The 72089-nt window shown below is 43.8% G+C and overlaps 1 protein-coding gene across 1 annotated transcript; it reads right to left on the minus strand.

Annotated features, from left to right (window-relative positions):
- Window positions 1–47133: 47133 nt before the first annotated feature.
- LOC147728536 (uncharacterized) lies at window positions 47134–56632 on the minus strand. The gene is made up of 3 exons (XM_086963302.1): window positions 56245–56632; window positions 55023–55238; window positions 47134–47391 (listed from the first exon to the last, which is right to left on the minus strand). The coding sequence occupies exons 1-3, from the start codon at window positions 56386–56388 to the stop codon at window positions 47134–47136; spliced, it is 618 nt and encodes a 205-aa protein (XP_086819428.1). The 5' UTR covers window positions 56389–56632.
- Window positions 56633–72089: the final 15457 nt, after the last annotated feature.

The raw sequence follows: 72089 nt of genomic DNA on the forward strand, positions 1-72089 counted from the left end.
ATCCAATGGGATCGATAGATGTGAGAGAGTGTCACCTTTCCACCAATCAGGGAGAGGCTAAAGGTGAGCGAGCTGCTGGGCTGGTGGATGCATGAAGCTGGTAGGCGAGGTGCAGTAAACAGGGCTTGCTGGGAGAGATGTCCTGACATGCCCTTTGGTGTCATAACAGATGACATGTCCATGGCAGATGAGATATCCCGGATGTGCCTTGGCGGTAGATATATATTTCTAAAATCAATTAATCAATCAGGGGTTGTAAAGCGCAACCAACCACCCGCAAGGGTCTTAAGGCGCTGAGAGGGGGGGGGGGAGATTTGTTCCAGTACTCGGCCAATGGTTGAGCTCACCAGAAGATTGGATATATGAATATCTGGGGGGAGGGGGATCATGGCATTTCTGGGGCAGCTGATAAGCCAATGATAGTCGCGGGCTGAGATACGCTGAGTCTGAGTTTGGGAAGCATAGGCCTAGACTAATGTCCTCATCTTATCTTGATTTGTATGGCGGGGAGGTGGGGGAGGTTTGAAATGTCCTAGGGTTGGGTGAGATGTCCTGATGTTAACGGAAGAGCGAGATGACTTGTTGTCTCCAGTACAGGGCAAAAGGTGATTGACATGTCCACGAGATGGGCTGCGCCTGGCATGTCCCCGCGGCAAATGAGTTATGCCCCAGGGAGAAATGATATCGACAGATCGGTAGGTGGTGGGATCTTTTTAACATTTCTCCCGGGTGTAAAATGTAAACATGTTTATCTGACTCTGTGGTTGGGCTGTAGCGGCCGATTTGCGCCTGGGACCGGAATGTCCTTGGTAAAGTCAACTGTGTGTTTGGTATGGTGTTAAGGGGAGGGGAGTTGATATGTCCCTCTGGGAGTCTTTGAATTTCGTTTGCATGTCTTAGGAGCATTAAGAATAGTTGCCCTACCCCGGGTGTTTAATGTAGTTGGCAAGTTCCCCGGGACTGAACTATAGTTACAGTGCGTCCGAGAGTGTTGAAGTAGTCACCGTACCACCCCGGAATGACCTGTACATGACATTTCGGCAGGAACGGGCGACTTGAGCTGAAATGTATTAGACATGTCTCGGGCCGGAGTGCAAAAGGCAGATTTTATTGGCATGTCCCCCCGGAAGTATTGGTGCAGTTGACATGCACTCGGGAAGATGTTGGGGTAGTTGACATATCCCGCTGGGGTAATTCTAGCTGACAAGTCACCAGGGTGGGGTGAAATGCACTTCGCATGCACCCCGGGAGGGTGAAATGCAACTAACAGCACCGGACTCACCTGCAGGAAGGAGCCGGGAATAGAGTTGCTGCCGCTGGAGTAGGACTCGGTGTGCCCGGGGGAGCCGCTGCTTCTGCGGGAGGAGCTGTCCAGGTTCCCGGGGTAGTCCGGGTACATGGTCCGCTGGGGTGGAAGCCTTCCTGGCCCGGGTCTCCTCATTCGCAACACCCGGTCAAAATTTCCAGTCTGACGCCTAAGAGCCTGCCGCGGAGAGACAGTGCACTCTATTCAGCAGGAGACTGCCCAGGTGAGAGGCAGGAACACGGGTCCAGGCCAAGCCTCAGAGCGAGGGAGACGAGTGGACAGGCCGAAGGGAGGCAGTGCTCTCTATTAAAGAGACTGCCTGGGTGAGAGGCAGGAACATGGGTCCAGGCGCAGCCACAGAGTGAGGAACAGAGGAGAGGACAGGCCGAGGAGAGAGCGCCCTCTATTCGACCGTTGAGAGACAAGCACATGGGCAGTCTCAGTCTCGGAATGAGCGTTTCCAGGAAACCAAAACCGATCACATTTGCAAACAAGCATGCTGCCTTCCGTGAAGCCTGCCAGGAAGAGAGCAGTCATCAGCGCGCGGCGGAGACGCTGGCGCCGTGTGCGCGCGCGCGACTGAATCCGCGAGTGGCCAGCTCTTGTCACTCCTCTCCCATTGAAAATGCTGGGCGCGTGCCCAGCTCTTGTCTCCTTTGCCGGCTGAAACGATTACAATAGATCTCTGCCGAGAACGCGCTTCGTGCGTCTCTAGGCCGAGACCTAATAAATGAACAGCCCCATTGACATTAGGCACTGCAAATCTTTTATGACTGCTGAGGCGCTTGCATTTCTCTGTATATGTAGAGATATCGGTTAGCTGAATGGAGGGGACTGATATGTTCTGAGTAAATCACCTGAAAGGCGATACAGTGGAGGCTGTGATTTTTTGACAAATGTTGCACTGTCTAGCGTAGTCCTTAGCCTGTTCATATAAACTAGGCCACCCGTTTTGTCATTAAACTTGTGCTGTGCGTGTTTTGTACAGCATATGTTCAGGTGTGTGAATCCAAATTTCTATAGTCTAAGACTATTCTATTAGAACTATCTGACTCAGAGATGGGAAAAAGAGGCGTGTTCATTGGTGAAAGACAAGGCACAAAGATGCCTTGATACTGCAGCTGATCTAATACCATGTTTTGATGCTGGCTTTAACAGATATTTTGTTTGTAGTTGTGGTTCACTACGTAGGGTAATAACATGTGGACTAGAGTCCCACTCCGCTTGGTTTCTATATGAAGCTTGAGCTTTCCTTTGGCCTATTCACTTGCATAAATTTCCCTGACGTCCTCAGGTACTATAGGAAAGAAGGCTATCCTTATATTCTTAAGACCTCCTACCCCTGGGGTGCTTTCCTAACTGAAGGTTCTCCCTTTATGTTGCTTAGGATGGTTAAGGAGACTGTTGAGAAGTTCCACATTAACTTCATAACTAAGTCCAGAGCTGGTGCAGCTCTGTGCTCGTTTAGTGCTTGTCTAAGTACATCAGGGAGAACTTTAAAAAAAGGCATACCATGTGTACTGGTATAAATGCATGCAAAGATGCTTTTGCAAGTGGTACAGTCCTCTATGGGAGCCACTATCCCAAGAGGGAGACACATAGTTGGTATATTCTGTGTACTGTATGTATACACTCTTTCTAACTGATTGGTCTTAAAGAGCAATCCAAAAAGCCATTCCATCACGCTTTGTGGGCGCTTTCCACATGATAATGTTAATAGTCTGCAGACTTATAGTTTGTATTTGTGTGGGAGTGGCAGACCCCTGCTGCAATAGCTGCTTTGGAGCTCAAAGTCTGCTGTACAAACTATATGAGTCTCTGGAATAACGCACTGTTCTATGCTCATGACGGAATGGTTCCGTCATGAGCATATGTGCCAGTGTGCTCATGACGGAACCAATCCGCCATGAGCACACATTAAAAAAAAACCCTCTGCTGTAAACAGCAGAGGGATTTCCCATTTAGTTTTTTCCTTTGGAGCACACGGGCTGTTTTCATTGTAATGACGATCACGCGCATGGTGTGCTGTCGTCATTACAATGAAAACTAAACTGAAACTTAGTTTCAGTTTTACAGTTTCAATGCTTGTGGGGCTATCTTAGCCCCCGAGCACCGAAAAACATGGGAGAGGTATTGTTGGAAAGGGGAGAATCCCCCTTTTCAAAGGTACCCTTCCCTAGTGGATCCCTGTTTGGGGATTGACCCAGGAGGGCGATCCCCAAGCAGGCATCCATCCACTAGCCACCAGGGAGGGGGAGCGGCCCCTAAGCAAGGCCCTTTTCTAACCCCTATACAATTATGCCCCTCCCCCGGGGGGCAGAAAGCACCCTAGGCACCAGAGATTTTCTTTTTATATTTACGTTGGGGTGGGGGCTGCCCAGAATGGGCATCCAATGCCCCCACCAAAATGGTACAGTGTTTCTGCCCCCCCCCCCTGGAAGGCAGATGGGGCAATAGCCCCTTATCTGCCCCCCCCACTAGGCACCAGGGATTCTATTTTTCAAAGTTTGTAGTGGGGGCTGCCCAGATTGGGCATGCCAATGAGCCCCCCCCCCCCCAAAAAAAAATACCACAATCTTTCTGCCCCCTGGGAGGCAGATAGGGGCAAAAGCCCCTTATCTGCCGCCTGGGGGGCAGAAAGACCAATAGGCATCAGGGAATATTTTTTTTTTCATTCAGGAGGGTGGGCTGCCCCCCACAACACCCCAAAAATACCACAGTCTTTCTGCCCCCCCCCCCAGGAGACAGATTGGGGCAGTAGCCTCTAATCAGCCCACTAGGCACAGCCTTGCTTTTAGCAATGTGCCTACCTGTGGATTTTGGTCCCCAGCGCAGTCGGCGCACAAAGAAACCTAGAAAACCTGTACATTTTTTAAAACTAGGCACCAAGGGGAATCCAGGATTGGATGACTTGTGTACCTCTCACCAAGTTCAGTTGCCGGGTATCCCTTGCAAACCTCAAATTTAGTTTAAAAAAAACAAAATTTAGGGTATGTGGCCAGAAGCATGGCCGAGTAAGACATGCTTTCGCCGAGCTCCAGCTGAAAGCCTAATCCGCCATTGATTCCGGTGACCTGCAGACCCGGAGAACACTGAAATCACCTATTCGGAGACCTGGATGACCTCTGGAGTTGGTGGCCATGGAACTGAATCCCCAAGATGAGCAGCGCTGGCTAAATTTTGGCCCGATCAGCTGCTGAGAGCGAGACCCAAAAGGGCGCCGTGGAGAAAGCGAGTAGGCAGGGAATAGACCCGAGAGACCGGGACCACGCCAAAGAGGCTACATGGGACAGGAGCCGGCGAGGTGAGCTGCCCTCTCGTCTCCACCTGGGTCTATCTGAGCGGTACGAGGTCCCTGAGGGCTGTCTCTGTGGTCGCGAGGTACCGCTGATGAGTGGGTCGAGGTGCAGCTGAGAACCAGTGCCGTGTGCAGGAGAAGACGGACTCCCGGAACCGCTGGAGTCCTGCAGAGCTGGTGTTCGGTGCGACTCCGGAGGGGACTGGCTGAATACAGAGGTTCCTGTTTTGGCAGATCAGCAGATTGGCGAGGCCATACAGGGCGATTGTGCTGAGGAGTCAGGAGGCCGGGAGTACGGGGCCAACTAGAGGAGCGATCTCCGAGGGAGCGCTGATCCCCGAGGAACATTAAGCGGCGAGTACTGGTGGGGAGCGGAGGCTGGTGAGCAGGTGTTTGGGGCGGTATGGTGAGGCCCGGAGGTGTGCTGGTTTGGCGGGCCTCCCCCGCTCCCTGACTACTCTTTTTCACCCCCTTGGAAGCAACGAGGTGAGATGGCCGAGGAGGACCAGTGGCCCCCGACCTGTGTAAGTGGGCAACTTGGCGGCGAATGCCCCGGAGGAGTAGGCAATTCTTACCTGTGATGGGAGTCAGAGGAGGCCGCAATTTACCTGTAGGTGGTACGTGAGCCCTCGAGGAGGCGAACAGGGCTGGAGGAGGTGCCAACTGGACACGGGACTTGGGAGACCCACACAGGCCATCGCTTGCCACACACTGCCTTGGAGACGCTGACCGCCTGTATACAGACCTACACCATGGGGCACCTTTGGGGGTGCTGCACACGGAGTGGGGGTGCTCTGCGATAGGAGTGGGGTATTCACCATAAGGTGGGTTAACCGGATCAAGCTGCGCACCTTCTCTGAGACAATATTATCAGTTCGAGAAACCCCTGCATACCTCGGCCCAGCATCATCCATTGTGGGCCGAGACAGAAAACTGAAGCCACCATGGCAGGACAAGATGGACCAGTACACGAAGGTCATCACCCCCCCCACCCCGAGGAATGCTCAGCCCCCTCCTCAGACATGGACACCCTCCTCCAGGCGATTCAAGCATCCAGGACGGTGCTAGAGGGGAAGATTGGCACAGTGGGCACAGAGGTATCGCTCCTACGGCAGGACCTCAGGAATTTGGCGGACAGGGTCACGGAGATGGAGACTCGGCTGGGCGAAGTGGAAGACTCACTACAAGGCCTGCGATAAGGAATGACGGAACTGCAATCCTCCCACAAGGACCTACTATGGCGGGTGGACGATGCGGAAAATAGAGCAAGCCGCAACAACATCCGCTTTGTGGGCTTTAGAGAGGGAATTGAGGGGACGAACATGCCTGAGTTCCTGCATTCATGGCTCCTACCCACCTTCCCAACAGACAAATTCTCTACCTGTTTTGTCATAGAGAGGGCCCACAGGGCGTTGATGGCCCGACCCCCTGCAGGAGCGCAGCCGCGGCCCGTGATAGCAGGTTTTCTGAACTTTCTGGACAGAGATATGATACTTAGGGAAGACAGAAAACTTGGGGAGATCCGGCATGAGAACACACGCATAATGATTTTCCCAGACTACAGTAGGGAAGTACAGAAGCAGAGACGTACTTTTGACTCCGAAAAACCAAATTGCAAGAACATAAAATTCAATATATGTTACTCTTCCCCGCAAAACTGAAAGTGTTATTCTTGGGCAAATCCCACTTCTTCCAGACACCTGAGGAGGCTTGGCACTGTTTGGAGGAACGTCCCACACTGGGAAGAACGGAAGCGCCGACAAGCAGTGATGAGTCCTCCGAGGGGGACGTCAGACGGCCCGCGGGCTCACAAAGATCACTAAGACCCTGACAGCCTCTCAGGGGTCGCCTCTGGAAGCAACTCCATACGCCTCAAAGGACACTGGCAGATTCAGAAGATGTAGTGGATGTTCCTTGGACTCTCGACTCTCGGCAGGCTCCACGCACGCTCCGTCCCCATGGTCATCCCCATCCAGATTCGAAAATGAAAACAGAGACTCTTTCTCTAGAGAAGAGGAGGCTGTGGTCCCCTCTATGCACCCCCTGGCAGCTAAAATACTGGTGATGGAACAGGACACATCAACGGATTCCCACTCGTGAACAAGGGCTTGTGAGGTTGGCTGTGGACTGGATTGACATTTCGGAGCATGCAAGCTGGATACGCAACCCTTTTCGTTTTTATTCCTTTAGTTTTCTTCCTTTCTTTGCTCTGTCTGCCGAAACCCGCGGAGAACTGGAGGATGCCTGCGGGGCCATAGGCGATAGCCCTGGAGTGGCTTCAGACAGTGTATTTTGCGGAAAATGTAGGCTCGGTGCAATCGGGCATTATAGTGTGGGAAGCTTAAAGACAGTGCTCCGTGATAGGGCCCAAAATCGAATAACGTGGGAGAAGCGGAAAGTACAAGAGGAGCTTAATACTCTGGAAACCCACATTTTGGAGCTAGAACAATGATATGTTCACAGGTCCTCCGACGCCTGACTCACACACAACAGTGTTATAGGGCCCTAGTAACGGAAGAGGCTAAACCGCAGGCGCAAGCGATCCTACATAGATTATAAGATGTTGGGGATAAATCTGGTAAACTCTTAGCCTGGATCAGCCGTGAGGAAATGGACGCACGATGAATAGAAAGCATAGTGGACCAAAAGGGACAGCCGCAGAAGGGAGACACAGATAGTTCAGATATTTGCCTCCTATTTTAAGGATATCTATGAGGCCAGGGATCTGGGTGACCCGGAGGAGATTCTGGCATATCTATCCACTATTCAAACCCTGAGCTTAGCGGATGAGGACATATCTGTGACTGAAACTAAAGAGGCAATAACTAGACTACGCCTTGGGAAGTCCCCAGGCCCGAATGGACTCCCAGCCGAATTCTTTAAAAAAGAGGCAGACCTCCTGGCGGTGCACTTGTTAGCGCGTTTAGGGACGCGGCCCAAGAGGGTACCCTCCCGCTTATCTTAGGATGGCCACGATCATTCCCATCCACAAACCCAGAAAGCCCCCCGAGGATTGTGCATTCTATCGCCCAATATCCCTCCTCAATGTGGAGGTTAAGCTACTGGGGAAGATATTGGCCCTCCGTTTGCGCCAAGTAATCTCAGGTCTGGTGCATCTAGATCAGACAGGTTTCTTACCAAACAGGGCGACCAGACAGAATCTACGGCGGACCCATAATTGGCTTATGGCGGTACTGGGACCTGAGGACCCACATATGTTCCTCTCCCTAGACGCCGAAAAAGCGTTTGATGCTGTACATTGGTCCTTTTTAGAGGTGGCTTTGGTTGAGTTTGGCATCAGCCCCAAATTCAGAAAATGGGTGGGACTCCTATATTAACCCAAGAGCCCGGGTAAAAGTAAACTGGATATTATCTGAGGACTTTCCCACTAGACGGGGCACCGGACAGGTATGCCCTCTGTCCCCACTACTATTTGCCCTCACCATTGAAATAGTGGCATGTGAGGTCAGACAGACAAAAGCGATACAGGGGTTCCAAATTTCACAGACTGACTCAGAGAAAGAAAAGATCTCGCTCTCTGCAGATGATATCCTGTTATACATTGCTCAACCGGCTACTAGGGTCCCGCACTGTTCAGGCTTCTGGGCAGGTATGGCTCCTTCTCGGGCTATGCGATAAACTGGCATAAATCGATCCTGTATAGCCCACGAACTGAGGAGACGTGGCCCCCTCTCCCTGGGGCTCTCCAGGTAACGCAGACAGGATTCACGTATTTGGGGAGCTACCTAACCACGGATAGAAATCTTTCCTACCAAAGAAACATTCAGCAAGTCATAAACTTTGCAGCTGATGCTCTACGATGGAAAGCCCTCCCCCTCACGATACTTGGCCGTGCTGCAATGTTTAAAATTATTACATTGCCTCGCTTCTTGTATGCCCTCCAAAATGAATATTTCCCTCTTCCTAGACAGACGTTTAAGGTGATAGATGCAGAAGTGAGCTCCCTGTTGTGGTTGGGGAAGCAACCAAGGATAGCCCTGAGTACGTTGCACAGAAACCAGTGTAATGGAGGGATTTCCCTGCCGGACATCGAGGCATACTACTGGGCAGAGCATTTGGCGCCGGTAACTGAACGGCTCCATGCTCCAGTTGATCACCTCACCTACAGGTTAGAAAGGGATACCATGGCACGGCGCTCTTGTTTATTTTATTTATATGGAGGCTCAGGTAGGAGACGACTACTTCCGGCCACACAAATAACCGTAAAAGTATGGGATAGGGCGACAAAGATATTGGGATGTACATGTAAGCCGACAAAACAAACACTGATATGGAGCTGTACCTGGTTGAGGGAGCTTCGCAAACTCAGGGGCTTTGGAGGTTGGGATGACATTGGAATTTCTACGTTGGGAGATGTGGTGGTGAATGGGGATCTTAAACCCTTTAGGACTCCGGCAACAGAGTATGGGTTGCACCACACCTACATTTTTAAATACGCACAATTGCGCCATGCATGGAGAGCCAAGAGTTCGCTCTCCTCTCCCCTGGCAGAATATGCTCCACTGGAGGGTCACCTACTGCAAGAACAGATATCCAACAAGATAGTCTCTTTAACGTATAGGACCCTGAACAATAACATGCCAGACAAACTGGGGAAACTGAGAGAAACTTGCGTGCAGAACTTGCTCACGATGGACACAGTAGATTGGGAGGCTTCCCTGATGCACCATAGGGAAGTGGCGATTAAATCCCTACTCAGACTCATCCAATACAAGATACTACACAGGGTATATTTTGATAGGGTTCGACTGTACCGCATGGGACGGGCCAGTGATTCAAATTGTCTGCGTTGTAGACACCCGCAAAGGGACTTCTATCATATTATCTGGGACGGCCTCACCATCCTCACTTATTGGATACAAGTACTGGGAGAGATGAGTAAGGTGCTAGAGGCCACACTTCCTCTGGATCCCAAATTCATACTACTGGGGATAACCAATGATATAGACTTGAACCGCCCACACCTGATTTTTCACTGTTGGCCTTAGTGGTGGCAAAGAGAGATGTGGCACGTGCACGGGGGCGTCAACTCCCCCTCAATTAGGAGAATGGATGAGGAGAATGGATATGTATATGGCGGCAGAAAGGGTCACATACAAAGCGAGAGGTACCCCCGGGAATTCCGTAGAATATGGGTCCTCTTGAATTTTGCTGTGCGCGGTGATGGTGTGTGGTTGGACATGTGTCTCAGACCCTGGGGGAGTTTCAGTGGGGGTGAAAGAAGACTACCAAAAGCATCACCTATGACAGAGCTGGATTTCGTTTGGGTGCTTGACATGGAGATGATAATGTGGGTTGTGGGCGAGGGGATATTCAGGCGTGTGGATGACTACTTGTGACATGCCAGTTGTTTTTGTATTGGTAAAAAATGCAAATTAAAATATATATATTTTTAAAACACATTTTCCTCAAAATGGAAAGTTCAGGGATCTGCGTGGATCCACAAAATTCCACCCTACCGCACATTCCCCAAAGTCTTCAGATAAAAATAGTACCTCACTTATGTGGGTAGGCCTAGTGCCCGCAACACAAAATGGCCCAAAACACAACGTGGTCACACCACATTTTCACAGTGAAAACTGACCTGACTTAAAAGCATTTTAAAAAAATAACATTAGCATTCCCATGGCACCCACATACCGCAGTGGCACAAACAGTAGCAGCATGTATGCAGCAATACCTTCTATTTTAACTTTTCAAATTTTGTTTAAAACATTTGTTGCATAGGTGGTAATGACTCGGTTACTTACTGGTAATGTTCATTACTCTGAGTCATAGTCTTTTTCGTCACAGTCACCAAGGTGCACCCCGTGTTCCGAACACAGCATTTACCCATAAATTAAAAAGGTCCTCACCCAATATGGCCGCCTGACAGGAAGTACCTGTACCTGGCCTATAAGGGTGGGACCAAAACAGGAAACATCCTGAAATACAAAAGCAGAAACTAAAAAAAGATGTTCGTCCCCCCCACCACCAAGGGCGGGAGGGAGGGAACATGACTGTGACGAGGAAGACAATGACTCAGAGTAATGAACATTACTGGTAAGTAACCAAGTCATTACCATCCTCGTCCATCTTCCTCCTCACATTCACCAAGAAGCATATACCCAAGCGCAGGACGAACAAAGAAACAGACATCCAGGATGCCAAGGAAAAAACAATGCAGACAAGCATAACCAGTGAACAGCCACAAAAACGGCGGAGCCAAAATCCCCAGAAGATACATTCCCACCCACAAAGAAACTGGAGAAGAAGGCACATGGGGAGGCCCAAGACACCGAAGCACAAAGTACCAACAATGAGGCCCCAAGAAAGAAGCCCAGGAGGAAGACACACACTGAGTGGAACGAACCTGAACGACCGGGGGATGAGGGAACCCCGGAAACAGGACGGCCAATTTCGCCCAACATAGGGCTCGAACCTACGACCATGAGAATAAGAGTCACATGCCGATGCTGAGATTAAGAGGCACATGCTCTACCGACAGAGCTAGCCAGGCAGAGAAGCAGACCGAACCCAATAAGAACAGAGGCCTTTGCAGGACGATGGCCCCGCCGAGCAACCCCAAGGGAGACAAGAATATATCCACCAGGCGAAGGGAGGTCGTATGACAAGGCAGATCACCAGAGCCCAAGGCAAACCAGGGAACGGAGCAGTATCCCATTCCCGAAGAGGAGCAGCCAAGGACATTTAGAAGCTAGAAGGACCGGACAGGACGAAGGCCCAGGTAGGCAGGTCCAAACGGAATGGACCAGAATGCAAAGCACGAAGGACCAAAGGAAAATCCCCAGGGCAGAACAGGTGAAGCAACGACAGGCTGTCACAGGAAAAAACTGCACAGAAGGCAAGAAGCCAAGGACACAAGGGAGATGAGAGAGTACCCCCGGATAGCCAAAATGGCGGACCACCGGCAGCAGAGAGCAGAGTAGCACAAAACGCACCGAAGGAACACACACACAGAACCCTCTCACAGGCAACAGGGAGAAACCCAGCAAAGAAAAAAACTGCCAGCGACGGCCGCATACCCCAAGGGTACAGTTTGTAAAGCAGGGACCTGCGTCGCTTAACTCCAGAATAAACATGCCACGTCACAGTAAATTGCATTTAAGACATGCATTGCCCATGCCCCACCTAGCATGATGCAAGGGCAAAGAAATCCTATTGCAAAGCTGGCCCTAGGACTCGAACGTTGTACCACAGTTCCAGAATAGCTGTTCTGGCCGCTAGGAATTAGGTCCAGAACCTTGAAGCAGTGGCAGGAACTGAACCCAATTGCAGTGGGAGCCAGAGCTACCAGAGACACAAGACGCACCAAAGGGCTACAGCTTCATGATAGTAAGAGCCTCAACCATTGACCGTGAACAACAACCAGGGAAACACCAGAAAAAGAACACATGCTCTGTGGAGGAAGGACTGTGACCATGAACACAAGGCCACAACATCATTGCCATCAACTTCCAAACCCCCAACGCCAACTGGCTGAGCGTCAGACGAAACAGGAGAGGAAAGCGGAGTGGAGGAGGGGACAGTGAAAACCACCACAGAGGAGCAACCACCAGGAAGGAGGAGGGGACACCAAGGACGGCGAGGCACCAAGTACCAACACCTGATGCAAGGAAAAAGGGTTGAAACCACGGCAGAAGAGATAACTGAGGGGATGTAAGAGAACCAACGAGGGACACCTGAATCACCCTGCCAGGACCCTGAAGAGAAACCGAAGAAGGCGAAGGGGAGCTAGCCGAACCGCACGTCACCCAACCGCGCCGATCAAAAAGAGGAGAGCAACACCCCCCATAAGGCGTCAAAAGAAGACCGGGCAGGATTGAACCCCACACGTTGACAGGAGAAGGCCAAAGTACACAGGAGCAGCAAATACACCAGCCAGCACCACCCAAGATGAGGACACTCAACGAATTGCAAGGAACCAAGAACCCTGAGCCAAAAGACTGAAGTACATGAGGCGAGAGTAGACGGCCAGGCCAAGCCACGTCAACGCCACAACCACCAGAAACAACCAGCCCACAGCAATGGCAGAAACCATACCAGTGCCCTGCGAGAGCCGATGCCACCAGAGGCACAAGACCTACCAAAGAGCAAAAACCCCTTGGAGAACCAAGCACCCCAAGAGTATGTAAAAGACCCCCCCAGGGGAGCCATGGCTGAAGGAAGCACCCGAGGGACAGAGGGCAACCCAAAAGGTGAGGATACAAAAAGGAGGAGCTGACCCAGGGCAAGAACCGCAACACCACTGAAAGATAGGATGCACAGGAAGCCCACAGCACCAGGAATAACCTTGCGGGGACTCATCCAGGAACAAACCAGGCCCGACCATGCAGACCTCCGCGAACAGATGAGAGCAGGTGTGTACAGGAACGTATGGCAGAAGGCACCGAAGGGCCAAAGAGCCAGAAGGGTCCCAGAGGAAACAAGAGGCAGGAGCCGCTGCAACACAGCAACTTATTTGGAAACATATAGAAGACCACAGCCAAGAGACCCAAGAAAGGGCAGAGACTCCTGACGGCCCGAAACCCTGAAATATAAAGTGCAGCAACCCAGACCCAACACCAGCCCGGGAACCAACTACCACCAGGCGAAGGACCCAGGAGCCGGAGAAGGAGAGAGAACCAATCCCGCTGCCCACGGTGAGAGAGGCAGGATGTGACAGAGGCAACGGGAAGGGAGCACCAGGAGACAGAAGCCGGGAGACGGCATAGAAGGGGCGCCACAGCCACAACCCCACCCCTGAAAGGCCTGGGTGGAACCCCGCACAAGACGGGGGATGACCAAAGGCACGCCCGCATGAACCTGTGACACCAGATGTATAACATGTGCATATGAAAAGTGCACGTATCACCCAAGGGTCTCAAGGCGCAGAATAACAGAAGTGAATTGCAACCCTACACAAAGAAACTCATAACATAGACCTCAGATGGATGAAAGGCTGAATGGACCCGCCGGGAGTAGAACCTGTGACCATGAGGGCAAACACAGGACCCAACAGTGGATCATAAGTCCACTGTGCCACCAGATCGGCCCCATACAGAGAGAGAGGCAATCCAAAACGGCGGACCTAAAACACAGGACCAAAGGAACCAAAGGGGAAGAGACAGAGACCATAAGCACAAGGCCACAGCGACACAACGAGGCGAAGCCAGTCGAGAAACGTGCGACAATGCACAAAGAGAACAGAAGAAGCAGCGGACACCCAGAGCCAGTGGAACCTGCCTGAGAGAAGTAACCCCTGTGTTAGAGAAAGGAACCGCATGAGACATCACATGAAAAACAGCGCACAAGGAGTGCAAGACACCACGTCCGGGGAACGTGCGCAGCACAAAGCAACAAGCGGATACCAATACCACATTAAACCCAGAATAATGGAGACACCAGGATCGGAACACACAGCCTGTGGAGACAGAGACTAGATATGGAAAAGTATCAACATAGGATACAAAGTCACAGGGAGTTAAAGTGACTTGTCCAAATCACACTGGCCGGTGCGAACCCAAGCCCCGCGAGAAACCACCACCACAACGTGAAAACTTGCAGGTGAGCTGACAACGGCTAGTCACGCAATTAAACGTACAAACACTGAGCCAGAACCCCAGTGAGACAGGGCAGGCAGTGAAAGAGAAGGGCATGTGGGAGCAGGCCCGGACTGGCCATAGCAGGCACTGGGCAATCCCCCAGTGCGCCGCACGGGTGGGGGACGTTTTTGTTATAGGGCCGTTTTTGCAGCATCTCTGTAAAATCGGCCCTGTAACAAAATCGTCCGAAAACCGGCCCCGGGAAAGAGCTGGGCGGCACCCCCAACCCCCCCCCCCAGTGGGGAGGGGGGCCGGCCGAGCACTTTGCCGGGGCCTGTTGTGGTTCCCAGTCCAGCCCTGTGTGGGAGGGCAAGCCAGCCCACAACAAAACCAAGTTTGTAGCACCGCAAGCAGCACAGCCGCCTGTGGGGAACACAAAAGAATGCTGAGGAAACTGAAAGCAGAGGCAGTATCCGAAGGACTGTTGGAAACTCATCCCACCGCGGAGCAATTAGAGCGCATGACGTTCGATGCGCAGCCGAAAAAGGAACCGGGATATACAATTCCCGACCGGCAGTTCCAACATCAAAGGTGACAAAGCGCGCTGCGCAAGTACTGCAAAAGAAGTACCGTGCACACCATCCAGCCTCCAAGAGGCAGTAAAAGAACGCACATGATTGCTCAGGCGTAGGAGCGCAAAAAACACCGCTTGGGAGGGAGGGGTGGGGGAGAGTGAGCAGACCACGAAACCAATAGAGTGTGAAAAAGGCCGCTTTATTGAAACAGGTGCACATTTACACAACAAATAACCTCGGCCAATGCCTAACAATCTAAACCTTTACCAATTGATTGTATTGTTTTTCAACCCCCAAAATACCCGCCCCCTCCCCTCACCCCTCATCAAAACCCGCCCCCACCCGCACATACCCCATCACATATTAAAACCATACAACAGCCCCGTTAAAACATTATAACTTCAACCGGCCCGAAAGCATATCTCAAAACCCCAATTACAGCCCAAGCCAGTCCATATCCCCCAGCCTATGCCTCCAAACCAGAATTCAACCTGTACAACTTCCCCTGACTAAATCCCAATTCAAAAATATAAACTCCGATCATGCCCAAAACTGTCAAACCAAAATAATCCGCACCGCACCTGTTCCAAGCGACAGACAATAACAATGTAAAGAAACCCAGGTCCACCTGTTACAACCAGCTAAGCCAAAAATTAAATAAATAAATAATTTGGCCAAAAATGGAAATAAGAAAAAACCCAAAAATCCTTCAAAGGGAGGGAGGGAGGGCAAAAACTGACTGAAAATACACCCGGCCACCAGGTCACCTAAGCCTAAAATGGTGGCCGGGGAAGGGAGCCCAATCCATTTATAATTGGGCTCCGAAGCAAACCAAAAACAAGCCCAAAAGAAGCCCAACCCGAAAGACTGCTCCAAGATGGAGCCACCCTCCCCTCCCAAACCGCCCGGGGAAGGGGACCTCCCAGGGGTCGGCTGCCCTCCCCCAAGCCCCCTTGGGAGGGAGGGGTGGGGGAGATTGAGCAGACCACGAAACAAATAGAGTGTGAAAAAGGCCGCTTTATTGAAACAGGTGCACATTTACACAACAAATAACCTTGGCCAATGCCTAACAATCTAAACCTTTACCAATTGATTGTATTGTTTTTCAATCCCCAAAACACCCGCCCCCGCCCCTCACCCCTCATCAAAACCCGCCCCCACCCGTACATACCCCATCACATATTAAAACCATACAACAGCCCCATTAAAACATTATAACTTTAACCGGCCCCGCAAGCATATCTCAAAACCCCAATTACAGCCCAAGCCAGTCCATATCCCCCAGCCTATGCCTCCAAACCAGAATTCAACCTGTACAACTTCCCCTAACCAAATCCCAATTCAAAAATATAAACTCCGATCATGCCCAAAACTGTCAAACCAAAATAATAGGCCACCCAGAAAGCAGTGGGGGAAGGAACACAGAACCCCACCTTTCTGCCCCCCGACAAAGAAACTAGGCACAGGGGGGGGGGGGGGGGGGGGGGGGTTGTGATCAAAGCATAAAGCACACCATACGAAAACGCTACTCACCTAAGAAACTTTGAATTGTCAAACAGCGTGACAGCACCTCTCGCAGCTCCAAAAGATATAAATCCATCCCCATTCTAGACAAATGGACCCCATCATTCTTAAAAAATTCCACAGTAACATAACGAATGTCACTATGAACAATACGACCAAAACCCAAATCTCTACAGAACCTAGAGACTTCCAGATTAACCTTCCTACGAGACTTGTCAATAGCCTTAGGTTTAACCGCATTCCTCCAAAGCCTCCTAGGAATCAGTTCTGTCCAAAGGACGTGACACCCAGACCAATGCTGATGCAACAAAGAAAGGTCCTTTTTCATGGCTCGAAGAAGCACAACACCTTTAACCAAACCCAAATCATTTTCCCCAAGATGTATAACCAGAACATCCGGACAAACCCCACCTACCAACCAAGAATTAAGGGCTGGAATCAAATCTTTCCACAACATACCCCCCTACCCTTCCAAACAACATTAAATAAACGGTCATTGAAGCCAAGCATAGTGCCAAAATAACTCAAACGAGCTTGAAGTTGAGCTCTCTTTATGAAGGAGTGCCCCACGATCCAAATAGTCAAGAATTCAGAGCGAGGACCAGCCACGGAACCTGAAAGAAAAAGAAGTATCAGAGAGGCAAAACAGAAAAGACGCAAGCGCTTCCCCAACCTCCCGTCTGATGTAGCGCTGAAAGCAGTTTGAAGTCAAGCGCCCCAGACCCATAATGTCCTCCCTCGACCAACCCCTGTTAAAAGCCTCTGTTGCAGCTCCGATTCTAAAAGAATGTGTGCCATATAATGACTCATCAAGGCCAAGATGACGCAGCGCTTTACGCAACACCATGCGCAATTGGTAATTCGTAACCACCGAACCATCCAGGTGTTGAAAAAACAGGATGCTCAACAATCCCACCAGAAAACTCCCACCAGCATCGCGCCCATCGTAAAGGGCAAGTCTCCGGGGAGGAAACCGCTTCCAACCAAATTCCTTTGCCTTTATTCCTCTGATCCGTATTTGAATGAGAAAGCCAAATATGAACTCCTCTAACTGAAAAATTAACATCCCCCCACAACACCCCTTTATCAAATTTGTTGCCCAACAGCTCAGACACTCTAAACGCTCCAAAAAACATCCAAACCATCAGAGTGGCAAAAAGACAAGCTTCTGCCCTATCTTTGCAAACCACAGGCAACACTGCCACAATACTTAACAATTTCTGCCATGACAAAGGGGACCTAACCGCCTGAACACCTCCCCGCTCACGGGACCACCCTTCCAACATTCTCCTACCTAACTCCCCAGCAGACGGCGAGTAGCCCCAGAACAACTTACCCATAAAAGAAACGCCCGCTAACTTCCCAACAATAGTAACTCTAGATAAACCTTTATCCATTAACCACAAAATAAACTGAACAACTGCCTCTGCCTCTGCCAATGAATCTCTCTCTTACTAGCTCCAGAAGACAAAAACTCCTCCCATGCTAACTCATAGGCAATTCTAGTAGAAGGAGCCAAAGAACCTACCACCAGCTGAACAACCCTGTGTTGCCTACCGTCCACAGATGCTCCGGCATGGGAGTCGGCGTCTCGTCTGCCTCCAAAGCGAGCCCATGGAATCTCTCCCACTGTGAACGAGACAAAGCGTCCGCAATGTCATTGTCCTCACCAGGAACGTGCAGGGCCCTAAAGCAAATGTCAAACTTGAGGCAACCTAACACAAAGACTCTGAGCAGTTTCAGGATTTGCATGTCCCTAGCAGATTGTCTGTTAATCACTTGAACCACAGCCATATTATCAATTCTGAAAAGAACCTTCTTGTGAGCCAAATCCTGGCCCCACAGAGTAACTGCCACAACAACTGGGAACAATTCCAAAAATGCAATGCTCCTGCCTCCGTTCTTCCAACTCTCTGACCACTGTTGCGCACACCATTTTCCTTGCCAGTACAAGCCAAAACCATCGCTCCCAGCCGCATCAGAAAAAATCTGAACATCCCACAACCAGTCAACCTCCCTGCATAGAGGCACACCATTGAAAGAATGCAAAAAGGTGACCCACATACGCAAATCCTCTTTGATCCCCGCTGACAATCGAACTCGGTGATGCGGCAAGTAATGGCCAGACAGAGACCTGCCCAGGCGCCTACAGAAGGTTCTGCCCGCCCTGACCACCCTACATGCAAAATTAAGGTGACCCAGCAAAACTTGAACCTCCCTCACCAGAACTTTCTCTTTAGACAACATCACTTCCACCGATTCCAACATTTTCTGTTTCTTGTCCAGTGGTAAACGCGCCTGCATAGACTGTGAATCAATTTCTATTCCCAAAAAGGACATGGTCGCGCAAGGACCCATGGTCTTCTCAGGAGCCAGTGGCACACCCAAATGATCCATAAGTTTTTGAAACGTAAACAGAGCATTCTGGCAGTCCGAAGAATCTGCAGCACCCACAAAAAAGAAATCATCCAAGTAATGTGTGACCAACGTATGTCCACATTGTTGTGTGAAAAACCATTGTAAAAACGTACTGAAAGTTTCAAACAATGCACATGACATAGAGCAGCCCATTGGCAATGCTTTGTCCACGTACCACTTCCCAAGGAAATGGATACCCAGAAGACTCCAATCCTCAGGATGGACTGGAAGCAGTCTAAATGCGGATTTAATATCGCATTTTGCCATTAGAGCAGAAGGGCCCGCTGCCACTACCAATGCCATAGCCACATCAACAGAAGAATAGGACACTGAAGCAGCTTCATCATCAATGAAATCATTGACCGAACCACCCTCTGGCCAAGACAAATGTTGGATGAGCCTGAAATGCCCCGGTTCTTTTTTGGGGACCACACCAATAGGTGAAATTATTACATTCTCCAAAGGCCAATCATCAAAAGGACCTGCCATTCTGCCCTCACACACTTCTTTATTTAACTTCTCTTGGACCACAGCCTTATGTTCGCTTGCTGATTTTAGATTCTTAGACCAACGCCTCAGACGAGGACCCTCATAACCCAGATGAAAACCTTCTTGAAAACCTGCTAATAAAAACTTCCGCAACTCAGCAGATCCATAACCCTGCAACGCGTCAGCCAAATGTAGGACATTAACCGGTGTATGAGCCCTTGGGCCCAACCCCTGATGAAGATTTCCCTCCCCTGGGAGCTGGAGGAGGCTGTGGTGTAACGTGAGGTCCCGAACCCTGCTGTGTCCACTGTTGCCCACCTGCAGGCCTAGGCCCCCAACATCTCGACAAGGGGTGATTTTTCCTTCCACATTGGGAACATTCATGTCGGAACTTACAAAACTCTCTATTGCATGCTCCTTTATTGAAATCCCAGCAGGTCCCAGAACTGGACTGCGCTGATGGAATGGCCCCCACCCCTCCCCGGGTGGGTCGCGCCTGAAAGGGGCGATAAACCAAAGGAAAACCACTAGCAGTAAAAATTGTCTTACCACTAGCAGAGGAACCCATAGTGTTTTGCCAGAGATCCGTGTCCAGTTCCCCCCATTTTGCCTCCAGGTCCCAAGCCATGCGCGCCCTAAACTCCTCATTGTATTGCGCCCATGCAAAATCAGTCCTTGTGATTTGCGCTTTCCTAATCACATCCATATACTTGAACAGTGACACGCAGCGCTCAGGGAACTTCTCACAATAGACGCTGGCATAGATCAAAAAGGCCGCCGTCCAGTTTTCAATATTCAGAGGAACCTTGGGGCGCTTAGCTAGTTCGTATTTCTCCTCTTTAGAACCTTCCTTGGCACGGACCTCCCTATGTAATAACTTTAAAAGCTCAACATACTCACCATTCCATATCCTCTCTTTAGTACTCAGCATTAAATGAGCCCCCAAAGGCTTAGTAACGCCCATATAGGGCAACTTTTTGATTTTTAACTCCTTACTATGTAAGACATTTTTTGACGTGTCCAACCCAACTGTGGAAGTGCCACTGTCCACCTTGGCACCCACTCCGTTATCATCTTCTGCAGTACCTACACTTTGATCCTTCATAATGCGACCCTTATATAACTTACCATCCGTCCCTCCAGAAACCAAATCCTCCCCAATCCCAACAGACACCATTTTAGGTTGAACCTGAGGACCCACATTCTCATCTGGACACAACAAAGGAGGCTGACTGGACTCCGCTCTCCATGCCACATGTGAACCATCATCCGCCCTCCGAGGAGCCCTCACCGAGGGGCCGAGCACTCGTGGTCTGGACAACACCGCTTGAGTCTGCCCCACCGGTGCCTGTAACGAACTACGAGAGACATGAAAATGCCCCCCCCCCCAGACACCATGTCCCACACTTCACCCTCCTCTGGGCTATCCTCATCATAGTCAAGAATTAGCGACTCATCTAACTGGGGAGGAGCAGGCAACACCACCTTCTTTTGAACTTTTTCAAGTGTATGCGAAAGTTCACAGGCCTTACCAACCCTTAACTGTGACCGTGGTGGGGAGGCCGACTGAACCCGCCGGTACCCTCCTCCACTGTTACCACTCACAAAAGCTTTCTCCACTGGCAAAATCAAGTTGTGAGATTGAAGAACCTGAGGAACAAGAGAAGTCGCGCCGGACCTGCTCCTATGAACTGCGCTGTAATCCCTCGATGAGGCCAGCAAGGTCGCGCTTGACCTACTTACACTGCCTGTGTTGACTTCCCTCGCTGGGGCCATCGAGGTCGCACTAAACCTGCTTTTGCTGGCCACAACGGGATCCCTCGATGGTACGGGACGTGCCGTGCCAGGCTCCACCCTCTCTTCACCTTGGCGCAACTGGGCTGCATGCCGCCCTACCAAGTCCGCTGCTCCAGACCGCTCCCTAACCTGAAAAGAAAAAGGCCGGACTGATGTGCCGGGTCCCTTACTACCTAAATCACCAGAAGCTAAAAATACTTCACCTGCCGCCCTACCAACACTCTGACCCCTCTCCTGAAAAACAACTGAACCAACAAGGTCTTTCCTTTTAAGAACATCCCTCAACTGAGGGGGAGAGGGGGAAGGGCCACACACCTCCTCATCACTACTACAATCCAACAGAGCTTGAATAAACGCAGACGCCGGACCCTGTACCTGTGAACCCTGACCCACAGTCCCCTCCAAAGCACCTGAAACCCTACCCCTCCCTCCCACTTGCAGACCAGGAAAATTCACCGCACCAGACATTGTAACCATACCCCCATGACCCCCACTCTTCTGTAAGTTACCGGCGCCCCTCAGCCCTTCCTCCCAAGATGGAAAAATATCCAGACCCCCCCAGGACCGAACCCTAACCCCCGAGAAAGGCTCACTCAACTGTCCCCTTCCATGAGAAGACCCCTCCACACCCTTGACCACTGCCCTGGAAAAAGAAGGAACATGTGAAAATACCAAAGCCTCCTCCCCAAGACCTGAATGCAACAAAGAAGAACCCTCATGGCCCCCCATCTGAGCCCACTCACCCTCCCCCACAGAACCACCGCACACAGAAACCACCTCACCCCTAGCTGAAACCGGAGGAGAAAACAATAAGGGGCTAAAAGAACCCAAGGCTGCACCAGTTTCCCCAATCCCTTCAGACAAAACAGCAATCTCTTGACCTGCCGGGGAAGCAACTCTATGTGTGGGAATAGGAGTAGGTAATATCTCACCCCGAACCTCCACCGGCGCTGGAAAAACAGCCTGCGTATGTCCACCCTGATAAGAAAACCCTTCTGACACAGTATTAGCCTGTCCGCCTAGCGCCGGCATAAAAACCATTGACTCGCGCTCCAAAAAGGCCTCCGCCCCTCCCCCGCCAGTGACGTCACCAACCGTCACCGCGGAGGCCGAGGCAGAGCGCCGAGTGCAACCACGCTGCCTGGAGGCCCGACGACCTCGCAGTAGTGGAGCCGAAGCGGCTCTATCACGTAAGGCTGCCACCAGTAATTCAACTGGCGCAGCCTGCAGCTCCTCAACCCTCACGGGCCCGCCCACAGCAAACCCTTGCGGACACACCGGCACCTGAAGCCCCAACCCACTCCCCCGCCGAGCCCGCCCACCCTGGGCCACTCTCCTGGTTCTAGAGCGGCCCCTTTCACTTACCGCCTCCTGACGCCGACGTTTTGGCGATGCACACGCTGCCACGACCGCCGCCACCCTCGCTGACGCCAAACGTTGAGGGCGCTGAGGCCCAACCTGCTCCCGGTCACCTATGACCAAATCCAAATAGCCCGCTTCACTAAGCAAGCGAATCGCCTCGAGTACGCGATAATCTTCACCAGCCATGACGCTCAAAGAAAACAAGTGACACCACACAACTGACAAAAACTGACTGAAAATACACCCGGCCACCAGGTCACCTAAGCCTAAAATGGTGGCCGGGGAAGGGAGCCCAATCCATTTATAATTGGGCTCCGAAGCAAACCAAAAACAAGCCCAAAAGAAGCCCAACCCGAAAGACTGCTCCAAGATGGAGCCACCCTCCCCTCCCAAACCGCCCGGGGGGGGGGACCTCCCAGGGGTCGGCTGCCCTCCCCCAAGCCCCCCATGTAGGTGGAAAACGCCTCCAACCCAGCACCGTCGCACCCCACACGCACCGCGCGGGAGCTGCGGTGCAAACGCATACAATATGCCAGGCAAAGTGGGCAGGCAGCCAAACCCCCATCGCTCAGGGCGGGAGCGACGCCAAACAAAAACCGCCGCCTCCAATGAAACATACAGTTTAAACAGAAATAGGAGTGGAGCGGCGGCCGAAAGCAAACGGGGACGCTAGAGCAAACCCCAGAAAACAAAAAAACATATACATCACTGAGACCGAAAAAATTATTACCGTCCTCGTTCAGATGATGGGTGTTCTGCAGGAACACAGAAAAAAACAGGATGTTTCCTGTGTTGGTCCCACCCTAATAGGCCAGGTGACAGGTACTTCCTGTCAGGCGGCCAAATTGGGAGAGGACCTTTTTAATTTATAGATAAATGCTGTATCTGGAACACGGGGTGCTCCAAGGTGACTGTGGAAGACGGACGAGGATGGTAATCTCCAATAGCACCCAAAGTCCCTATTCAAATACAGCGCTTAGTAAGGACACTTTCAGTACCGTAGGTTTAAAGCCTCCCTATCAAATTTTCAATATACCAACTTGTTTCCAAATTGTAGCATGTGTCCCTCCAGGTACACATGATGAAATACATGCTTAGGCAGGCAGGCTTGTATAAGCAGACTGTGGTAAATAAAAAGCACACTGGAACGCAGGTAATCTTGAGTTCTTTAATCAAGGTAGAGAGTAAGTGAGAGTGGACTCTCCCAAGCTGGTCCAGACACAAACTGACTTGTAAGAGAACCCTCAACTTGAACTAATACATGGAACACAAACTGAGGTACATTCTCAAAACACTAGACTGCTAAAGATGTACTAAGCATCTTGCTCCATCCCAAAGGAAAAGAAAAAACTAAAAAAGTTCAACAAATAAAATCCTTGAGATAAGCAGGTGGTCTACGACTCCTCACAGACCTTGTATCAAATGAATCCTCAGATCCATGTACAGAACCTTAAAGGAACTTCACCCACAGGCACCTACAGGCACCAGGGAGTCGCCCCACCAATGGTGGCACCAGAAATACTCGGACTAGTGGTAGCCGCCTCACCTACTTGAGCTAGGACATAGCCACTACTTGAGGAACTCTCACATCCCATCCTCGCCGCCAAAATGTGGTAAATAAAGAGCACACTGGAACGCAGGCAATCTTGAGTTCTTTAATCAAGGTAGAGACTAAGGGCTCCATTAGGATGACGGGCGGACTTTGCCCGCCCGTCATCCCATCGTAAATCCGGACCGCCCGCCTAAAGGGCGGGGTCCCGACATTGGCATTAGGATGCGCCCGCCACAGTGGCGGGCGCATTCCTCAAATTAACATTGTGGGGGCGGTGCTCACTGCACCGCCCACCACAATGTTAAAAACAAATGCACGCATTTGCATAATCGAAGCGGCAGGCACCGCGCGGTGCCTGCCGCTGCGATTATGCAAATGCAGGGGGGTACCACAGGTACCCCCCGTGTGCCACCCCCTTTTGGCCATCACTTTGGGGGCCCACAGGGGCCCCCCAGAGTGAACACCGCATGCCTTTCCGTGGCGGTGTGGCCACCGCTACCCTGGCGGAGGAAATCCGCCCGACATCCTAATGGAGCCCTAAGTGAGAGCGGACTCTCCCAAGCTGGTCCAGACACAAAATGACTTGGAAGAGAACCCTCAACTTGAACAGACATGGAACACAAAATGAGGTACATTCTCAAAACACTGGACTGCTAAAGGTGTACTACACAGACTTTCCAACTCATTTGACATTACTGATCACATCACTGATGACATCATTCATGTGATAATACGATGAACCTCTTCAGACTCTAATATAACCTTAGATACACTCATTGTAAACAGACACTCACAGACTGTCACTCATCCATGGAGTTACTCACACACCTAGTCAGTCATGCAAAGAATCAATCACACCTCCATTTCCTCAACTATACAGTTATACACACCTTACTTATTCAAACATATACTAACACATATTTATTCTCTTATACAATCCCTGACACAAGTTCACAATGATCCATACAGCCACTCACACATTCACTGGCTCTTATGCACAGTTATTTATAAATGTCAACTCTCACATGTACTGTGTTTTACATATGTACTTACTTTGACATGTAGCACTGAGATATCTATTCACTCACCAATACACTCATGCACACAGTCAACCGCCCATACAGCTGTTTCCACATGCACTTTTGAACCCATACATCTAGTGAATCAACTGCTCACACATCTATGCACAGAGTCATACACCTCCCAGCCACCCACACACACACTCAGTCTCCCATACAAATACTTGGGCAACCAATCAATAAAACATATAGTTACTCATATAGCCACTGATCAACACATGCAGCAGTTTACAGAACAACAGACATAATGATGCACAAATTAAGACAGTTTAGTCACTAACCCATGCACTCAGTGAGACACATTTAATCACTCACTCATACAGTCAGTCATGCACCTACTAAATCCTTCATCCAGACACTTATACATCCACTCATTCTTCAATATGTAAGACATATTTAAACTTTACAGAAACATACAGTCACTGGATGTTGTCATCAGTGATGTCATTTGAGATGTCATCAGTGATGTCATCAGTGATGTCACTGACCATGTCATGAATGATGTAATATGTGGCATGATCAGCAGTGGATTGCGGGTGCACGATATATAGTTAGTGCAACTAACTATATATGCGAATTTCAATGGTTTTGTGTGAGTAAAATAAGGTTTTGTAAATGCTAATTCCTAACTATATATGGTCTATAACCTATGGTTTTTTCAGTGAATTTTCAAGGTTTTGTAAATGCTAATTTCTAACTATATATGGTCTATAACCTATGGTTTTTTCAGTGAATTTCAATGGTTTTTTAATAGCAAATATCAAAAGCTGTAAAATGTATTCTTCTTTTAAAGGAAAAATATATTTTATATGTATTTAATATCATTTTTTTATGTATATAAATTTTTTGAGGGAACGAATTTATCAACTATCATGCTGAAGAAGAGTTTGGGGAAAAAAAACAAAGAGGAGGACTAAGAAGAAAGAGCAATCAGTTCAAAAATACAATTGCTTTAAAGCATGAAGTGCTTTTCCACACATTTACATTTAAATAACCCACATTAGAACATACAAAATATCTACAGAGGAGACGGTGTACATTGAATTTTAGACTCTTCATTGGTACCTACATGTTGGTACTTACATCACCCACACAACACAACAGCTCTATTCAGAGCTACCCTACCTTAAAGCACTCTAAAATATTATTTTACTATTTCCCTTGGTTTTCCCCTTGTTACGCTTTCCGGAACGCTACCGGGTAGCGCTTCCACCGCGAAAAATCGAAAAAAAAATTATTTTCTTTTTTTGCCCCGCGGGGCCCTTTAATAGCCCCCACATCAATCCCAGGGGGTCAGGAGGGGTCTACCTTGCCCCCTTTCATTCATTTCCCCCTTCGTTTATTTCCACCTCTTGTCTCTCGATCCTACAGAGAGACAAGATGGCGGCCGCTCCGGACTGTTTAGAATGTTGACAGTCACCGGAGAGCCAATCCGCTTCTCCTCGCGAAGTTCCGTTACGCGTCTGGTACGCGAACCGGGACGCTAACCGGGAATCTGTCACAGATATATATATTTTTTTTAACGTTAATTTCTCAAAATCCACTGGAGCACATATCTTGAGACCTAGCAAAGGCACATCGGGCAAACAGTCTCTACAATTTTGCCAAGTTTCATAGAAATCCATTCAGCCGTTCGAGCTAAAAGTGAGTCCAACCGCCCTATGGAAAACTCAATGTTAAAAACATGTTTTGGGACCCCCCTTTTTTCTCGGCCCCCGCTTGACGAAACCCCCCCCACAAACTTTCAGGGGACGCTCAGAAACAAAATGTGCCATTTTCCTAAAAATTTCAGCCAATTCCGTCCATCAACGCCAAAGTTATTCAACATAGAATTTTCAGAAATCTCTTTTCAAAAAAATCCTAACTATATATACCAACTGGCGATATTCATTTGGTGTTCATTTGGCCCAGCAGTGTTCAATCCTAGCCAAGTGAAATTAGTTCTAATTCATTATTTTCTTGGCTCAGTAGCAGTTAGTGCTGCAAATCCATACTAATGGCAGAAGGCACTTTCCAGAAATACAGATTGCATTTATGCTTGGCGTCTAGATTGTATGACCATTTATACTTGGTGCAGAGATTGCTTATACCCAGTCCATTGATGTGTGTTCTTAGTCCATCTACAGGTTGACTGACATTTGCTCACAGTCCTCAGAAATTTTCTCCAGCCCAGAGAATCCATTTATATACGTTCCTTGCTCGGTGACATTTCTCTCAACCCAGTGATGCGTATGCCCAGCCCAGTGACATTTATTAATCAGAGTCCGGAAATGCTTATTATTGAGAGTGGACTCTCCCAAGCTGGTCCAGACACAAACTGACTTGGAAGAGAACCCTCAACTTGAACAAATACATGGAACACAAACTGAGGTACATTCTCAAAACACTAGACTGCTAAAGATGTACTAAGCATCTTGCTCCATCCCAAAGGAAAAGAAAAAACTAAAAAAGTTCAACAAATAAAATCCTTGAGATAAGCAGGTGGTCTACGACTCCTCACAGACCTTGTATCAAATGAATCCTCAGATCCATGTACAGAACCTTAAAGGAACTTCACCCACAGGCACCTACAGGCACCAGGGAGTCGCCCCACCAATGGTGGCACCAGAAAAACTCGGACTAGTGGTAGCCTTCTCACCTACTTGAGCTAGGACATAGCCACTACTTGAGGAACTCTCACATCCCATCCTCGCCGCCAAAATGTGGTAAATAAAGAGCACACTGGAACGCAGGCAATCTTGAGTTCTTTAATCAAGGTAGAGACTAAGGGCTCCATTAGGATGACGGGCGGACTTTGCCCGCCCGTCATCCCATCGTAAATCCGGACCGCCCGCCTAAAGGGCGGGGTCCCGACATTGGCAGTAGGATGCGCCCGCCACAGTGGCGGGCGCATTCCTCAAATTAACATTGTGGCGGGCGGTGCTCACTGCACCGCCCGCCACAATGTTAAAAACAAATGCATGCATTTGCATAATCGAAGTGGCAGGCACCACGCGGTGCCTGCCGCTGCGATTATGCAAATGCAGGGGGGTACCACAGGTACCCCCCGTGTGCCACCCCCTTTTGGCCATCACTTTGGGGGCCCACAGGGGCCCCCCAGAGTGAACACCGCATGCCTTTCCGTGGCGGCGTGGCCACCGCTACCCTGGCGGAGGAAATCCGCCCGACATCCTAATGGAGCCCTAAGTGAGAGCGGACTCTCCCAAGCTGGTCCAGACACAAAATGACTTGGAAGAGAACCCTCAACTTGAACAGACATGGAACACAAAATGAGGTACATTCTCAAAACACTGGACTGCTAAAGATGTACTAAACAGACTTTCCAACTCATTTGACATTACTGATCACATCACTGATGACATCATTCATGTGATAATATGATGAACCTCTTCAGACTCTAATATAACCTTAGATACACTCAGTGTAAACAGACACTCACAGACTGTCACTCATCCATGGAGTTACTCACACACCTAGTCAGTCATGCAAAGAATCAATCACACCTCCATTTCCTCAACTATACAGTTATACACACCTTACTTATTCAAACATATACTAACACATATTTACTCTCTTATACAATCCCTGACACAAGTTCACAATGATCCATACAGCCACTCACACATTCACTGGCTCTTATGCACAGTTATTTATAAATGTCAACTCTCACATGTACTGTGTTTTACATATGTACTTACTTTGACATGTAGCACTGAGATATCCATTCACTCACCAATACACTCATGCACACAGTCAACCGCCCATACAGCTGTTTCCACATGCACTTTTGAACCCATACATCTAGTGAATCAACTGCTCACACATTTATGCACAGAGTCATACACCTCCCAGCCACCCACACACACACTCAGTCTCCCATACAAATACTTGGGCAACCAATCAATAACCCATATAGTTACTCATATAGCCACTGATCAACACATGCAGCAGTTTACAGAACAACAGACATAATGATGCACAAATTAAGACAGTTTAGTCACTAACCCATGCACTCAGTGAGACACATTTAATCACTCACTCATACAGTCAGTCATGCACCTACTAAATCCTTCATCCAGACACTTATACATCCACTCATTCTTCAATATGTAAGACATATTTTAACTTTACAGAAACATACAGTCACTGGATGTTGTCATCAGTGATGTCATCAGTGATGTCATTTGAGATGTCATCAGTGATGTCATCAGTGATGTCACTGACCATGTCATGAATGATGTAATATGTGACATGATCAGCAGTGGATTGCGGGTGCACGATATATAGTTAGTGCAACTAACTATATATGCGAATTTCAATGGTTTTGTGTGAGTAAAATAAGGTTTTGTAAATGCTAATTCCTAACTATATATGGTCTATAACCTATGGTTTTTTCAGTGAATTTTCAAGGTTTTGTAAATGCTAATTCCTAACTATATATGGTCTATAACCTATGGTTTTTTCAGTGAATTTCAATGGTTTTTTAACAGCAAATATCAAAAGCTGTAAAATGTATTCTTCTTTTAAAGGAAAAATATATTTTATATGTATTTAATATCATTTTTTTATGTATATAAATTTTTTGAGGGAACAAATTTATCAACTATCATGCTGAAGAAGAGTGTGGGGAAAAAAACCAAAGAGGAGGACTAAGAAGAAAGAGCAATCAGTTCAAAAATACAATTGCTTTAAAGCATGAAGTGCTTTTCCACACATTTACATTTAAATAACCCATATTAGAACATACAAAATATCTACAGAGGAGACGGTGTACATTGAATTTTAGACTCTTCATTGGTACCTACATGTTGGTACTTACATCACCCACACAACACAACAGCTCTATTCAGAGCTACCCTACCTTAAAGCACTCTAAAATATTATTTTACTATTTCCCTTGGTTTTCCCCTTGTTACGCTTTCCGGAACGCTACCGGGTAGCGCTTCCACCGCGAAAAATCGAAAAAAAAAATATTTTCTTTTTTTGCCCCGCGGGGCCCTTTAATAGCCCCCACATCAATCCCAGGGGGTCAGGAGGGGTCTACCTTGCCCCCTTTCATTCATTTCCCCCTTCGTTTATTTCCACCTTTTGTCTCTCGATCCTACAGAGAGACAAGATGGCGGCCGCTCCGGACTGTTTAGAATGTTGACAGTCACCGGAGAGCCAATCCGCTTCTCCTCGCGAAGTTCCGTTACGCGTCTGGTACGCGAACCGGGGCGCTAACCGGGAATCTGTCACAGATATATATATTTTTTGGAACGTTAATTTCTCAAAATCCACTGGAGCACATATCTTGAGACCTAGCAAAGGCACATCGGGCAAACAGTCTCTACAATTTTGCCAAGTTTCATAGAAATCCATTCAGCCGTTCGAGCTAAAAGTGAGTCCAACCGCCCTATGGAAAACTCAATGTTAAAAACATGTTTTGGGACCCCCCTTTTTTCTCGGCCCCCGCTTGATGAAAACCCCCCCCCCCCAAACTTTCAGGGGACGCTCAGAAACAAAATGTGCCATTTTCCTGAAAATTTCAGCCAATTCCGTCCATCAACGCCAAAGTTATTCAACATAGAATTTTCAGAAATCTCTATTCAAAAAAATCCTAACTATATATACCAACTGGCGATATTCATTTGGTGTTCATTTGGCCCAGCAGTGTTCAATCCTAGCCAAGTGAAATTAGTTCTAATTCATTATTTTCTTGGCTCAGTAGCAGTTAGTGCTGCAAATCCATACTAATGGCAGAAGGCACTTTCCAGAAATACAGATTGCATTTATGCTTGGCGTCTAGATTGTATGACCATTTATACTTGGTGCAGAGATTGCTTATACCCAGTCCATTGATGTGTGTATTTAGTCCATCTACAGGTTGACTGACATTTGCTCACAGTCCTCAGAAATTTTCTCCAGCCCAGAGAATCCATTTATATACGTTCCTTGCTCTGTGACATTTCTCTCAACCCAGTGATGCGTATGCCCAGCCCAGTGACATTTATTAATCAGAGTCCGGAAATGCTTATTATTCTCAACCCAGAGAAGTTTATCTCCTTCCATGCAACATTTATTCCATGCCAGGTGTTACCGATCCAGTGACTTGTGTCTCTGGGCTATGTAAATAAGTGTTTCAGGCTCAACAACTTGTCTCCTGGCTCATCTATTCCTGGCTCAATGATGCTTATGCTTGGCCCACTTGTTGCGTGTTTATCTAGGTTCCTGATCGATACTGTGACCTTATGCCCCTATTCGGCTATAAATCCATTTATTCCCTATATTGGCATAACCGTTAAAGTGCGATATTCAGAAAGTCATCTCTGGCCTCACACGAACAGAGCCACATTCCAGAATAGTTCTCTGCCACTTCCTTTGCAACCAATTAGTGCAATGACAGAGCAGAAGTCACTATCTGATATTCCTAGATTAACACTCCGAGTTCTTCAACAAGATAAAAACTCAGCAAACCTGGAAATCCCCGCTTGCTGTGTTTTGATTAGTAATGGAACTCTAATGAGCAACTGATAGCTATCACTTCCTAGTGACATCTTTAATTGACGTCTTATGTCCAGCAAACTTGCGTCAAACCAGGCACCTGTCAGGTATAAATATTACCAACGTTGCCTTAAGCAATAGCCTGTTGCCTGTTGCTAGCTGTTGTATGCTATATGCAGCCTGTTGCTGCAGCCTGCTGCCCCGCTGCTGTTGGTGAAGCTACTGATACCATTATCGCTGCTAAAGCGCGAACGATGGTGTGGTGAGCTTAGGAGCTGAACAGCCGTCCCTCTGCGAAGAGCCCAGCAGATGCCAAGCTGCCCGCGGACGCTGTCCCCCCTCCTCCTCCTCGACGCGCTGAACAGAGAAATCCAGCTCCAGCGCTTCTAGTCTGCCCTCGCGGGTGACTGGGATACCGAGTGCCTCCTGAAGGAGATACCAGACCTCCATCATTCTATTCAGAGGTATGGTGTTGACTAAACCCTTAGATGAGAATTCTTGAAGCAAACCTTGGCAAAACCAACTTAACTTAAAGCTACTTACTTACTCCCCTTCCACGTGTTAGGCTTAGGTCAGGCACACCGGGGTAGGCTTAGTTAGAAGCACCAGTTGAGTATTTTAGCCTAATGTATATATGACTGTATATATGTTTTATTACTTTTAAACCATTGTATGGCTAAGAAACCATATCAATGCTTTTACAGTATTATTTCGCAATACTTATCTTACTGTACGTACTTTTTATCATAACAAGTCTTGCAATTGTGGCAATACATTTCTCTTGTACGAGAAGAAAGACTGTTCAATAAATGTTAACGCTTTATTGACAAACGCCCGTCTCTCTATTCTCTACATATCGTGAAAGTAAACTGCACTAATCTGACTGAGTGAAATACATGTCTATTGTTTCACACGACCCTAGAGATCGACTCTTGATCTGAGGAGCAAAGTTGTCATGTTGCACGGTTGTTGGAAAGCGGAATCCCTTCTTGTCTGTGCCAGGGAAGCTGATCACTTCCTTTGCAGAAAAGAAAGTTTCCAGTGACCTCTGAGCTAGTTGGTAACAAACCCAATTAAGTTTAGCATAGTCAGTGGAGGCCTGGAAGATTCGCACTTCTACGTCGATGCTACTGTTTATGTTATTCCAATGCGCAGGGCCTAGTGGGAAACTAGGAACTACACTACATGGCGCCCAACCGTTTGGTAAGGCGATAAACTAACGCAAGACGTTAGAGTAACTCAGTCGTGCATATTTCACACAGACCCCTTTCTCCCGTAAATACTCCAATAGACGTCTGGAGTGGGTGAAAGGTTAAAATCCGCCCGACCTTAGTAGGAAGAGATTCCTATGTAAAGCTCTGGTTTATTCAACGTTGAAGGATACAGTGTTCCAAAATATTGTGCACCTAATCTCTGTCTCCTTGGAGACCTACTCTGCAAAATCTGCATTTATATAATGTCAGACAGTGAAGAAGAAAGGGAAGCAGCTAGGCTGGCAGCCCAACTAATAGAGGAAGACTCGAGTCTCCTACAGACTGACCCGGATGCCATCGACATCCCGGTCCACTTAAGAAAGTCTATAGCGTTAAAACTTATAGAGAACGGACTGACACCTCAAGGTGGTACAGTAATTTTCGTGATAGAGGCTCACGAGTATCGGCAGACAGAGGTATTCTATTCATGGATAAACTTTCCAGCGGCAAACGCTACAACAAAAGAGTTTCACTATTACAAAATAGAGGAACCTCCGGAAGAGTACGCTCCTTTCGAGGAGACTGAAATCCCACTTAAATTCCCAGAGCACCTGCTCTGGTTTAATGGCGCCCTAAAACACAATGATCACATTACCAGGCTCGGTCCACTAGGTAGACCAGGAGCAACGTGGCCGGTTCTAGCCAGCTACACACCACATCCTGACATTGTAAAAATGTCTAAAGAAGAGCTGTTAGTACAGCTAAAAACATTAATAAAAATACATAGGCAATTAGTCCAATATGTAATGCGGACTGCAACAGTCCAACCAGCTGTTAATGTACCACAGCTGACCCCTCATCAGGGGAACACTAATAAAATTACACCACAGAACATACAGTCATGTCTTGGTAAAACACCCGTAAAACGGGAACAAATTCCTTTCTTGTTAGCACAGAAAATCACTCAAATAGAGGCAGTATTTCCTGATACTACCCCTATAGAGAAACACAGAATCTTGACAATCTGCCTTCCTATGGGAATCGCACCACATGTGGAGGACTGTGACACTTGGGGTACAGTCTTTGCTTCCATTTACACAAAAACACACGGTGTTCCGTCTATGGCGGTAATTCCAGAAGTGCTAAAACAGATTCAAAATGAATACGGTCCAGAGCCCGCTTTAAATCTAGGTATGAAATTACTGAAAGACTTCAAGCAGGTCTCGGCTATATTATTAGCCAATATAAAAGGAGAAGCAGCATCTGTGGCGATTCGCCAGAAGTTGAAGGAAACAGATATAAAAGATCCTGTTGAGCTTGCAAAAATCATAGAAAAATGCTATGAAGAATTAGGTAGAGACAGCTTGGGTGGAAAACCGGTAAAGCCCCAACTGCTCGAAAATCCTGAGAAATTATTTATTAAAAATAATTTAAACACTCCTAAAAAGAGCTGGGATGGAAATAAACAATCCACTCCCAAGGAAAAAGTTTTCCAGTCCAGAGGAAGGTCTCCTCGACGGAGGGAAAGAACTCCGACTCGAGAACGCCAGTCTCCCCAGAGGGAGCCCTCTGAGAAAAGATATAACCTTAGAAATAGGGATAATCTGAAAAAACCTGATAGATATCAAAGTATTGATACACGTCCCTCTCGATCTTTTCCACAGAAATCGGAAAGAAGAGGACGGTCAGACCCAGGAGAGCACACCAAGTCCAAAGACAAGGAACCTGCTCAGAGTAAAAAATCTCAATTTCAGAAAAAGAAGGTAGCCAGTATTAGAGTAATCAACCATGCCGAGAATACTGAGGACACAGTTGAAAAACGGGGAGTGGGCATTGACAATGTTGGACAGTGCAGCAGAAATCAGTATAGCGCGCAAGATCTTGATGAGTCATCTGGAGACAGTGGACACGAATGAATACATTCAGGTTGAAACTGCCGACACCTTACTTAGCGAGCCCCATAAAATATACGATATAACATTGCGTATAGAGGGTGATAAGACTAGGAAAATAAGAGGTCTATTTTGGGATAAGCTCTAAAAAGGCTATGATATTCTGTTAGCTGAAAAAGATTGGCCCCCAGAGTTTGTCAGGGAGTGCCCTCGTGGCAAAGAAGTGATTATGCCTGCCTTCTCGAATCACATTCCGATTCACAAAAAATATACTTATGCAAGGAAATGGGCAGTAGCCCAGGCACCTGCATTATATAAAAATCATGTAGGATGGGATGAGGACTCACCTCCTCACAAAATCCAGTTAAAAAGTGAACCAACTGCCCAACGGCAGTATCCCATTAAGCAAGAAGCTAAAAAACAAGTCAGGGAGATCTTAGATCAACTTGAATACCAGGGGGTGATTGAAACATGCACCTCTCAAATGAACAATCCTTTGTTTCCTGTCTCCAAGCCAGACAATTCATATTGTCTAGTTTTGGACTACAGACATCTTAATACATGTTGCAAAACTTTTGCAGTACAAAACTCGCATAGTGCAGCCCTAATGAATAACATAGTTAGGAAAAAATACAAAACGACATTAGACATATCTAATGGTTTCTTTTGTCAAAACATTGCACCGGAAAGCATATATTTGACCGCTTTCTCTGCATTTGGGTCACAGAAAAAATTCTGTCGACTCCCACAGGGGTTAAAGAACAGCCCAGGACTATTCTCAGCTAGGGTAACAGAGTTACTACAAATCTATGATGATGAGGCATTATCTTACGTGGATGATATTTATCTCACAGACGACGACTTGGATACTCACTTGAAAAGAGTGAACACCATTATACTTGGGTTCGCAGCAGAGGGTTACAAATTCAACTTTAAAAAGTCTCGAATTGCCCATCTGACAGTACTATTTTTAGGGTACGAATTATCAAGTGAAGGGAAAAGCCTAGCGGACAACTTCTTAGAGAAGTGCGCTGTACTCCAAGCTCCTAAAACGCTGAAGAATTTACAATCCATTCTAGGTTTTCTGAATTTCGGAAGAACATACATTCTAAAGTACGCAGAGAGGGTTAAACCTCTCTACGAACTAATTAAACCTGATTTTAAACAAATCAATTGGACTCAAAAACACACAGAAATTTTGAGATCACTGCAAACAGACATGTTAGCAAAAACAAAATTAGATACACGTGACAACACACGTGATCTTGTAATCCGAGTCATCCCAGGAAGATGCGGATTCACGTACCTGACCTCTAATGAGGGAGAAAAGGTACCAATTTCAATTAAATTTCACTTGTACACACAAGCAGAAAAAGCATTCAGTCACACAGAAAGAACTGTAAAAGCAGTGCAAATTGCATTAGCAAATGAACGAGAACTAGCACACGGCAAAAGGATTAATATCCTCACAGCGGAATCCGCCTTTGAGGCGCTATTCAGCCCAGTAAACCTGCCTACAGTGTCACTAGATCCGAAATGGATACAGTGTGTAGATTCTCTAGGAGCGGAAGATGTGAAATACTATTTCGCCCCGCAATTCGAAGAACTGAATGATTTAGAATATGAAGAAGAATATCCTCTGCCAATCGAACTTCTGCCTCTTCCACAATACGCCTGTATAATCTATACAGATAGATTTGTACAGCATTTCAACGTAGAGAGCAAATCCTACAATGCAGCCTGTGCGATCATTAAAGGTCGTTGGCTGTGCGGTAAATTCAGACCGAAAGTAACAAAAACTGAATCTGTAAGAAACTGTTCGGTTCAGAGAACTGAAATCAGATGTTTAAAGATGGCGCTCGAAAATGCAGAACGTGAATTCCCGACACTTATCGTGTGCGATTCTCATTTTTGCGTCAACTCTTACAACAATAAGCTGCAGAGGTGGATTGAAAACGACTACAAAGATGACACAGGTGCCACAATAAAGCATAAATTGCTCTGGAAACAGGTAGCTCTTTTACACAAAGAACTACAAAAGACTCACGTGGTACACGCACAGAGTCTTCAACGTGATGGCGTTCACGTTGCAGGGAATTCATTGGCTAATACAGCCACAGCGGAAGCAACTAAACCGGCTTCCGTAGCCACAAAAAAGCGTACAGATAAATACATAGACGGGGAAACCATGCTGGCAGTAAAAACGACCGTAAAAGGCGACTGTGCAGCACTACCCGTAAACTATCCACTCAATTATGCATACGTAATAGATGCAAACTCCGTTCCTTTTGCTCGAATCCCTGGAGTGGGGGACAGAGTAATTCCAAACAGGAGCAGGAGGGGCTTCCTCTTACTGGAAACACACATGGGGTTGGGTCTGAGACACCAAACAATTAAGGTTTCTCTGAAAGAATTACAATCAGAGTACTGGTGGCCAGGAATGAGTATAGATATTCAATGTTTTGCTCAAAATTGTGAAAACTGCAACAGAGATCGCAGTAATGAACAGGCCAGTGTAGTTTCAGGATCCCTGCTAGACAGCATAAGGCGGTCTATCTGCGCAATCAAAGAAGAGAAGCGCGTCCCATTGTACACAGTTAAGGCTAAACACACTTAAATAATGTAGCCTCCTGCGCTCGGCTGACGCTAGAACTGTTATAAGAGAGATCTGCGAGTCCATATCGGCATATACGCAATTACCACGTTCCATTCTGACCAGGGTCCTGCTTTCAGCTCTCGAGCCTATAAGGAGGCCATGACCAGCATGGGAATTGGGTTGCGGTATTCTTGTCCGTCGCACCCCGAAGGGAATAGTGTGGTAGAAAGAAAAAACCGGGACATAAAGCGATCTATAACAGCGAAGGTATTAGGTTCAGGCGCTGGGTGGGTCAAACATTTAATAAGTGTCCAGACTAGTCTTAATAACTTGCCAAGAAATTCTCTAAAAGGTTTCAGCCCATACGAACTATTGTTCGGAATTAGAATGAACATTCAGGACCTCGATAGTCAGATGTCAGTGGTACAGGAAAAAGCAAAAAACTTTGACATCAAAGATCGTTTGGCTGTTTTACAGGAACTGAATGAAACAAGAAAATCCTTAAGCAACATAAAGTTAAAGCAACAGCCAGATACCACTGACGAGGCACCACAAGCAACAGCCCCAGCAAGGCCTGTCTGGATTCCAAAGATTGGGGATCCAGTCAGAGAAAAGATCGCGGTTAAGAAGGAATTTGGGCCTTCTTACAGAAAAGCAGTACCTGTCTTGGCAGTCACCGGAACAAGATCAGTTGTACTTCCGCCCCTTGCTGGTAAAAAGGAGAACAGAGTCGTGTCTATCGACCTGGTAAAACCACAAGCATGTGGCCTATAATCAACAGTAGGCCCAGTGGACTCCCAAGAAACAACAGAATACCCAAACTTGCAACAATCCAAGAGGTTCAAACTGAAAGACTAATCACATTCGATCAGCCTGCAGTGCACGGTGAAGGACTATGCAATAATGCCATGGAACTCGTGCCTCTTGAAACACAGATTGAAACAGTTCGTCAAGAAACACCAGTCTACACTAATGTGGCATCAGAAAGTGCTACCGAGAGACAGATTGAAAGAACAATCCCATCAATTGACAGAACTGCCTCTGGTTATTTCATCAACTTCGACAACTTCTCTGAAGATCAAAATGACCCCGAAGTGATGCCAGAAACATAAAAGACTTTTAAAGAAAAAGCAACGGAACTCTTTCATCAACTGAAGGAAATCTACCTTGTTTCCCCTTGGTTAGAGTTCTGGTTCGGTCTAGGTGTGTTTTTCCTCCTGCTTTGGCTCATCATGGTACTTTGTTTGGGAAAATTCATTGAGGGAAAATATATTACAATGGACACAGCAAGTCAGAACATCAACCTAGTCCTGAAACCACACAGATCATCACACGTGAAGAAAAGAGAACTGTCAACAGTAAATGTCACAGCAATTCCAATACCTGGTGGGGTAGTATGGGAGAAAACAGACTATGAAATATATGGTCCGGTCGAAATCCTGAAGTATCCTCATCAACTGAAGGTTTCCTTAAGTGACTTTGTAACACCGAGTACATTCTCTGATGATTGGGACTTTAACAGTATTAATGACATGATGTCTGATTTGGTAATGTCAGCTAGATTCACAGATCATGATTATTTACAAGGTTCATATAGTTATGAGCAGTTATTCTGTTACACACACTATGGTGATCCTTACTTGCATAAATCTGCACAGCCTAGAAATGTTTTTATGTATAATCAATGGGAACATTGTGCTACACCACCTAAAAGCAGTTCTAAAGCATTTTTTGAGAAATTCAAATACTTCTCAGGGTTTAACACCAGTAATGCAGAAACGTTTTATTACAAACTGTTAGATAAAACAGGAATGCAAACAATGCTGACAAATTCTAAATTGATATATTTCTTGGACCACGCAAACAGCGTCAAAAGCGTTTCATAGCGACCAGTATCTATGCTGCGTACAACGTGGCTTGGAAAGTCAAACAAATTGAAACAGCTGAAAAAATACGAGAAATTGATCGTATTAATTTCGTATTAATTTGGAAAAATCACTTTCTGTAGTGGACAATGGGTTAATGACTCTGTCTTCCAGAATATATTCGTTGGACAATATTGTATCCTCTGCCTTTGATGTGATAGATAGAGACTTGCTAATGTTACAACATGGCCAATCTCAATTACGTTCTATTATACAACTAGGCTGGACGCTGCAAAATCTTCGTTCAGGCTATGTGCCTTGGCGTTTAATCAACACAACGTCATTATTTTCCATCTTTAACCTTACTGATAAACAAATCAGTTTGGCACAGAAAGGAGCAGACTATACAATCCTGAGCATCGAAAAACTTGAGAGATTACCATTGACAATGTCAGAGAGTCCTGTCATTGAATGGATAATACACGGAATTATCACTATTCCGATAACAACTTTCCGATTTAAAAAGTGCCTTGAATACATACCTACTGGCCAGTATGAACAATTGGGTAAAGGATATGTAAAATCAGAATGGAAATTACCATACACACATTCTTGCTATAGTGACAGCGACAAAAATGTATTTCTTAGTGGTGACAACTGTAAACATTCACTAAGCGGTATACTTTTGTGTCAGGGTATTAATTTACACGGAGCATGTGATGGAAATTCTAACAACCTTTCATGCCACCAGCTAGTCACACCTGCAACTCAGATAGAGCTCTTCTTTATGCAACTTGCAAACGGGAGTTACATTCTTAGAACGGATCACAGATGTTGTGGCCTTGTGCCAGGGAAAAGTTATCTAGTAAGCGTAACATCCATGGTCAAATGCTGTATGCAGGCATTGTTCCCGAGTGGGCCTGCAGACACAGTGACTCCCATCTGGCCTCGTCTGAATCTCTATTCTATACGAATTGATACTTTAAGCAAAATGAAGTCTGTGCTTTTGCAGACAACAGTGCCTATAACGTCATCAAAAGAGACGTATGATCTTCTAGTTGCAAGGACAGCTACTGAAGTTCATGAACTTTTATCAACAAATTGCCCCGTGCATTTCGTAGAAATGCTCAGCCAACTCCTTAACATGTCTAGTGCCACAAGCATCCCAGGCATATTTAAGACGATTTTTACGGGACTGCTAACACCTTTTCAAGCAATTTTGGGAATCGTTCCTAATTTTGTACACTCTGTTTTTGGCGGCATACCATTATTTTTGGGACTTGTAGCAGGGATTTTATTTTTGACCGTCCTGCTTCGTTATGGCAAGCCAAAGCTCAGACATAGATCCCATGGGAATGGAAGAGACAATCCTAGCAATGCGCTACCGGGACAGGATAACTAACGTCCTCGGATTGGCCAGGCTGAGAGATCTAAACATGACCTGGTTCCTTTCATTTAGACCTATATGGCAGAACTGTATCTTACCGGTACTTCGATGTATGCTATGCGGAGATGAATGCGTGTTGGACATCTGTCTTTCACTTCCATCAGCAGTACCAATGGACGTCGATACTTTGCTCAGTCCAATAACAGCTCACGCATTGTGTTGTCCCCAGCGGCTACCAATCCTGATGACGGCATTCGTTGAGACTCCTGTGCTACGACTAGGTGGTAACAGTGGAGCAAGTGACAAAAGCAACATCACCCAGGTACGACCTTCTGTGAGCATTGCTGCTCCCGACTATGATGACAGCAATCATTCTCACACCTGCCAAGTTACAGCACTATCGAATTTGGTTGAACTGTCACCTGATTTTGTAGACCAATTCTTTGAGAGCCTGTCTGATACGATGTTCTCACCCGTACAGAAACAATAACTTTGGAGAAGCTTTCCGACACACAGCGTTCCCATGAACTCTGAATTCGGCCTTCAGTTTTGATCAACACAAACTGCTAAAAGCGTTGGAACTCTATTTCCCCGTTCAAGCATTAATTCTTTTGAATTGGACATTTTTTTAATATTGACCTTTTTTGGCACAAACAATTCTTTGCTTAATGTAACAACTATTCTTAAAGAACAGAAGCTTCACACTTCTATTTCTAAACACATCTAGAGACATAACAACCTTACACCAGCCTCTAGCACATTTATTGCAATGCATTTATATGTGATGATTTATCTCGCCCTTCTTCTGTTTCAGAGATACTTCATGTGTAATTCTTTATGCATAATCGTTCATTGATTTCATATGGAATAATTTTTGGATGATTTCTATGCTTCAAAAACGTACAGTACCTAAATTTCACGTATTACAATATACGCCTATTTCGAATGCATTTATGTATTTTGGGGTGGGCAATGTTACACATGCATCCTATTGCTCTAGTTTTAGTAATTTGATGGACATGAAAACGTGGAGTGGGTGTTGCGTGTTTATCTAGGTTCCTGATCGATACTGTGACCTTATGCCCCTATTCGGCTAAAAATCCATTTATTCCCTATATTGGCATAACCGTTCAAGTGCGATATTCAGAAAGTCATCTCTGGCCTCACACGAACAGAGCCACATTCCAGAATAGTTCTCTGCCACTTCCTTTGCAACCAATTAGTGCAATGACAGAGCAGAAGTCACTATCTGATATTCCTAGATTAACACTCCGAGTTCTTCAACAAGATAAAAACTCAGCAAACCTGGAAATCCCCGCTTGCTGTGTTTTGATTAGTAATGGAACTCTAATGAGCAACTGATAGCTATCACTTCCTAGTGACATCTTTAATTGACGTCTTATGTCCAGCAAACTTGCGTCAAACCAGGCACCTGTCAGGTATAAATATTACCAACGTTGCCTTAAGCAATAGCCTGTTGCCTGTTGCTAGCTGTTGTATGCTATATGCAGCCTGTTGCTGCAGCCTGCTGCGCCGCTGCTGTTGGTGAAGCTACTGATACCATTATCGCTGCTAAAGTGCGAACGATGGTGTGGTGAGCTTAGGAGCTGAACAGCCGTCCCTCTGCGAAGAACCCAGCAGATGCCAAGCTGCCCGCGGACGCTGTCCCCCCTCCTCCTCCTCGACGCGCTGAACAGAGAAATCCAGCTCCAGCGCTTCTAGTCTGCCTTCGCGGGTGACTGGGATACCGAGTGCCTCCTGAAGGAGATACCAGACCTCCATCATTCTATTCAGAGGTATGGTGTTGACTAAACCCTTAGATGAGAATTCTTGAAGCAAACCTTGGCAAAACCAACTTAACTTAAAGCTACTTACTTACTCCCCTTCCACGTGTTAGGCTTAGGTCAGGCACACCGGGGTAGGCTTAGTTAGAAGCACCAGTTGAGTATTTTAGCCTAATGTATATATGACTGTATATATGTTTTATTACTTTTAAACCATTGTATGGCTAAGAAACCATATCAATGCTTTTACAGTATTATTTCGCAATACTTATCTTACTGTACATACTTTTTATCATAACAAGTCTTGCAATTGTGGCAATACATTTCTCTTGTACGAGAAGAAAGACTGTTCAATAAATGTTAACCCTTTATTGACAAACGCCCGTCTCTCTATTCTCTACATATCGTGAAAGTAAACTGCACTAATCTGACTGAGTGAAATACATGTCTATTGTTTCACACGACCCTAGAGATCGACTCTTGATCTGAGGAGCAAAGTTGTCATGTTGCACGGTTGTTGGAAAGCTGAATCCCTTCTTGTCTGTGCCAGGGAAGCTGATCACTTCCTATGCAGAAAAGAAAGTTTCCAGTGACCTCTGAGCTAGTTGGTAACAAACCCAATTAAGTTTAGCATAGTCAGTGGAGGCCTGGAAGATCCGCACTTCTACGTCGATACTACTGTTTATGTTATTCCAATGCGCAGGGCCTAGTGGGAAACTAGGAACTACACTACACACTGATGTGGGTCCCTTGGTGACATCTAGTTCCTCTGTGACAGTGCACAAAGAATGCTCCCATGCCAATTAATTTATCCTTGGCTCAGTGACCTATTGTTTCTTTCGGACCTTGTTAACTTTCTACTGGTTTGGAGAATTTGTCATATGCTAGCACATTTATTCTCTTCCAGAACTGTTTATTACAGTCCATTAACATTTATTACTAGCTTAGTGAGTTTATCAACCCATTTATGTCCACCCCAATTGCTAATATTCCTAGCCAAGTGACATTAATTACTGGTCCTTTGACGTTATTGCACAGTTCAGTAATGTTTATTATCAGCCCAGTGGCATTTATTTTCGTCTCCAGTGGCATTCTGTGCACATTAATATTTTATGACCACATATGAATTTGTTACTGGGGTACTGGTTTTATTTCCTGTATGTGATTTAATTGCCATGGAACACAACAAAGCTTTTTTGATTGACTGAGAAAATATGATACATTTGGCAGAAATGTCCACAGAGGCATCTCATCCATATATGCTTTACTAAAGATAAATGATGGTATTGAGGTCGTTTCCCAGAGCTAGTGCGCTCCCCCCCCCCCGCCTGTGTCCTCTGGAGTTGGTGTCAGGTAGATAAAGCAAACAAAAATTATCAGTTGTATTCTTTGTTCCCAACTGCCTTTTGCTTGTTTCTATTGTTTTTAGAGTTCCTGTTGGCATGCAATCTTTCTGAGGTTGATTTTGCTATGCAGGTACACCCTTCTGTACTGCTTTGGACTCTGTCTTACCAGGCACACAGTAGTGTATAGGTTCCTACCTAACAGGACTGAATGAAGCGCATCTGGTAATGCCAAAGGAGTAAGAGATCAAGCATCCCCAAAAGTCCCTCCATCAGCAGCTGTGGAGCGTGGAAGATGGGGATGCGTGTGAGTGTAACTTTTTTTATTTCTTTTTTTAAACTGACTTGCATGGAAGTGTTTCTAATATCTAGTATTAGAAATAGAACAAGCAGCTGGGTTCTAGCAAACCGGACTACCAGATTTAGTCACAGCCTTATTAGTCGATATTGCCCACCTCAAATGATCTGCTGCTGGTAGATCATAAAATAAATACAACAGTTTGTGGATGAGAGGCAACATAAAAGAGGACAGATCACATGTACATATAAAAGTCGATGAAATAGTTCCTTTGCTGATAGTTTTCTTTTTATTGTTCAGATGTATTCAGTATGCACAGGATTAGACAACAGCCAACGCGTTTTGCCCAGAGAAAGGGCTTCTTCATGGCAGTGATAGTAGATTAAAAAGGTACTTATGAGGAAGTAAAAAGGAGGCGCGTTGATAAGAAATCTGGTCAAGAGTTGAAAGCGTCCTGTGTAGGGAAAAAGAAAACTCTTCAACACTTCGTACCAGCATTTTTGACTACTCGACGTACACCGGACACGTCTCCTACGCTCCGACTTGGACCAAGCTACGTGCAGGCCCTTGTATTTTTCTCGAAGAGTTTTCTTTTCCCCTTCACAGGAGGCTTTCAACTCTTGACCAGATTTCTTATCAACATGCCTCCTTGTTACTTCCTCATAAGTACCTTTTTCATCTACTATCACTGAATGTTAGTTCTTTCTCAAGTAAAATGCAGCCCAGAGCAGTCATTCAGGAGGGGGGCGTATGTGAAGATCAGAAGGGGAGCGCCGCCGCATGCGGCCCCCGGGCTGTCCTTTGGGAACCCAGAATGAGCATGGCACGAGCCTGTCTCCCCCTGGGCTATTTTGCGCGGTTGGAACGGGCCACGTAATTTAATTGGACATGAGGGCAGAAGGGCGGACTTTGTAGGAAGGTTATTTATAGGGCTAGCGTGGTGGGAAGGAGCTCAGTGTGGCGTCAGTGCTCTGAGTTGTAGGTGAAGCTTTGCTGATGTGCGCTTCTGTGGGAGGGCTTTGAGCGCCCAAAATGTAAAGCGGCTAAAGGAGTGGCTGTGGCAGTTGGGAGGGAGGGGTGGGGGGGGTGAGCAGACCAAAGACAAATGTTGTGTGTGAAAAAGGCCACTTTATTGAAACAGGTGCACATTAACAAATTAAAACCTCGGCCAACGCCTTACAAAACTAATCCTCACTAAGTATGATATATTCTCAACCCCCAATTACCACCCCCACCCCTAACACGTCATCAACCCCGCCCCCACCCGCACATTACATAATTACAAATTCCAAACAATGCAAACCCCCTTCATAAACATTTCAACTTATCAAAAACCCCAAAATCATAACACAACTCCCCAATTTGCCCCCCAACCAATCTAGGTCCCCCAACCTATGGAACCTACCCAAAAATCATCCTGCCCAAATCCCCCTGACAATGCCACAACTTAAACACATGCCAACCCAAATCTTGACAATCCTGACAAAACCACCAAAAACCCCGCACTGCACCTGTTCCAAGCGACAAATATAACAATAAAAAAACCATATCCACCTGTTCCGAAAAACGCCCAAGAGAAAATTACTAGATAAATAGAAACGAAATGAAAAAGAGAGAGAGAGAGAGAGAAAAAGGGGGGGGGAGGGGATGGGGAGAGAAAAAGGAAAAAAGGGGGGGAGAAAAGAAAACATCGATGGGAGGGGGTGTGGGGGGTAATTTCCCTGACTGAAAGACCTCCCGGCCACCAGGTCACCAAACCTAAAATGGTGGCCGGGATGCGGAGCCCGAGACATTTATGTCTGGGCTTCAATTTGGGCGGAAAAGGAGCCCAATTATAAAACAAGCATTTACAATGCAATGGTCTCGGCAATATTATAGTTAGAGCTATTGGTAGTGCTCATTATTTTTTTATCTATTTTGTATCTGTAAGTAAATGGCATTGTTATTTCTATTGGCATTTTCTTTTTTTTTGCATATGGGATACTTATTGCATCAGCAGAGAGAGAGTGAGGTAGCGAGATAGAGAGAGAAAGTGAGGTATTGAAATAGAGAGTGAGGTAGTGAGAGAGAGTGAGGTAGATAGAGTGTGATGTAGTGAGATAGAGTGTGAGGTAGTAAAGAGTGAGGTAGTGAGAGAGAGGGATGTTGTGATGTAGTGAGATATAAGCATAGAGTGATGTTGTGATGTAGTGAAATAGAGAGGTAGTGAAAGAGAGAGTGAAAGTGAGTTAGTGAGATAGAAAGAGTGAGGTAGTGAGATAGAGAGTGATTGATGTAGTGAGTTATAGTGAGAGAGTGAAGTTGTGATGTTGTGAGCTAGAGAGTGAAGTAGTGAGAGAGTGAAGTTGTTATATTTTTAGAGAGAGAAGTTGTGAGATAGTGAAGTACTGAGATAAATAGAGTGTAGTAGTGAGGTAGAGAGAGTTATGTAGTGATAAAGATGTAGATAGAGAGTGAGGTAGTGAGAGAAGGAGAAAGTGAGTTAGTGAAAGAGTTAGGTATTGAGGTAGTGGAATCTTTTACGGTAGTGAGATAGAAACAGTGAGTGAGTTTGTGAGGTAGTGAGATAGAGAGAGAGTGATGTAGTTAAACAGAGTGAAAGTGTCTTAGTGTGATAGAAATAGAGATAGTGAGGTAGTGAGAGTGAGGTAGATAGAGTGAGGTAGTGAGTGAGGTAGTCAAAGAGTGAGTTTGTGAGGTGTAGTGTTGTTAGATGTAGTGAGATTGAAACAGAGAGTGATGTTGTGAGGTAGTGAGCTTGAGAGAGAGTGATGTAGTGAAAGAGATATTGAAAGTGAATTAGTGAGATAGAAAGAGAGAGTGTGAAGTAGTGAGATATAGAGTGAGTGAAGTAGTGAGTTAGAGAGAGAGAGAGAGAATTTGTGAGGTAGTGAGATAGAGAGAGTGAATTTGTGAGGTAGTGAGAAAGATATTGTGTTAGTGAGTGAGTGAGGTATTGAGTCTTTGATTGTGTTAGTAGTGAGTTAGTGAGATATATTTAGTGGATTAGTGATGTTGAGAGAGTGAGTTAGTGAGAGTGATAGAGTGAGTTAGAGAGAGTGAGTGACGTTGTGATGGAAAGAAAATGAGGTAGTGAAAGTGAGGGTGTGAGATAGTGAGATAGAGTGAGGACATACATAGCTACTGACTTACACATACAGAGCTAGTCACAGACTATTTGTAAATATGCATTGATAGTTCTGAAGAGCAAATACATTGTTCTTGCTTGTAAATAATGAGTACTGAAAAGTGTTTAAACATTTTTATTGTTTAGAATTATTATATACTTTTGTTTACATTATTAAAACTTTGCATTTGTGTTATCTTTTAATTACATTTTTGTAATCTTATTCGATTATTTCAAGAATGCAGCCATTTTTAAATATAACATTTACATTTTTTGGTAATTTTTGCATGAGAGCTTCACTAAAGTCTTCTACGTCTGTAGGTATATCGAAGTAGTCCATTATAATAGTATTTTCGATGTCCATTGATTTTAAAAGTTCAGTGTCTTGAATGTGTACGGTTAGGGTACATTTTTCTTGCGTCGTATTTTCAATTCCATATATTGTAATATTTATTTTTTCCAAAGGTGGTTCTATTACCTGCAAAGTAAAAATAAATTGTTAATAGAGGCATATAGTGTGCATTGTGATTATATTTAGTTATTGGAGTAGTCCAGATGGTAAGTGAAATAGAAAGTGATAGTTTTAAAGATAGAGAGTGAGGTAGTGAGAGCGAGAGGGAGTGATGTACTTATTTAGAGGGAGATAGTGTAGTTGTGATGTATTCAGATAGAGAGTTAGGTAGTGATAGTGATGTAGTGATGTTTTGAGAGAGAGATGTTGTAAGATAGTGAGATAAATTGAGTGGAGTTTTTAGTTAGAGATATTGATCTAGTGAGAGAGAGAGAGTGAGTTAAAGAGAGTGAGTGAGGTATATTTCGAGTGAGGTAGTGAAAGTGATGGAGTGAGATAGAAAGAAATATAAAGATGTAGTGAGATAGAGAGAAAGTGAGGTAGTGAGATAGAGAGTGAATTTGTGATGTAGTAAGATAGAGAGTGATGTAGTGAGATTGAGAGTGAGGTAGTGAGAGAGTGATGTAGTGATAGATAGTGCTGTAAGATACAGATCTACAGTTAAAGAGAGTGAGTGAGATATATTGCGAGTGAGGTAGTGAAAGTGAGGGAGTGAGATAGAGAGTAAGAGAAAGTTAGGTAGTGAGATAGATAGAGAGTGAATTTGTGATGTAGTAAGATAGAGAGTGATGTTGTTAGATCGAGGCAACGACGGACAGAGTGGGCCTCTTTGACCTGAGCGAGTGCCAGGCGAGGTGAGGCCATCTCCATATCAATTATGGGAGAGTTCTTGTCACAATGATATGAGACTCCCATATAGTAATTCTCTACCGGTAGGTCTACATCATTATTTTTTCTTTGTTCACTGTTGCAGTAGTGTACATTTATAGGTCCTGACGAAAGCCTTGTTAGGCTGAAACATGTTGACCATTCATCATCTTTAATTAATAGTAGTATATTTTTTGACACACTATCTTCACTCTGCTTTTAACTTTGCCATTATGCTGACCCCTCCTAATAAAGTTGTATCTTGGCATCATAACAGGCAATCTTAAATATCACAGCCTTAAACCTACCTGCATATTGCCGCCACCGCCACGAGAGTCATTTGGGTAGAGACCAGCGGGCGCGAAGGAGCGCAGACATTGCCGCCGCCACCGCCAAGAGTCCCTGGACACCGGACTCCGCGCCGCCGCTCCGGGAGACCACAAATCCCGGCAGGCCTCGCGGCGGCGCGTGTGCAGTGACGCGGGTCGTCGCGCAGCAGAGGGCGCCAGAGCCCTAGAAAGGGAGGAGAGCCCCGGCAAAGCGGGGGGAGCCTTAAACCTACCTGCATATTGCCGCCACCGCCACGAGAGTCATTTGGGTAGAGACCAGCGGGCGCGAAGGAGCGCAGACATCGCCGCCGCCACCGCCAAGAGTCCCTGGACACCGGACTCCGCGCCGCCGCTCCGGGAGACCACAAATCCCGGCAGGCCTCGCGGCGGCGCGTGTGCAGTGACGCGGGTCGTCGCGCAGCAGAGGGCGCCAGAGCCCTAGAAAGGGAGGAGAGCCCCCGGGTCGCGGGACGCGAGCGGGACGCCCGGGGCTAAGCCCGGGCAAAGGGCGGGCCCTCTTAGGCCCTCAGAGGCCCGAGGAGCCTGGCCTGTGCCAGATACCCTGCCCGGTTGCCAGCAGCCAAAGGACATCGAGACTGCATAACTGTAAGTTGGCTGCCACATATCATTGCGAGCCCCTGAGCTCTTGTTGCATTGAGACAGGTACTGATAATTGACAATAAGCTTTGTTCACCTGCTTTCACCCGCTTAGTGGGTTATCTACTGGGTCTGCCATGAATCACCCAGAGACTAGAAGCATGGCAGCTGCTGGGGCAAAGAAACTAACTGGTACCTTAGACGATTTTATAGTGCGCACACATGCCCTTATTGATGAAGGGATCATATTGATGGATAGAAGGGTGTCCCAAGACCTAGCTATGGCAAAGCGTTCCTCTCTGGGCCATATTGCACAAGCTTGCACACCCAACAATGTATCCGCCCCAAAGACACTCGTACTGGTACACAAAGACCAGGGTTGCGACTTACCTGCCTCGCAGGAAGGCCTGGAGGCAACCCCAAATCTTTCCTTGTTACTGGAAAATGGCCCTCCGGCAACTGAAAATGAAACTACAGTTAGTACCCTAATTGAAAGGGGGAGGAAGGAGGGGGCAATCCCCAAACTAAAGAGTACTAAACAAAAGCCGATTAAAACTACTACTCGCAAAGGGAAAAAAGCCCAGACTGGCAAAACCCATGACCCAATCCAGTTGGATCCGACCCCATTAAATGTGTGCACCAACCCAGACGCCCACACCAATATTAATGGTGCCGCTGGCGGGCCCCGGGTAAGTGTGGGCATAACACTAAGTCTGCCAGATGAAACTATCTTGGACAGTAGCTTGGAGGGGATCTTGGAACTAAGTGGGGTAGTTGACAATCAAGCTGGAGGGAGCGAGGACAGCAGTAGCCTAAGCATGGTTAATAATAACATCTTTGCAATGCTAAAAATTCTTTTAGAACCTATTGAGGTTAGGCTACGATGTCTGGAAACAATATTGACTAATATCCATAAAGATATCAGTGCCCCTAGCTTCAACTCGAACAATAAAGTTCCTCAAAAAAAACCAACTACGAATAGACCACCCACAGCTGCTAAAAGCGATGTTAGCACTAATCTACCTCCAAAACCTACCACTAATCCACCTCCAAAACCCACCACTAACCCACCCCCAAACCCTACACCAACACCTAAAAATTCTACCATAACTGACAAAGCAGCGCCACCCACACAAATTCCTAAGGATAAAGTTAATGTAGAAAAGAGGGAGACACGTAGAAACATACATCTACCACCAGAAGCCTCAACATATGTTGTGGTCCTTACTGGAGTCCCCCAACCTGATGATAAATCACATGAAAATAATGGGGGACTTGTAAATAAAACAATTCATTGGTTAAATGATAACTACCCTCTCCCCCCGGCTTTCAAAAGCAACATCCTTATGGTCGAAAGGGCTCCTTGGGTGGGGTATAACAATAAAAAAAGGACACACGGTGACTGCGTGGTAATAACATTTGAGAATCCCCGCACCGCAGAATTTATTACATCGAGGCCCCCAAGAAATTATGGTTTGTCTATTGTGGCTAGGCCATTATCCTATTTCTACTCAGAGGGTGAACAACCAGATAATAGGTGGAGTTGGATCAGGGACAATCGACACCATGGTGGTAATACTGGTCAGTCCTCTGATAATAACATTCACAACACACGGTGGAATGGGAGGCATGATGATGGTTGGAACACTGTGAAACACAAAGGTAGGCCTCCTTACTTTTATCCACAGGGTTATGATCCAGGATGGGCAGGCAATCTGCAATTTCCTCCGTTTTTCCCATGTTACAACCGGTTTGATTGCTTGGAAGCAGTGGACTGACTCCCCAAGATCAAGGAAGATGACTGGCTGCCTATCAATCCCGTAGACCTGGGTTCTACATGTTGCCTGGGGTCGGAGGAAACCCCAGAAATACAGGGGGAGAATGAGCACATACAAGGGAGCCAGGTCAGCAGACCAGGGGACACTGTAGATATTTCATCTGTAGATAAAGATTACTGTACGGTGCTATTTTGGAATGTGGCTGGGTTAAAACAAAAGATTGCCAATCCAAGCTGGGATGAGGCCATTACCGACGTGGGAATACTAGCCCTTCAAGAAACTTGGGCCACCACGCCGATACACCTTAATGGCTACAAAACTTACTTTACCCCTGCGGTGGGTGGAGTACACGGAAGACCCAAGGGGGGGTTGATTGTATACATATCTAATCTTTTAGTATACGATAAAATTTCCTTTTCCCCCGGATCCAGCTACTACCAAAAAATAGTGATATATACAAGGAAGGGTCCAAAGATGGTTCTTTTTAATTTCTACAATAACTGTTCAGGTAGCATGATTAAGGACGTACTTGATACACTAACCCATGAAATGCAAGACGAACTTGACAAGAGCAAGAGGGCTGAAGTTATGTTATTATGGGGGGGGTGATTTTAATTGTACTCTCTGCAAAAAGGGCCAAAAGGGTATTTGTGGTTTAATGCTGGAACAAGATGTCAATTTGACGCATTTTGAACATACCCTATTAGGCGACTCACTAAATGAAATGATTTTTAACTTTAATCTTGGGTTTGCAAATGAATTAGCACACCATACAACGACATTTGTTCCAACTTTTGTCGGGCGGGGTGCCTCATCCATTATCGATTTTAGTTTATGTACACTTAGCTCTGCGAACAGATTGATTAGAGCAAATATCATGGATCTACCACTGAGCGATCATCTGCCACAGGTATTAAAAATGGAGAACCTATTTGCTGTAGTCGATACTAGAGAATGTCAGAATCAAATGGTTCAGGACGTGAGGTTGGGTGCTCAAAATGGTTACAACCTTAAATGGAGCAGACTGGTCCCGGATGATTTCCTGTATAAAATATTGAGTAAATGCATGAGTAGCTTTTCGATCTGTTTAGATGAATACGCAGAGAACTGTGAAATAATAACCCATTTTAATATCATTTCCAGTAAAATTAAGGAAGCATTGTGGGTTAATAGGAAAAATTCCCTGAAGTCCAATAGGAAATGGTTTGATAGGAAGTGTACTAGAGCTCTAACAAAGCTCAGACATGCAATTCATAATAGACCACGGGACGTAATCCAAATTAGAATTGCAAGAAAGGACTACAATTTAGCATTGAGGGATAGGAAGGACTCGATAAAAAGGGAGGCTTGGGACAACCTATGTGATGCCTCAAAATCAAAGGATCCGGCTGCTTTTTGGAGGGTTATTAACACCCCCCTCTTACACGAACAAAAAGCACGCATGGAAATTGCCATCTCAGAAGATGAGTGGGTGACTCATTTTTCCTCCCTTTATAAGGCTGTGGAACTAACCCCTGAAACAGGCCAGGATGTGGGGTTGCTAAATTTAGATACATCCAGAACTCTGTCTGTAACCCTTCCGGAAGTTATAGCAAGCCTGAAGGCGACTAAGGGGGGCAAAGCAGCAGGACCAGACGGCATACCAGCTGACCTCTATAAGGCTAACATCGAATTATGGGGGCCATTGTTAGTCCAGCTCTTCAATGCCGCTCTGGCAAATAGCCCAATTCCTACCTGGTTTACATCAGTAATAGTCCCAATTTTCAAGAAAGGGGACAGGCTAAGTTGTACATGCTATAGGCCAATTTCCTTATTGGACTCTTCTATAAAAATTTTGGGGAGAGTGGTTTTAGCTAAACTGCAAAGCTGGGCTGAGGATAATGGGGTGTTAAGCGATTTTCAATTTGGGTTCCAAAAGGGTTAAGGGACCATAGAGCAAGGTTTGAATCTCTTCACCTTGCAACAGAAGTATATAAAGGTCAAAAAACAACGTCTATACCTCACATTTGTTGATTTATCATCAGCCTTTGACTGTGTGTCACATATTAAATTATGGTTAATTATGGCCGATTTGGGGGTAGACAACGCCATTATATGTTTTCTGAGAGAGCTGTATTCTGGGGCCACTGCTAGTGTCAGATATGGGAACAATGGTGAATGCAGCAGACAATTTGGGATTGGTCGGGGTGTGCGCCAAGGGTGCGTTCTAGCCCCCTTTCTATTTTTGTTATACATAAATGGAATGGAGACGCATCTCGTGCAGGAGGGCAGGGACATGCCTATGGTGAGAGGTAGGCCTGTCCCTGCACTGATGTACGCTGATGATGCTGTTCTGATGGCGCGCACCCCAATGGCTTTACAAACTTTGGTTACAGCCTTTAACACCTTCATGCTTGGGTTAGATTTGAAAATTAATTGTTCTAAAACTTTATCTATGTACTGTGGGTCCAGAACAAACAAGCATGTGAAGCCAATCTTCATAAATTCCAATCCCCTAGAAAGGACCCCCACCTTCCCTTATCTGGGGATATTGTTCCATGAAAGTGGCTCATGGACTACAGCAATTCATGCTAGATCTTTGTTATTTTCTAAGACCATTATGGCCCTAAAATGTTTTATGAAAAAATTAGGTAAAAAACCCATAAAAGAGATTTTAACTGTTTATAATGCGACCTGTATATCTGTAGCCACCTATGGCGCAGGATTATGGGGTTATTCAAACATCAGTTCAATCCAAATCATGGAAAATAAGTTTTTATGCCACATTCTGTCCGTACCCCAAAGTACTGCAACAATGATATGCCATGCTGAATTGGGAATATCTTATGCCACTGATACTATCAAAATTCAGCCAGTCCTTCTTTGGCATAGGGTTTGGACAAATGAAGAATGCGTTGTCAATCGGGCTATTTTAAAGGACATCATGGCATTGGACAATATCAGTGATTTTAAATGGATAGGCTACGTCAGAGACTTTCTTGAAAAAATAAGTTGCCCCCAATACTTTGAGGACCCACAATCAATGGAATACATATCCAGAAGAGATTTGAAAAATCTGTGTATGGCTCACCTCAAGGAAAAGAGATATATAGAGGAGGCGAGAAAAAAGACTGTTTCTGCTCATCAGGATATCCTATGTGGAGAGAAATTGTAGCCATATCTTTCATTGTATATGTCCAATCATGAACGGTACCTTTTGACCCGATTTAGATTGAATATAGTTTTTAGGACATTATCGTTCCCCGTGATGAATTGTTGGTCGAAGGATTTATGTCTTTGTCCATGTGATGATGTTTCCCAACAATCTGATATACATATTTTATTCTTTTGTAAATTTTATACTCTTCCTCGAAAGAAACTTATCATCCCTATCCTTAAAGATTTAAATGTATATAGATGCCGCCTAGCGTTCACAGAGTGCCAGAAAATGGATACTGTTTTTATGGTCGCCTCAATTGCAGAATTTTTAAAACTAGTTTTTAAGTGTCGTAAATCAATTCAAATGGACTGATCATTTTTATTGTATATATGAATTTAATCTTGTTGTTTTTTCTTTCTCGTGATTTTTAAAAAAAGTTTACTCTACCTCTTGTAAATTGTACCTTTCATGCTACTTTTATGGTTATTTTGCTTTTTAACCGAATAAAGTATTTTTGAATTGAATTGAATTGAGTTAGAGAGTGAGGTAGTGAGAGAGTGAGGTAGTGATAGATAGTGCTGTAAGAGATAGATTTACGTAACATACATATTGAGGCATCCACATAGACATAGAGAGTTAATTATAAACATATAGAGCCACTTAAAAAAACACACATAGGCACCTACCCACCTATTGAGCTATGCATACATAGAGGTTAACACACTCAAAGCTACACATACACATAGAGTGTGGGGCAGAGAGTGTGGGGCAGAGAGTGTTGGGCAGAGTGTGTGGGGCAGAGTGTGTGGGGCAGAGAGTGTGAGGCAGAGAGTGTGGGGCAGAGAGTGTGGTGGAGAGAGTGTGGTGGAGAGTGTGGTGGAGAGAGTGTGGTGGAGAGAGTGTGGTGGAGAGAGTGTGTGGAGGAGAGATGTTGGGGAGGAGAGATGTTGAGGAGGAGAGATGTTGGGAAGAGAGTGTGGGGGAGAGAGTGTGGGGCAGAGAGTGTGGGGCAGAGAGTGTGGGGCAGAGAGTGTGGGTAGTACTTACCTCTATATGTGTATTCCGCGTAGTATTTAACATTTTCTCATTATTAAACTCGTGGACGGTTAAGTGTGCCATTTTGACATACGTTCCAAGTGTGATTGGGAATTCTGTTGCATTTCTCCATAATGTTATTTTGACAGAGTCTGTCGTGTCTATAACTGTAATAGATTTTAATTTTGTTTCTTGTCCTGACACAAAAATGTTTTTAGTTTCTTCTTCCTGTAAAAGATAAAGTAAATATTAGTTTTTATTAGTGATATATAGTGTCAGTATAGCAGACAGAGTGCGGTGCAAACAGAGTGCAGTGCAGACAGAGTGCGGTGCAGAAAGAGTGCGGTGCAGAGAGATTTTGATGAAGAGAGTGTGTTGAAGAGAAAATGTGTTGAAGACAGTGTGGTGTAGAGAGAGTGTGGGGAATAGAGAGTGTTGATGAAAGAGTGTGGTGTGAAGAGTGTTTGAAGAGAGAGTGTTTTGAAGAGACAGCGTGGGGAAGAGTTATTTTTGTCAAGAGAGTGTTGTGATGCGAAAGCGTTGTGAATAGTGTTTTTGAAAGAGTGTGTTGGAGAAAGAGTGCGTTGAAGTGTGGGGAAGAGAGTGTGGGGAAGAGAGTGTGGTGGAGAGAGTGTGGTGGAGAGAGTGTTGTGCAGAGAGTGTGGGGCAGAGAGTGTGGAGGAGAGATGTTGTGGAGGAGAGATGTTGTGGAGAAGAGTGTGGTGAAGAGAGTGTGGGGGAGAGAGTGTGGGGGAGAGAGTGTGGGGGAGAGTGTGGGGGAGAGTGTGTGGGGCAGAGTGTGTGGGGAAGAGAGTGTGGGGCAGAGAGTGTGGGGCAGAGAGTGTGGGGCAGAGAGTGTGGAGGAGAGTGTGGGAAAGAGAGTGTGGGGGAGAGAGTGTGGTGGAGAGAGTGTGGTGGAGAGAGTGTGGTGGAGAGAGTGTGGTGGAGAGAGTGTGTGGAGGAGAGATGTTGGGGAGGAGAGATGTTGAGGAGGAGAGATGTTGGGAAGAGAGTGTGGGGCAGAGAGTGTGGGGCAGAGAGTGTGGGGCAGAGAGTGTGGGGCAGAGTGTGTGGGGCAGAGAGTGTGGGGCAGAGAGTGTGGGGCAGATAGTGTGGGGCAGAGAGTGTGGGGCAGAGAGTGTGGGGCAGAGAGTGTGGTACAGAGAGTGTGGGGAAGAGAGTGTGGGGAAGAGAGTATGTTGGAATAGAGTTTGTGTTGTACTTATTAACATACCTCGGATATTGTCCCCAATATGCTCATTAATGTCTGTAATTTTGCTTCTCTTATTGTTTTAATTGGTGATACTGGTGGAGCTGGTGGTTCTAGTATATTTTTTGCTTCGTGCAGAATTTCACTTGTAAGCGTTAAAGGTATCATCCTTGATATTTTTGTATGTTTCGTTAAAAGTACAACATTGTTCTTTGCTAGGAAATTTCTTATAATAATTCCATTTCCTTGTTTGGTTTGATTGTAAAAATCGTCATTATAGCATGTTGCTTTAATAGAACCACTTTCATCTGCTAGGGCAAGGTGGTATAAGATTTTGTTTTCTTTCTTAGCATTTTGGTAGTTTTGTTTTTTGAGAACATGTTACAATGTTCGCTTTTATAGCCTTTTGATAAGGTTTGCTCTCATCTTGTTTGCCCATCTTAATTTCTTGTATAGAAATCATCTGAAATGAGAATAAATTGTGAGTATACATTTTGGATATAACTGTTGAATACATTGTACTTTATCTTAAAGTAACATATTAAATTATACAACAGGCTTAATAAATAGAGAGAGTTATGTAGTGAGAGAGAGTGAGGTAGATAGAGAGCGAGGTAGTGAGAGACAGAGTGAAGTATTGAAAGAGTGAGGTAGTGAGGCTTAGGAATGTTGTGATGTAGTGGGATATAAACAGAGAGTGATGTTGTGAGTTAGTGAGATAGAGAGTGCGTTAGTGAAATAGAGAGTGTAAGTTATTTAGTGTGATAGAGAGATTGAGAGACTGAGGAAGTGAGATAGAGAGAGAGTGATGTAGTGAGTTAGAGAGAGATAGAATTTGTGCGGTAGTGAGATAGAGAGTATGTTAGTGAGTTATTGACTTACTGAACTTTTGAGAGAGTGAGGCGTGATATAGTGATGTAGTGAGAGTGACATAGTGAGATAGAAATAGAGTGATGTATTGAGAGAGAGTGATGTAGTGAGGTAGAGAGTGAAGTTGTGAGTTAGTGTGTTAGAGAGTGATGTAGTGAGAGAGTGAGGTATGTAGCAACAGTTATTTAATGAGCTATTGAGTGAGAGTTAGTTATGTAGTGTTATTGTGTTGCTGTTATTTAGACAGAGTTGAGTAGTGAGGTAGAGAGTGAGTTAGAGAGAGTGAATGAGTTAGTGAGAGAGTGAAGTAGTGTGAGAGATAGTTAGAGTGAGTGATGTAGTGAGAGAGAGAGAGTTAGTGAGAGAAAGAGATAGGGAGAGAGAGAGTGAGGTATTGATAGAGAGAGAGTCAACCACACACACACAAAAAGTGTATCATTCAGACATACATACAGAGCCCTACATACTGATACATCCATATGCCCCCACATACTGAGACAGCCATACACACAGAGAGCTATCAACACATATATACAGAGCTACATATATACCCATAGAGAGCCACTGAGTTACTACTTAACATAAATACTGATCCAGCCACATAAAGATAGCGAGCTATCTATACACACCTATATATACAACATGCTTACTAAATTGCTACCCATAAAGCTTTGTGATCACTATAATATGACTCTAATATACCATAGTGACTTAAGTTTACATTACTATAGATATGATCTAAAGTCGATTTGTAGTCAGTTGTATATTCTGTTACTTTCTGTTCACATTTGAATTTGTTTACCATATATTGTAGGAGTAGGTTAGCATTTTGTGATGATTGTGTTAAATCTATGTTGAAGTCACCCATTATGCAGTAATTATAATTAGGGTAAAAGTTCAATATCGTACTTAAAACTTGTGCTATCCCATGGTTTGTTACTTGATGGTGGAATTTGTCAAATATTAATAGATGGTACTGTTCTATTAAGAAAGTATTGTTATCTGCTGTTCTAGTAGTGTTTATTTCAGTGAAGCATAGAATATCTGCATTCATCAGATTTGTGTCTGCTTTTATAGTTGTGTGATTCTTTTGCAGTGAACGTATATTTTGTACTATAAAATTACACATTTGGCTGTAGTTACATAATTGTGGTACAGATATTTGCAATTGCATATCTGTCCTTAGTCTTGTCATTTCGTCATGTACTTTAGCATGTACAGCTATTTTGACTGGGTTAAAGTTTTTAATATATATGTTAGCTAATGATTTGGCTCTGCTTAAAGCCACATAATGCATATGATGTACTTTGCTATTGTTAAAGTGTATGTAAAGTGGTTCAATAGTTGCTCCTCGTGTTCTATGTATAGTACGTGCAGATGATTGTCGTAGGGGAAATTGTTTGCGTATAATTGTTATAAATTTTTGGGTAAATTGGAAATGGCGTGATATAGTATGTATTGGTGTCCAAGTAGGCAAAATATTAGTGCTATATATGTGTTTATTTTCCTGCCTTGTATATTTACCAACATTTTCATCATCAAAATGAATCCATATAACATTAGGGGTGTTATTTATTGTTTCTACAAATTCAACTATGCCTGTAGCACCATCTGTTAAGCCATCATTAACATTAATATTGCTAGTTAGATCATATCTTAATTTCAAGGCAATATGGACAATGAATGGCAGGCCCATTGTTTTTGTTGAGTCTGTAGGTAATTGAGTTAGAATGTTTTTTTAACAATTTCAGTTAAGTCAGATGCAACTGTATCTACTGCTGTTGCTGTGTAAACAGGGTAATGTATTATATGTTGCAATAAAACTGCACTATTAATGCTATTAACTTCATTGTTAGTTCCCATAATGTAAGGTATAGTTTTGATAATGTTTCTGGTGGTTCTAATTCTCGTGTTTGTATCTGTATTATATCTTCAGTAGTTTGTTTTCCTTCTCGTAATCTGTTTAGTAGTTCAGCAAATGGTAAGTCATTGAGCTGTCTCATAATTTTAGTTAACTCAAATAACTTAAAATGTTCTTGCCATAGATTAGTACTTAATGGTCTGTATGAATATTTAGAATTTTCAAATATGTATGGGTCAAATACTGGCTTTAATTGATAAAAATCTCCCATTGCTAAAACTGATACACCACCAAAAGGGAGGTTAGACATTTTTATTTCTTGTAGTCTATTATGTATGAAATTGAATATATTTGCTCCTACCATTGAGATCTCATCAATTATTACTATTTTTAACTGCATTAATTGGTTTTGTAGTGTGCTCCTGTTCTCATGAGTTAGTGGTTTGTGATCTAGTGTTTGTGAAACAGGTATTTTAAAAGTACTATGTAGTGTTTTACCATAAATGTTATGTGCTGCTTTGCCCGTTGGAGCTGTAAGCAATACATATATGTTTTCTGGATTTTCTCCTGCTTTAGTAGTGTAGTATTGTAGTAATGTTTGGTAAAGTGCTGTAATAAGGAAGCTTTTACCTACTCCTGCACCACCTGTACAAAATGCGTAGCAGGGTGTTTCTTTTGTTTTTATCCAATGTAAGTGATGGTATATAAAGTTAAGTTGTTCATTGGTAAGATTGTGCATTATACTGTTATATTGCTCATTTGGTATTAAATTATTTGTTAGTTCTTCTTCAATAGTTGTACTTCTAATTCCTAAATCGAATGATAAGTCATACATTATTTGTTCATTAGCTTGTATTTCTGGACATATGTTGTCATCATTTTCTTTTTCTGTGGGAGGTATAAGTAATGGATCTAATGTACTATTTTCATTGTCATTTGTTGTTAATGTTTTATTATATTTATTATGATAAAAGTCAATTGTGCTTTGAATTTCTAGATAGCGTTCATAATATGTTTCTTTCTGACCAATTATTTGATGTTCAACTCTCCATGGGTAATAAAGCATTATCAATTCTCTATAATAATTTTCTGAGTCATTGTTTTTGTTAAATCTACAATAGCGAATAATTTTTTGTTTTTTGCGTTTTGTATAGTCTACTTCTATTGCTTCATTTTGCAGATTAATCTCAAGTTCTTCCTCATCTGAGCTATAAAAGTTATTTTCTGCGAGAAAATTTTCATGGTCCGTTTCTTTATTCCTTTTCTTTTTTTTTTTACATCATACATAGATGCATAGTCAGCTAATGTACATGTTTCTAATATTTCAGGGCGTTTGCTGTACTTTACTATAATATTTTCATATTGTATGTTATTAGAAGTATCTGGCAATAAATGTATAGTCTCAATGTCTTTTAATAAGTATGTCCTCTTTTCTTGTGGGCTTGTATTAATGAATACAAAAGATCTAGAACTTTTTCGTAAAGGAATTTGAAGTATGAGATAGGCAGCTTCTTGCGCACTTATCTCGGTACAATTTAAGAATTTGTTAACTATATGCTTGAGTTGTTCTTTTATACTTGGATTGTGATATACTTCTTTTGCAGCTTGTGCAATTATTTTGCTCATTCCACGTTGAGATTTACTAATATATGAAACTATATATACAGCACAGGCATATGCATCTATGATGTATTGTATATCTATGTTTGCTTGCCATGCTTGTAAAATTGTAGGATTGTAGTTATTAATAAAGCATTCAGCTGGTGTTCTTTGTAGAAAAATAGTTTTCTTTTTAATAATTGACTGTATACATTTAAGATACTGTTTTATATCTAGTTGAATTGAATCTAAAAACTGACTAAAAGTGTAAGTTTGGAATTCTTGTGAGTTCATCGTTAGATGTATTAGTTCAATTTGCTGAAGGAGTTCTTGATCTGTTTTGTCCAGCTCTAATTGTTCTAATATATACGTTTCTGGCATTGGATATTTTGGGTACTGATATTTGCATGTTCTTTTATGTTTAATACAACAATTCTTTGTATGCCCGTGCTTTTGGAGCGGTAATAAAGACTCTATATTTGGATCTTGAGTATTTACACATGTTACATACTTATTTATAAAAGTAATAACTTCATTGAGTTCTGAAGTTTCATATTGTGGGGCATTCAGGATCCATATTATGGCATGTATATGTGGGGATCCTCGTTGTTGGAATTCTACTCTATAAAAGTAATCTATTATTTTGCTGATTGGATTACTTTCATGTAATAGTATACAATTAAGTAGTTTTCTAACTTGGAAGTCAAAATGTCTTGCACAAGTTATAGGATTTTGTTGTATTAATGTGCATTTTGTTTCCCATGACATATTTTGAAATTCTTCTTTTGTACATTCCTTTTTGTTTTCACTACGCAATAAGATGTTAATTAAATGATACCATTTTGTTTCAGCAGCTGATAAAGTCAAAAAGAAAGTTGGTATCCCTAATTGTCTAATCATAGCAAATAAATCTTTTTTGCATTGCTCCCAATATGGTGGTGAACTACGTACAGTTTTAAGTATTTTGTACCCCTCATTAAATTGTAGAATTTTGTCAAATTTTTGTTTTATGTCTTTTGCAGTTATAACATGGCCATTATTAAAGTATTTCCTAAGGGGGATGTATATTTTGCTATGTATTTGTTTTATGCGCAACTTTGTCCATTTAAAGAAAACATTTGTTATAGACTTTGCTACTCTTTTATCATTACTCCTTAATTCCCATTGACAAATTGTGCTGTGTTGTACTGGTACATGCCTTTCTTTATTTGTTAGCCTTCCCTTGCCACAAAATATTGTAGGGAAAGCTAAATATTCAGAATCTATGTCTTCATATACACCTCTTGGTGTGTTATGTTCTGCAGGTGCTAAATTTAAAATATTAGTGTTTTCTGTAGTTATTGTTTCATTAGTTAACATAGTATCTAAATTCCCTGCTGCTATGTTGTCTTCAGAATCTGATGTATCGTTAGTATCAGAAGTGTCATTACAAGGTGTTATATTTGCAGGTGTATATTGCCAATCTGGATTAATGGTGACTCCATATTCTTTGAACATATTGCTAGTAGTTGCTAAATATATTGCAGCGTGTTTAACTTTATTAGGTCTCACATTCTCAAAATGTGTATAAGATTTGTAACTTAATGTTCTTTTTAATTTAATGGGAATCGTCATGTTATCATTAATTTGCCTAGGTAAAACAGTAACAGTTGTCATAACATTTGCAAGTACATTAACTACTGCACCTGATAGAGATTTTTGGAACCCACGTGGTAGTGCTCTAATTTGTAAAAAAGGTATTCTTGGTGATACTAATCTTTCTTCTAAATTATGCAACTGTAAAGCTGCTGGAATATCAGGAAAAGTCATACCATTATAAAAAAAGAACAAGGGGGTATTTTGTTGTTATTGATATAGGTGTAACATGTTTTACATATCTCATCTGTTTTGAATTTGCTAATGTTACACACTAAGAATTTTGCTTTCTTTGTAATACTGTGTGTTTTTAGTAAATTTTGTTTATGCCATAATTGATTGCAAATAGTGCAAGCATACTCAGGACCATATCTTATTTGGGCGTGAAAGCTACTTATTATGTCAGTTGTCGTTTGTAACCTTATATTAGTATCAGTGTTATCTGAATTTTCTGCTTCTTGTGTATGCTTTCTTTTCCTGTTAGTTTTTTGAGCCTGTATCCTACTAGTTTGTGTTGGTAATTGATCACTATGTGTAAATGATACTGTTATTACATTGTCATTGCTATTAGTTATGTTGGAAGTGACATTACTGTGTGTTGTCAAAAGCTCTTCATTTGCTTGACTATTGCTGTTTACTGTGTTGGTAATTGTATTTTCGACTTGTATGTTTGTAGTTGTAATATGTGTTAATGCATTTACAGATACTTTTGTAGTATGGACATATATGTTTTTTTTAGACTTCATTTTATTCTCGCTATTGTTTTTTAGTGTTGCGTTAAGTGATTTTTGGCTAATTGTTATTATTTTCACAGGAGTTAATTGTAAACTAATACTTTGTGAATGTGTTAATCTTCCTTTATTAGGTAACTTTATGATGTATTAGATAAGTTGATTAATAGATTCTATAGCAATACATGTTCCATTAGGATGTGGTATTGCTTTTTCATCTTGGCTATGTGAATCAAATATAAAGTAAGAATGGCTAGTTTTAAATACCGAAATTGCATTTTTTTCTATACAGATTAAAACACCGTTTTCTAAATTAATTGTTGAAGTTAATGCTGACATTAATTTTGCATTTTTACTTTTGTTTTCTTCATTTATCTCACCTTGAAACCTTTTTTTCAGCTTAGTAGAATATATTATGTTATTGTGAACTATGTAATTAGGTAAATTATGTTGTAGTTGACAATTATCGTTATTAAAAGAGTGCATTTCAGTATATAAAGCATCTCCAAGTTCCATTATACAATTTAAATCTAAAGTGTCCCAAGTAGATGCTGGTTTACAGTAGTTATGTAGTATAGCAAATATACTAATTGTTAGAGATTGTGAATTTTGTGATGTGTTTTCAATGGTGTTTTGTTTATGCTCTTGTGTCCTATTTACTTTATCTATATCTTGTGGAGTTTGTGCAAAATTATCATTATTTATGTCTCTATTTGTGTCTGTTAGACTTTTAGTCAATATGCTATTGGCCCTATTTTCTGGAATTATTATTGTATTACTTACAGGAATAGGTTTATAAATATGATCATTAATATCTGTATATGTGTTGGTATGTAAATTACCTTGTGATGTTTGTTGTTCTAAATGCTTGTTTATGCTATTTTGCTGAAGTGTTTTTCTAACTATACTAGCATATGTGTTAGTAGTAGTACTATTCTGTGGTGTACTAGTATATTGTGGTGGATCTATGTTATGGCTGTTAGTCGTAGTTAGTTCTGTACGTGTTGTAGGAGTTAAAAACTGTATTTGAATCTGATCTAGTACTAAGAGCATTAGCTAATGATGTTGATGGCTGTTCTACATTAGTAAAGGTTCTGATTTTTGATTCACGTATGATATTTTTTTCTGTTTCTATATGTGTCTGAAAGGCGTGTGTGAAAAAATTAGAACATGCTTCAGTAGAATGCACATATATATATATTTTCTTGGTATAGAATTTCTATTTTGTTCATTATTGACTATTGCTTTTTGAAGAGCATCTTTTTCAATAGTAGTTATATTTATAGGAGTTAATTCATATGCCACACAATTATCTTTTGGCCCTTTAATGCTATGTGCAAGCTTAGTAATGTAGTCTAGAAGTTTTTCAAATGGTATTTGTACAGTAATACATGTTCCATTTGGGTGAGGCATTCCTGTGTTATCGCGGTTATGTGAATCAAATACAAAGTATGAATTGTTATTGTTTATAATAGAAATAACATACTTATCCATGCAAAGTAAAACACTTGAGTTACAATCTAGTGCAGCTTTTAATGTTGTTATTAATGTTGGTGATGATGGGTCAAAATGTTTCAATATGTCTCCATATGATGGTTCTTTAAGCTTAAGTGCGTAGATAGTGTTATTGTGTTGTATAAAATTTGGTAATTCGTCTGGATGCATAAGTATTTGATTATTAATTGAATGCATATCTGTGTATAAAGCTTCACCTAAGTCCATAATGTGATGTAAATCTTCTTTAGTCCATGTATTTGCAACTTTGCTATAGTTGTGTATAATAGCAAATGTGCTATTTGGCAAACATTGTCTCCCTCTTGAATTACTTGAAAATCTTATATGCCCCTGATGATAATCAGCTTGCAGTATTTTGATCATATTTATTGCTACACTGATTTTTTTTCTTAAACTGTTGTCTAAAGAGTATATTGAGTATGTTTTATTTGTATATAGTTACAGTTTACGGCAAAAATAGCTATATTTATATTATAGTTATTAATGAGATTTATTTTTCTTTTTTTTATTTCTAGCCTATTTTTTTCTGGTAATCTTTTAAGTATTACTTTTATAATATTTAGGTATTTTATTTATACTTGAGTATTTATATTTTTTATTTAAGTAGGATATTCTATACACATATATATAAATATATCTATATACATGCACACACACATATATATCTATATCTATCTATCTATCTATCTATATATATATATATATATATATATATATATATATATATATATATATATATATATATATATATATATATATATATATAAATCTATGTATATATAGAGAGTCAATGAGTTATGTTATCTTTTTTATAGATCTATACTATTTGATGTTGTTAAAAGGCTTTTTACTGTTACAAGTGGATAGAGAAACAAAAACAGTTAGGTACTTTTACCTCGATGTTGTTTGGACACGCAATTAGCAACTTGTGATCTTGTAAGGAAGAATTGCCAACCTATGAAAAATGAGAAAAATGCATTAATTAGTATTTTTAATAATAGTATTCATTAATGTATTGTATTACAAGAAAGAATGTAAGCTAATGAAAGTGTTTAGTAAAGTGTAGTTGTTTTTTTGAGTAAGTCGTAAATAATAGTGAGTTGCATTTGTACTATAGTGTTTTTAGATAAGCATGTATTTAATATTGTGTAGTTTATTGTAGTAAAGAGTTTTGAGTAGATTTTGTGCGTTTAAAGCGTGTTAGAGTGTGTGTGTATAGAGAGTGTGAGAGCGTAATACTGAGAGAGTAATATAGGAAGTGTGTACAGAGAGTATGTAAAGAGATTGTGTGCTACAGAGAGTGTGTTACAGAGAGTGTGGTACAGAGAGTATGGTATAGAGAGTGTGGTAAAGAGTGTATGTACAGAGAGTGTATGTACAGAGAGTTTATGTACAGAGAGTGTATGTACAGAGAGTGTATGTACAAAGAGTGTATGTACAAAGAGTGTATGTACATAGGGTGTATGTAGTACAGAGGGTGTATGTACAGAGGGTGAGCGTAAGACACAGAGCGTAAGACACAGAGCGTAAGACACAGAGTGCAAGACAGAGAGCGTAAGACAGAGAGCGTCAGACAGAGAGCGTCAGACAGAGAGCGTAAGACAGTGTGTAAGATAGAGTGTAAGACAGAGAGCGTAAGACAGAGAGCGTAAGACAGAGAATGTATAGAAAGTGAAAAGATGTGAAAAAGTTGGCAATGCCTCACGTAAGCAACCCAATTGGAGTTTGCAGATTGGTTCTCACCTGCACTCACTTTATCATCATCAGCTATTGCCAACTTATAGTGCACCACACTCTCTGCATCACACTCTTTGCATCATGCTCTCTGCACCACGCTCTCTGCACCACGCTCTCTGCACCACGATTTCTGCACCATGTTCTTTGCAACACACTCTCTGAACTACACTTACAGTGTAGTACAGAGAACGTGGTACAGAGAATGCGGTACAAAGAGTGTAATACAGAGAGCGTAATACAGAGAGCGTAATACACAGAGCGTAATACACAGAGCGTAATACACAAAGCGTAATACACAGAGCGTAAGAAACAGAGAGTAAGAAACAGAGCGTAAGAAACAGAGCGTAAGAAACAGAGAGCGTAAGATAGAGACCATAACACATAGAGCATAACACATAGAGCATAACACAGAGAGTATAATACAGAGAGCATAGATAACAGAGCGTGATATATATAATGTGTAACAGAGAGTATCTTAGAGAGCGTGTATAAAGAGTGTAAGAAACAGAGAGTGTAAGAAACAGAGAGCGTAAGAAACAGAGAGCGTAACACAGAGAGCATAACACAGAGAACATAACACAGAGAGCATAACACAGAGAGCATAGCATAGAGAGCATAATACAGAGAGTATAATACAGAGAGCATAGATAACAGAGCGTAATATATATAATGTGTAACAGAGTGTGTCTTAGAGAGCGTGTATAAAGAGTGTATGGACAGAGAGTGTATGGACAGAGAGTGTATGTACAGAGAGTGTATGTACAGAGAGTGTATGTACAGAGAGTGTATGTGCAAAGAGTGTATGTACATAGTGTGTATGTAGTACAGAGGGTGTATGTAAAGAGGGTGAGCGTAAGACACAGAGCGTAAGACAGAGCGTAAGACAGAGAGTGTAAGACAGAGAGTGTAAGACAGAGAGCGTAAGACAGAGAGCGTCAGACCGAGAGCGTCAGACAGAGAGCGTCAGACAGAGAATGTATAGAAAGTGAAAAGATGTGAAAAAGTTGGCAATGCCTCACGTAAGCAACCCAATTGGAGTTTGCAGATTGGTTCTCACCTGCACTCACTTTATCATCATCAGCTATTGCCAACTTATAGTGCACCACACTCTCTGCATCACACTCTTTGCATCATGTTCTCTGCACCACGCTCTCTGCACCACACTCTCTGCACCACGCTTTCTGCACCATGTTCTTTGCAACACACTCTCTGAACTACACTTACAGTGTAGTACAGAGAATGTGGTACAGAGAATGCGGTACAAAGAGTGTAATACAGAGAGCGTAATACAGAGAGCGTAATACACAGAGCGTAATACACAGAGCGCAATACACAGAGCGTAAGAAACAGAGCGTAAGAAACAGAGCGTAAGAAACAGAGCGTAAGAAACAGAGAGTAAGAAACAGAGAGTAAGAAACAGAGAGTAAGAAACAGAGCGTAAGAAAAGGGCATAAGAAACAGAGAGTGTAAGAAACAGAGAGCGCAAGATAGAGACCATAACACATAGAGCATAACACAGAGAGCATAACACAGAGAGCATAATTCAGAGAGCATAGATAACAGAGCGTGATATATATAATGTGTAACAGAGTGTATCTTAGAGAGCGTGTATAAAGAGTGTACGAAACAGAGCGTAAGAAACAGAGAGCGTAAAACAGAGAGCGTAAGACAGAGCATAACACACAGAGCGTAAAACAGAGCATAACACAGAGAGCATAATACAGAGAGTAAAATACAGGGAACATAGATAACAGAGCGTAATATATATAATGTGTAACAGAGTGTGTCTTAGAGAGCGTGTATAAAGATTGTATGTACAGAGAGTGTATGTACAGAGAGTGTATGTACAGAGAGTGTATGTAGAGAGAGTGTATGTATAGAGAGTTTATGTACAGAGAGTTTATGTACAGAGAGTTTATGTACAGAGAGTGTATGTAGTACAGAGGGTTTATGTAGTACAGAGGGTGTATGTAGTACAGAGGGTGTATGTAGTACAGAGTGTGTTTGTACAGAGAGTGTATGTACAGAGAGTGTATGTACAGATAGCATTGTACAGAGAGCCTAGTCCAGAGAGTGTAGTCCAGAGAGTGTAGTCCAGAGAGTGTAGTACAGAGAGCATCGTACAGAGAGCGTGGTACAGAGAGTTTAATACAGAGAGCATAATACAGAGATCCTAATATAGAGAGCGTATTTGGGGGCCTTTAAGTTTTGCTGTTCTTTAGACAGTGTCGTTATGTGTTGCTCAGAACCACAAAAGCACAGACCCAACTCTGAAAATGGCCGTAGTTTTGTAAAGGCCATTTTGCACTGACCGTCTCTGAAAGAAGTTGCTCAGTACTCCTTTGAACGGTATGTATGCATTTTTTTGTTTTGTAATTTTTTTTGCAAATGTATATTTTCTTTTTTCTAGGTCCAACATGGCCCGTGGCGTCTCCCTGCAGCGATGTGCATCGCTGTGCATTAAGTTGTTCTGATCCGCGGCTCTTTTGCAGTTTGAGATAAGCTATCTTTTCTTTTGCAATAATCTTATGATTTTTTTTTCTTTTGTAGGTCCAACATGGCCCGTGGCGTCTCCCTGCAGCCGTGTTCACCGCTGTGCACGAAGCTGTTCAGACGGGTATGTATGTTGTTTTTGTTTTCGTTTAGAGGTAAGCCATGTTTGTTTTTTTAGGCTAATCTTATGTTTCATTTCTTTTTTCTAGGTCCAACATGGCCCGTGGCGTCCCCCTGCAGTGATATGCACCACTGTGCATGAAGTTGTTCCGATATGCTGTTTTTGTGCAGTTTGTGATAAGTTATCTTTTCTATTTTGCTAATGTTATATTTATTCTCTCTTGCTCTCTGTACAACGCTCTCTGCACTATGCTCTTTGCCTTATGCTCTCAGCACCACGTTCTCTGCACCATGCTTGTAGTGTATAAAGAGTGTATGTAGAGAGAGTGTATGTATAGAGATTATGTATAGAGAGTGTATGCACAGAGTGTGGGGCATAGAGAGAGTGGCATGAGAGTGTGGTAGAGAGAGTGTAATACAAAGAGTAAAAAAGAGAGTGTAATACAGAGACTGTGTCTTAGAGAGCGTGTCTTCTAGAGAGTATATTAAAGTGTCTTTGTGTGTGTTATAGAGTGCGTGTGTAGAGAGTGTGTCTGTACAGAGTGAAGGTGCAAAAAGTGCATGTGTAGTGAGTGCATGTGTAGAGAGTGCATGTGTAGAGAGAGTATGAGACTGACTGTATGTGTATGTATGAGTAGAGAGTGCATCTATAGAGTGCATGTTATCAAAGATTAGAAGTAAAGAGTATGTGTACTGTCATTAAAAGCAAATCAAAGAAAACATAATGATGTCCATTGTGAAAAAGAGATGTTTACATAAGTTATTGAACACACTGCAGCATTTCAATACTTTGTAAAATGAAAAGAGGTGTATGAAGTATTTTCTAAATAACATGTTGTCAATTGCCTTTACTGTTATTAAATAATACATAGTATAAATGAGTGCACTGGCTTTACTGTTATTAAATAATATATATTGTAAAGTAGTGCACAGGGATATGGTTTTACAATGTTATAATTTAAAAGACAGATGGACATGTTTAAAGGATGAGCAGTTTTTTCAGTAAGGGCGATGTCAGCTACTTGCTAGAATTGAAAGGGAGAGGCTAAGGAGAGTGCATCATTGAAACGACGATGCAATGGGGAGACTGAGGAGATAGTGCTGCAGTGAAGGGATGGTGCAGTGAGAAGTTGAGGAGAGTGCAGCAGTGAAGGGACAATGCAATGGGGAGCTGAGCAGAGAGGTCATTAGTGAAGGGACGGTGCAGGGAGAAGCTGAGGATAGAGTGCATTAGTGAAAGGACGGTGCAGAGAGAAGCTGAGGAGAGAGTGCTGCAGTGAAGGGATGATCCAGTGAGAGGTTGAGGAGAGTATGCATGGAGAGGCTGAGGAGCGACACAGAGTGTAAAGACACAGAGCGTAAGACAGAGAATGTGCAGAAAGTGAAAAGATGTCAAACAGTTGAGCATAAGCACAGAGCGTAAGACAGAGCGTAAGACACAGAGTGTAAGACACAGAGTGTAAGACAGAGAGCGTAAGACAGAGAGCGTAAGACAGAGAGTTTAAGACAGAGAGCGTCAGACAGAGAGCGTCAGACAGAGAGCGTAAGACAGCGTGTAAGACAGAGTGTAAGACAGAGAGCGTAAGACAGAGAATGTATAGAAAGTGAAAAGATGTGAACAAGTTGGCAATGCCTCACGTAAGCAACCCAATTGGAGTTTGAAGATTGGTTCTCACCTGCACTCACTTTATCATCATCAGCTATTGCCAACTTATAGTGCACCACACTCTCTGCATCACACTCTTTGCATCATGCTCTCTGCACCACGCTCTCTGCACCACGCTCTCTGCACCATGCTCTCTGCACCATGCTTTCTGTACCATGTTCTCTGCAACACACTCTCTGCACTACACTTACAGTGTACTACAGAGAATGTGGTACAGAGAATGCGGTACAGAGAGCGTAATACAGAGAGCGTAATACAGAGAGCGTAATACAGAGAGCGTAATACACAGAGCGTAATACACAGAGCGTAAGAAACAGAGCGTAAGAAACAGAGCGTAAAAAACAGAGCGTAAGAAACAGAGCGTAAGAAACAGAGCGTAAGAAACAGAGTGTAAGAAACAGACCATAACACATAGAGCATAACACAGAGAGAATAACACTGAGAGCAGGACACTGAGAGTATAATACAGAGAGCATAATACAGAGAGCATTAATAACAGAGCGTGATATATATAATGTGTAACCGAGTGTATCTTAGAGAGCGTGTATAAATAGTGTAAGAAACAGAGCGTAAGAAACAGAGAGCGTAAGACAGAGAGCATAACAGAGAGCATAACACAGAGAGCATAATACAGAGAGTATAATACAGAGAGCATAGCTAACAGAGCGTAATATATATAATGTGTAACAGAGTGTGTCTTAGAGAGCGTGTATAAAGAGTGTATGGACAGAGAGTGCATGTACAGAGAGTGTATGTACAGAGAGTTTATGTACAGAGAGTGTATGTACAGAGAGTGTATGTACAAAGAGTGTATGTACATAGGGTGTATGTAGTACAGAGGGTGTATGTACAGAGGGTGAGCGTAAGACACAGAGCGTAAGACAGAGCGTAAGACACAGAGTGTAAGACAGAGAGCGTAAGACAGCAAATAAAAGAAAACATAATGATGTCCATTGTGAAAAAGAGATGTTTACATAAGTTATTGAACACACTGCAGCATTTCAATACTTTGTAAAATGAAAAGAGGTGTATGAAGTATTTTCTAAATAGCATGTTGTCAATTGCCTTTACTGTTATTAAATAATACATATTATAAATGAGTGCACTGGCTTTACTGTTATTAAATAATATATATTGTAAAGTAGTGCACAGGGATATGGTTTTACAAAGTTGTAATTTGAAAGACAGATGGACATGTTTAAAGGATGAGCAGTTTTTTCAGTAAGGGCGATGTCAGCTACTTGCTAGAACTGAAAGGGAGAGGCTAAGGAGAGTGCATCATTGAAAGGACGGTGCAATGGGGAGACTGAGGAGATAGTGCTGCAGTGAAGGGATGATGCAGTGAGAAGTTGAGGAGAGTGCAGCAGTGAAGGGACAATGCAATGGGGAGCTGAGCAGAGAGTGCATTAGTGAAGGGACGGTGCAGGGAGAAGGTGAGGATAGAGTGCATTAGTGAAATGACGGTGCAGAGAGAAGCTGAGGAGAGAGTGCTGCAGTGAAGGGATGATCCAGTGAGATGTTGAGGAGAGTATGCATGGAGAGGCTGAGGAGTGATTGCAGCAGTGAAGGGATGGTGGAGGGAGAGGCTGAGAAGAGAGTGCAGAAGTGAAAGGTTGGTGGGGGAGAGGCTGAAGAGAGAGTG

The sequence above is a fragment of the Lissotriton vulgaris genome, chromosome 3_1 (assembly GCF_964263255.1).
Source record: "Lissotriton vulgaris chromosome 3_1, aLisVul1.2, whole genome shotgun sequence".
NCBI classification, from domain to species: domain Eukaryota; kingdom Metazoa; phylum Chordata; class Amphibia; order Caudata; family Salamandridae; genus Lissotriton; species Lissotriton vulgaris.

Bases quoted from the DNA above. Each gene is read 5' to 3' on its own strand.
- LOC147728536 (XM_086963302.1), bottom strand. From the start codon at position 56,388: ATGATACCTTTAACGCTTACAAGTGAAATTCTGCACGAAGCAAAAAAT. The intron at 55,239-56,244 runs GTATGTTAATAA...TATCTTTTACAG, and splicing joins TATTGGGGACAATATCCGAG to GAAGAAGAAACTAAAAACAT. The intron at 47,392-55,022 runs GTAAGTACTACC...TTTACTTTGCAG, and splicing joins CGCGGAATACACATATAGAG to GTAATAGAACCACCTTTGGA.